At 33.7% G+C, this 60948-nt stretch overlaps 6 protein-coding genes across 14 annotated transcripts; 3 read left to right on the forward strand and 3 right to left on the reverse strand.

Annotated features, from left to right (window-relative positions):
- Positions 1–4947: 4947 nt before the first annotated feature.
- On the forward strand, positions 4948–8022 carry LOC106135537 (F-box/LRR-repeat protein 14). The gene is made up of 3 exons (XM_013335883.2): positions 4948–5112; positions 5341–7077; positions 7499–8022. Exons 1-3 carry the CDS (start codon positions 5095–5097, stop codon positions 7742–7744), a joined length of 2001 nt encoding a protein of 666 aa, XP_013191337.1. The 5' UTR covers positions 4948–5094; the 3' UTR covers positions 7745–8022.
- Positions 8023–8567: 545 nt separating this feature from the next.
- LOC106135488 (heat shock factor protein) lies at positions 8568–21263 on the reverse strand. Of its 9 annotated transcripts, XR_009657147.1 has the most exons (11): positions 20969–21263; positions 19080–19535; positions 18812–19009; positions 17716–17917; positions 17072–17621; positions 16740–16808; positions 15827–15932; positions 15093–15164; positions 13242–13314; positions 11554–12923; positions 10776–10889 (listed from the first exon to the last, which is right to left on the reverse strand). XR_009657147.1 is itself a non-coding variant. In XM_013335797.2 (10 exons), the coding sequence occupies exons 1-10, from the start codon at positions 21071–21073 to the stop codon at positions 10708–10710; spliced, it is 2004 nt and encodes a 667-aa protein (XP_013191251.2). In that variant the 5' UTR covers positions 21074–21263; the 3' UTR covers positions 8568–10707. The 9 variants fall into 9 exon arrangements, 5 of the variants coding, with proteins under 5 accessions (XP_013191251.2, XP_013191250.2, XP_013191252.2 ...); XM_013335797.2 differs by lacking the exon at positions 11554–12923 and having other exon boundaries at positions 8568–10889; positions 19089–19535; XM_013335796.2 differs by lacking the exon at positions 11554–12923 and having other exon boundaries at positions 8569–10889; positions 20969–21261.
- Positions 21264–23152: 1889 nt separating this feature from the next.
- LOC106135495 (probable very-long-chain enoyl-CoA reductase art-1) lies at positions 23153–28139 on the forward strand. The gene is made up of 5 exons (XM_013335812.2): positions 23153–23527; positions 23614–23969; positions 24546–24762; positions 25277–25469; positions 27413–28139. The coding sequence occupies exons 1-5, from the start codon at positions 23522–23524 to the stop codon at positions 27538–27540; spliced, it is 900 nt and encodes a 299-aa protein (XP_013191266.1). The 5' UTR covers positions 23153–23521; the 3' UTR covers positions 27541–28139.
- Positions 28140–28510: 371 nt separating this feature from the next.
- On the reverse strand, positions 28511–43079 carry LOC106135497 (cilia- and flagella-associated protein 57). Its single transcript, XM_060951580.1, has 24 exons — positions 42502–43079; positions 39818–41877; positions 39191–39270; positions 37691–37840; positions 37303–37582; positions 36974–37090; positions 36518–36675; positions 35918–36036; positions 35626–35731; positions 35400–35541; positions 34717–34921; positions 34303–34520; positions 33954–34102; positions 33393–33807; positions 33018–33158; positions 32439–32579; positions 31942–32085; positions 31269–31500; positions 30992–31185; positions 30586–30682; positions 30179–30348; positions 29570–29749; positions 28921–29115; positions 28511–28700 (listed from the first exon to the last, which is right to left on the reverse strand). The coding sequence occupies exons 2-24, from the start codon at positions 39935–39937 to the stop codon at positions 28575–28577; spliced, it is 3879 nt and encodes a 1292-aa protein (XP_060807563.1). The 5' UTR covers positions 39938–41877; positions 42502–43079; the 3' UTR covers positions 28511–28574.
- Positions 43080–43177: 98 nt separating this feature from the next.
- LOC106135507 (uncharacterized) lies at positions 43178–54448 on the forward strand. Its single transcript, XM_013335832.2, has 5 exons — positions 43178–43542; positions 50068–50180; positions 51240–51396; positions 51875–52049; positions 52441–54448. The coding sequence occupies exons 1-5, from the start codon at positions 43376–43378 to the stop codon at positions 53314–53316; spliced, it is 1488 nt and encodes a 495-aa protein (XP_013191286.2). The 5' UTR covers positions 43178–43375; the 3' UTR covers positions 53317–54448.
- Positions 54449–55211: 763 nt separating this feature from the next.
- Positions 55212–59950, reverse strand: LOC106135506 (HEAT repeat-containing protein 3). Its single transcript, XM_013335830.2, has 8 exons — positions 59745–59950; positions 58980–59231; positions 57865–57970; positions 56842–57360; positions 56522–56756; positions 56113–56380; positions 55670–55969; positions 55212–55403 (listed from the first exon to the last, which is right to left on the reverse strand). Exons 1-8 carry the CDS (start codon positions 59871–59873, stop codon positions 55293–55295), a joined length of 1920 nt encoding a protein of 639 aa, XP_013191284.2. The 5' UTR covers positions 59874–59950; the 3' UTR covers positions 55212–55292.
- Between the last annotated feature and the right edge of the window lie 998 nt (positions 59951–60948).

Raw genomic sequence — 60948 nt, forward strand, 5'->3', positions numbered from 1 at the left:
TAAACCCTTGATACTGATGATGAAAGGTGAAGTCCAATCAAAAGTACCTTAACGGACAAGCTTACATGAAGCGAGTTATACTTAAATATCGATTAAGTGAAGACCGTGACAAGGCGTGATTTTTATGTATGTACGATGTATAGTCCAAGAGGTGAGTGGTAACAATGAACTTTTCTGGAGAAGCGCTTTATCTAATATAGCAGGTTTAAATATCGATCTCTCGTCTAGTACTCTGGTAATGTGTCCCGCGGGAAGGAGGTTGCTGTGACTCTCCGGCTGGCTCTTGGGAGACCTAATGCAATACTACCCTCCTGTCCTTAGTAGGTACCGAGTTTGTATGTTTTAATCATTACGTTTTAACGTATTTAATAACGTTATTTCTTCTTCCAAAAAATGGTCGGCATGATTAATTCCTAAAGGTTTCCGTACATAAGTTCGCCCAATAAATGTAGGGATATATATATATTTTATAGTACCGTGTGATTTCCGGCACATTAGCATAGAACCACCCCGTATCTTTCCCATGGATGTTGTAAAAAACGACTAAGGGATATGCTTATAAAATAGGGATTCCTTTCGCAGGCGATGGTCTAGCAACCTGTCACTGTGAATCTCAATTCCATCATTAAGCCATACAGCTGAACGTGGCCTTTCAGTCTTTTCAAGACTGTTGGATCTGTCTACTTTGCAAGGGATATAGACTTGACTATACGTTTAAACCTTTTTTTTTTAAACTTTCTATCAAATAAAGCAACTTCGGTCGCAGCTTAAAGAACTGGAGCTATTCACGAACTTTGGTAAGACACTGGTTTTGACATACACATCTGATTGGGAATGTAGTCGGTCCATATAATAATCGTGTTCTTATCCGTCTCTCTTTTCGGCGTCAAAATGTTCCGATAAAGCGGCAAATGATCGAAATGTCCATATCTCCAATTAAGTCTTACTTATCTCCGTCAAAAAATGGGATCGTAAAATAAAAATCCAAAAACTTGGGGTAATCAAAATGTGAAAGTCAGTTTTAATATAATGTAAATAACTATGTACCTATCAATATTTTATTAATAGATTTGTTAAAAATTCTTATTAGTGTCAAGTTTGTGTTTATTACATAGATAATTCAAAACAAGAATATATCAAACGATTTATAATTTGTTTGTTTTTAATGCTGAATACGATAAAGCAACACATCGATCAGCTGCTTGGCTTAACTGCATCATCAACAACAACAACATCGACTAGTCAAAGGTATAAGTTTGCTTTGCTCGTGCCTATCTATACAAGCGGGTACTTATTTGAGAGTATGAACCATCCATCAGAGGGTTTTCCCCTGATTATAGGTGTGCAGTGCAGTACGGCAAGCGAGCCAAAACCACAGCGCGACGAGAGCGCGGCCACGTCGTCGGGCCGCTGATATAACGCTGATATTAGGGCGCCGCGCGCGCGACCGCAGAGCGGCGCAGCGTCCATCACCGGCCGGCAGATCCGACGTTAGGCAATTCATTTTTGTCACTTTACGCAATTATACACTGTAAGAGCATTTCGCCTGCTAATCCCTATGCGTACCTTTGTCGCTTAAGTCGCACAAACAATACTTTTAGCTTATTGAAAGTGCCGTCATGATTTTGTTTTTCTACGTATTCGAGAACCTCAATCGCTAGTCATTTTTACTTATACTTATACCTATTTTGACGATTACTTGCCTGCGGTAATGGAAATACAGGTAATGCTAGTTATTTTGTGATTTTTTTTCTAACTCACAATACAAGTTTAAGTAGTTAACCTACCTAAGTGTTGCCCATTTGTGCTGGCGGCTCTCGTACTACCAAATTACAAACTAATTTTGATTAACCACACCAGTATTTAGAATACCTATATGTCTCTGTAGCGACCGTTCAGCCTCCATGGACAAACAGACTCTTTGACTTAACTTTTTAGATGACCAAAACCGACTGACAGACTTATGAAAAAAAGGACAATCGGATACTAAGACAAGACGACGACAAGACGCACCTTGAACAGGCAAAATTCTGTTTTTATTCAGACACGACCTAATAGACACTCGGCCCGTTCAATCTCCCTTATAAGTGAAGGCATGGATTAGTCGACCCACGTCTATATAGCCCATGCCCACTGCAGTTGATTAATCACGACGGAGTAGGATAGGTACCTAGTGCTAATAGTTTACGATAGATAAACTATATGCTATAAATTAAAATATTATTTAAGAATTTAATTGATTGCTTAGCGAAACCAAAGCATCAATGTTTTGACTTACGGGAAATTTGTCTCTGAAATTTAATGTATTAAAGTAAACCTAATATAACACATGGGTGGGAAGATCTTCTACGTCTAAGTAAAACCTAAGTAACTACACGCATTATATAAAATACCTATAATCTTCAAAGCACGAACTTATGAGTTGCTTAGAATCGTCATTTAGCGCCGCACTTCGATACCTTAATAGGTAAGATAAGTACTTATCTAAGACTTCTTTCGTTTATATAATAACAAATATAGAAGCCACGGGAAGCATTTCCTTTTACTTACTTAATTATTTTATACTCGAAATACTTACGTTTGAGAGACCTTGGTTTCGCTTGTTTTCTTCTAGACATCCTTTTATCAAAGATCGCCTTTGACTCAACTCTTCGTATTCACTTTCTCATTATTTTGATAAGTCCTATCTATTTTTTATTACTAAGAAGTTGTGTATAAGAATCCTAAAAGTTTATCGGGAAAGTAAGGGTGGATGATTCGGCAAGGAGCACGGAATACAAGGCCGAACGCACGGCACACCCCGCGGTTACTGCCGCCCAACAAGTGGTAATAACAATATTGTATCGCAGACGGCGCCGCGCAAACTCATAGGTGCATGTTGATGACACTTTCTAGTTTCATGATCTTCAGAACTACCGGACGGTTCACTTAAAAACTTTACTTACGGTAACAATTTAATTAAATGCGTCTGGTAGGTAAATTCATACCTATAAGTACTTAGTATATTTTTATCGGCGACTTACTTTGTTATTAGAGTTAAATATGTATATTGTTTCAAATATATACTTCAAACTTTTGAAAATTCCCACGGTTACGTAAAGCTAAATTGACGCGCTTGTTTAAAAAAAATAGCAATAAATGGATAAAGCAGAAGAAGTTTGCAGGAATCATGGTAAATGGAAAGATGTAAGTACTTTCTGCCTACGTGAAGCAAAATCCCGTGATTTTAGGTTTGTATGTAGTGTAGGCAACCCTTATAATAATATACTAGCTGTAGCCCGCGACTTTGTACGCGTAGAAGAGACTATCATGGTTATTCTACGTTGTATCTATCTATCTAATATATTTAAACGAGCAATTCTTGTATATATATATATAATCAGGATCTCGGAAACGGCTCCAACTATTTTCATGAAAGTTACAGATTAGGGGCTTTTCGGCTCAAGGAATCGATTTATCAAGGTCCTAGGTTCGAGAAAAGCTCGGTTCCCAAGATATATAAACATTTTAAAAACCGCGTTTTAAGAAACTATATCAGCGCCATCTCTGGTAGACCGAGCAAAGCTCGGTCAACCGGGTACTTCTACATAAGGCGTTATCATAAGTGTATTTTTGTACAAACTTATTTTTAACGTGCTGTTGTTTTATTCAATTTACAAAACATCCAATCAATTCTTTTGCAGACCTTTTGTTGTTAAATACATAAACAATTTAAGTTTTCCGATGCTAAAAAGGTCATTAATTTTTTATTGATAGTTAAACAAATAGGTGGGTACCTAATAACGCTTATCATAATACACTGATGTCCATATAAATACCAATCATCCAATAGGGATGAACAGAAAAAGTAGTGCATCCTAGCAAAGAACCTTTTTGAAACTAATAAGTATATGATAGTAGCATCGCGAAAAGAATGATGAGTTGATGAGAAAATTCGTCAAGCTAAAGGTCTCGCTGTTACTAATTCGCATCGTCCATCATGAGTTGGCTGATTTACTATAAATAATTAATGTTTCTTTTATTTCTATAATATAGAGCAGCTATACTCAACCTGCGGCCCGCCAGGCTTTTTTAATTGGCCCACTTTGAAGTTCCTATGATTCGTTCTATTTTAAGAAGATTCAAAAGCCTTCAGCAAGAACTGGAAAATGAGCAAAACGCCGTAATTTTACATCGAGGTACTATGTAAAATCAATATAGTAAATACACCTCTGATTTACTTTTTATTTATCACCTAATAATTTCTTTCTAAAAACTGGAAGGTAAAAAACAAAATAGTCTTAAAACATATACGACATTCACGCTGAAATTCACGCTACATTAAGGTTTCCCCGCCTGCCGCGCACGCTGTTTGTTTTTTCTCCTGGCGTTAGTTCTGGTAACATCTTTACCATCTCTGGAGAGGAGCCCAGGGGTACACCTTTAACCATGGATCCTGGATTGGATGAGTTCGGTTTTTACACAAAGAGACTCCCATCTGACCACCACAACCTTTGCTGGGGAACCTAAACCCGTGGATGCTGGATTGGATCATTCATGGTTACAAATCCAGTTGCCTTAATGCGAAGGATCCTCACGATGTTTTCCCTCATCATAAAAGCATAAGTAGGCGCATCACACATTTTAGCCGGTTCGACCACCGACGCGCTGTTCGTCTATTGCTACCTCGTAGTTCTAAATAATAGCTTACTCATAAATGGAGCGTCCTCCATTCATTTCTTTTGTCTGCGTCGTTTTTTTATTTGTTAATATTTGATTATTCGAGAAAAATCAGTTGCATTTATAATTAAGTATATTAAAACCTAATATTGTACTAATGATAGTATAATATTCATAACATTGCCTTTATTAAAATCATGGTAAGTTTACTCACTCAGTGGCTCAGTCAGACTGTTTACGTATGGTTTACGATCTTTTTAATCTGTCAATGTCAATACCATCATGCTGTCTTTCATTTTCTCATTCATTCACACACATCACAACCCAGGAAAAAGTAAAACAACTTTTCATTTCATTGCACGCCCATTCTAAATAAATTCCAGATTACTGCTATAAATTCATTATGCTGTTGTGGACAAAATAAACATATCTAAAATGGATCTCCCTTACGAGGTAAGGCTTAATTAATATTTATTCCTCAACCTGTAGGATTTTCTTTGTTATAGTTTACGTAATTTTTTTTCACGTGATTATCGGACTCATTGATTGTTTCTCCTTTGTTGATATGTAAAATAAAGATTGCCCTTGAATACTGAGCTCTAGAGATAAACCTTTCTCTCTTGAATTATTTTGTTTTGAAAATTAAAATTTATACCTAATCTAAACATTCATCCATTTCAGATTTTAGTTTACCTTTTTAATTATCTACCAAAATCTGATAGAAAAGCTGCTAGTGAAACATGTAGATCGTGGTACCATGCTGCAAATGATTATTGCTTTTTGAAAAACAAAGTTGTAATATTTTATAAATCTATTTTGAATGAAGAAATATCTTCCCCCATTCAAATTTTTGAGAAATCTTGTATTATTTATCGAAACTATGTGTTCAGTGAAGTAGAGATATCAAATAAACTTAATGATTTCTGGGATAGCATGGGTGACAACATAGCATCACTCACTCTTAGAAATTGTGATGTCTGTGAGAAAGTTTTTGTTTACATGATGAAAAAATGTCCAAGCCTAGAAGAACTAAACATAGAGAGTTGTAGAGAATTATTTATGTCAGGGCGATTACTGGAAGGAAAATCAGAAGGCCTGTTGGACAACAACTTGGATAAATTGAAATACTTAAGTTTAGCAGGGAATCATTACCTCACGGATGCACTATTTAGCAGATTTGCAGAAGCTTCACCAGCTATAGAATCACTGAATCTTTCATCATGTTCTTTACAATTTCATTTTGGAATAGTAAAAAAGTTTTATCCACCAAATACTGATATTTTGCGAAATCCATCTGAAAGTGTTCTGACATTCTATTTTATTTTGCAATTTATAAGAAGACGTGCTGAAAACATGAAGAGGCTATTATTTTCAAAGACTTTAATTGATGGCACATCATTAAAATCTCTTTCTGAAATTCAAAACCTTAAATTAGAGTCCTTAGAAGTACATTCTTGTGATCAACTTACTAACCAAGGCATACTTGCTTTGACCACTCATCAAACATCTTTAAAAGAGCTTGATATTGGCCTATGTACTAGAGTTACAGATCTATCTTTAGTATATATTTGTAAAAACCTAGTCAACCTAGAATCACTTAGTATTCAGAGATGTCGGGCAGTAACTGACCTGGGTGTAGCAGAGTTGGCAAAACTAAAAAAATTGAAATCACTTAATATCTCCCAGTGTGAACTGATAACAAAAGATGGGTTGAAAAAAGGCCTTTGTCTAGAAGTTAATACAACTATTGAAGAATTGAATATACATTCACTGAATTTGGATGAGGCAGGGCTAATCATGATTTCAGAAAATATGCCAAATCTCCAATCCCTTGATATTAGCTACTGCTTTAATGCTGTGACTGATGTATCAATTCAAGTTATATTTAAAAACCAAGTCAACCTTCATACACTTAAAATGAGTCATTGTGACAAGGTGTCAGATGCTGGATTAACAGGAATGGGAAAAGTTGAACCAGATAGTGGTGATGAGGGTCCCATTATGTCCAATGTTGAAGATTCATCAGACAGTCACAGAATTCATCTTGGATCTAGAGCTGAAGAAGAAATTGTTCGTGATGCCAAAAGGAAACGCAATGTAATGCTAATGTGTGAAAAATTAACAATGGACTCATTTAGTGGCTTCTCTTTAGCACGTTTACAAATTCTCAGAGAGTTAGACATAAGTGGATGTAACAGAATAACTGATGTTAGCTTGACTTATGCATTTAATTTCAAAGAACTGGTTGTCCTCAATTTGAGTAGATGCCAACAGATTACCCATGAAGGAATAGGACATCTAGTCAGAACATGCCCCAGTATTGAATACTTCAATCTAAATGAATGCTACAATTTAAATGATAATGCAGTTGCTGAAATAGCAAAAGGATTAAAAAGACTCAAAGAACTTGAATTACGGGTACGTAAATTTTACAGGGAACAAAATATTATAATTCCCTTTAAGCAGTATCTCTCATGAAAAATATTTGAAAGATTTATTTTTATAATAAGTAAATTTCTGTAAACAGAAATATTTGCAATAAATTATAATAAGTTTTATTAAGTATGTGGGTACTTTAAGAAATGTCAGAATCAAATAATTTACTCGCTTATATCCTAAATGTAATACATTCCTTTTATCCTGCAAATATGTAATTTTATTCTATGCCATCTATACAGGAATTTCCACAAAAAATTGCCTTTATTACTTCTTAAGGTCTATTCTACCTTGCCAAATTTCATTAAAATCAGTCTAGCAGTTTTTTTGATTTTGATTTTAAAACAAAAACAATTCTTTTCATTATATTAGTATGGATTATTTTATCTTATCTCTTTTTCAGGGATGTAATCAACTGACAGATAAAACATTGGAAGTAGTAAGGTCCCATTCTGAAAAACTGAAGTTCATTGATGTTCAAGGCTGTCGACACATTTCACCAGAACTGGCTTGTACAATAGGAACTTTACCAAATTTGCATACAGTCCTCATATCGAAGCCTGGACCTTACATAATGGAAGGTGTAAAAAACAGATCGCCTCCCCCAACCTTCTTACCTGCTTTAATGCGAAAACTTCGACTTCATTGAACAATTATATTATGCATATGTGAAATTTTATTAACTTTTATTAAGTATATGATTTATATCGAAATTCTGCATTTGTTGATTAGAAAAAATTAACATTAGCTTTAATTTTTTTTACCTATATTAACAATGGTTTAACCATAACACAAGGTGTAAGAATTTTTATTCAGTGCACTGTTTCATTTGCTTGTTCCTTAGAAGGAAGCTGTAGTGGCCTGTGATAACATTTGTATCTAATACAATGTGATAGTACAAATTGTGCAATAAAAATATTAATAGATTTTGTTTCTTTTTTTTATGTTTATATCATTTAAGATTAAGATGAGCCGAGCGACCTTGAAATGAAAGAACCATCATAGAATCATTAACACTACATTTTGTAGGTAAGTACTTGATAAATTGATCACATCGCTTATTTTAACGGCAAAGAATAATGGAATTCAAATCAATTCCGAAGTTTCACAATAAATATCTAAATGGTTAGTTGTACCAAATGGGTAATAAGTAGGTACTAACTGTGGAACTTTTTAGTAATTTGAAAAGGAATAAACATTGTTTTTATACGTTTGAACTATAGTTATTCATAATGTGCTTGCCTAGAATTACAACGTGCCATCCCGAGGGTATATTATTTACAAACGTAAATATGGCAGGTACTTATGTACTAGGTACAACTTTACCACTCCTACTACGACAGCCCACTACTGATATAAAAAAACCAGTAAAGTTTATTTCATAGGTTCAGCTGCGTTAAATGTTGATATCTTTCACCAATCCTTAATAAATATCTCGTTTATAGACAATAAAACAAGTAAGCATCTTCTAATAGCAATCTTTTAATACAATATATTTTTAAAATAACTTATAATTAAATAAAAGTACATTCTTAAAAGTATCTTAGTCTAGCAAAGTTTGTTCATAATAGCATAATGTTATTATACAATGGCTAATTTAATAAATTTTACAACTTAACAATTTTGCATAGAACTAATAATATACATATGTTATGTAAAATTATAATTTTATGACACAAAAGACAACGTGAAATATGATAAGAATACAATGATAAAGTATGTTGTCTAGTGGAGAACAAGTAAATAAACTGGTATCAAAATATGGTTTTCACTCCTTGATGTCATGATGAAGTTACCATATGCAATTTTTGGGATATTTTCTTCATATAAGAACCTCAAGGACACACTTAGTTTAATAAAATTTTATTCAGCGATCCCACCAATACGTACATTCATTCTATTAGTAGAATGTACAGTGTAACTCAATTCAAACCGCAATTTACTCCTCACGTCTAACAAAGACATCAAATAATCCTGCACTTTGCAATTAGAATTTTGTACTTTATGATTATATGAAAATGTGCTGTTAATTCACATATCTAGTTAATTGTTTAGGAGGATGGTGTGTTTGTACAAACAAGATGATATCTTATAAAAGTAAGTACCTAATCTTAAATATCTTTAAATATACACATTATATACATGGGCTGTTGTTTTACACAACTTCAAGTTTGTTGAATGGTGATGACAGTATTGTCTTCACTATAATACAAACCAAGTCAAAAAAATCACAATCCATATGAATACAATTTACAGACCAAACGGTTACCAAAGCTTGTGTTTAACATTCAAAAATTTACTTTATACAACAAACAATAATTATACAAATATCCTAAAGTTGTTATGCTTCTGATAGAATCAATTGCCGCAGTTTAACTGCACGTCTATATTAACCACAAAAAATCGTTTCACGCATCGTGATCACCCTGTGTCGTTATCATAAAATCTAGAACGCACTCAGAAAAAATATTGGGTTCTTTCTTAGCTCAGCTATTTTGCAGCATCATTAACTACAGCTATTTTGATATATTTTTACAATTCTTGCCCCAAAAATCTTATTTCAGCGAAAGTAATTTCGGCTGTGCATTCATAATTTTTTTTGTAATGTCCGACGGGCACAGCACAAACTTATTGGTAATTTGTAAAGATGTTTGCTTTTGTTTCTATAGTGGAGAAAATAGCCAAAAAATTAAAAATTATATTGAATTTCAAATCACAAAAAATCATACAGAAATTTTGAGTTAAATATTCACTTACAACAAAATGACGATAAAATTTAATATTCAAAGAAAAAAATGCGTATCTTACTTAAAAGCAGATTAGATCAAACAATATGACTAGTTAATACCATAAGTAAGATCAAAAGACTAAGAGCTTCCCGCTTTGCGCGACACCCTTTTACTCACATATTGCACGTCTTTTATAAGAGTTTATTTTTATTCTTTTCATTAAGGCACAGCTGAAGCAAGTTTTTTTTATTATTTTATTATTCAACATATCTTCCAAATATACTGAAGAATTTGTATTTGTTGATTAGTCTTATTATTACATTCTACCCATGGAAAGACCAGTTCATCTCGGGAATCAGATCACAGGCAGACGTTATAATACTTAAGTGATACCAAAAAAATGCAAATAGGTAGGATACGTACCTATTATACAAAAATTAAACAAAATTCTTTTTAGATAAGTACAATACCTACCAAAGTATGCAGCACGTTATTGTTACAGGCACAGCCTTATAGCTTCGTTATTTTTTGAAATAAATATATAATGAATTTAGTACGTCATCTGACGATAAGACATTGCTCAGAATGAACACGATATTACTTTTTGTCTAGATGTGTCACAAAAAGTCCTCATATGGAAATCCATAAAACGAGATTTTTAGTTTTTCACTATACTACTTATCACTATACATTTAACAATATTGTACAAGAACTTACAAACTCTTTAGGTTAACTTTAGTTTATACAATATACGATCAGACAAAGTGACTGATATATCAATAAAATTGACACCAGTATGACGCTAATCTCTAACTAGACCAAAATTACAAAGTCCAAATCACTTTCACTTCTTTTTCCTGCTACATCTTTTCTTAGACTTGCCTCATGGTTTTAACTTCCATGTGGCCGGCGAGTGTACCTCCACTTGCGGGGTGTTCAAGGTGGAAGGGCAGGGCGAAGGCGCCGCGACGGCTTCTTGTGAATTATCACCCTCCAGTTCTGGCATATCTATGTCTTCAAAGTCTGGAATATTCCCTGTATACGAGATAAGCTGATTCTCTTCAGCTGAAAGTTATCCAAGAACAACAATTAACAATCAAGTAAATATGCAAATTCATTTCAACTTCATTAAAATATTTGGCAAGAATAAATTCTAAATCAATTGCTGAAAATTAAACAATATATTGTAAATGATATTTTAAAAATAGCAGAAAATTTAACAGTATATTGTAAATTATCTTTTGAAACTACCTATCTGACAAATTCTACTTTGATTTTCAATCTGTTATGTGATTCTCATTAGAGCAGGGCGAGCCCCATAAGCAGCGCGGACGGGCTAGGGATATTAAACATTACATTACGGTTATTTGTACGAATTTTAAAATTTAATTACGCAGTGCACGAATCTTTATTCGATTCCACAGACGACGGCTCTCATAATAATTATCCCGTAATAACGCGATATTCTTATGGTTTTTTTGAAAGTATTACTAATGGAAGTGAAAACAAATCTACATCACAATAATAAATTGTCACATACATATTTACGACATAACTAAATAAATCACTAGCAGTCCTGATTAAGTAGATGTGTAATAAATATCGTCTAATCTAAAACGTTTACACTGTAAAACGTAGTCAAATAAAAACGAATATTTAAAGACACTAAGAAGATATACCTAGTAAAAAACATAAAAATCACAAAAAATAAATAAACATAACCATTGACCTTTCATTTTATCAATCTATTACAATTTAATTAAAAAGTATGCTCATCTTATCATTTTATCTTTCGTCCATCTACATGCATAGGCCAAATGTCAATAAATGCCACAAACAATTTTTTTTATAATTCCAATGAATACAGCAGATAGAAACACGTCGCTTAAATAACTTCAACTGTTCAGCAAATCTCTACCTTATCTCAGGCTACAAAGTTCAATCAGATTACAGCTACGACAAAAAAAATATCTGTACAATACAAGAAAATAAAAGCATAATAAAGGCATCGTGATCTACATGTCAATAAACATAAATAGATGAATATAATGTTTCCAGAACCAGGCTGCGCAAATACTTAATTTTATATGCTTTTATATTGGAATTAAATCTCACAATCGGTTATCTAAAAATAAACTAAGTAACTAAAAAAAAAGAGTTAACAACAAAATAATTAAGTGTTTTACAAATTCAATAAAATTGCATATGATATTACAGAATAAAACATTTTCAAAGCAAGTAAGTAAATAAAATATAACAATGTCATAATATCTTATGTGTTGTGCAAAATAGTTCATTAAAAAATATAAATACGTAAAATATAATCCTGATTAATTTAAAATACTACTATTATTGGTCCCGTTATCACGGTCGCATGCAAATTACTAAAATCTAGACAAACTACATTTGAACCGTGCAGCGGAATTGTAAAAGAGAATCAGTACCATCATCATCGTCAGCACAGAGATCCTCCACACGCGTCCCTTCACTGCTAACATTCGAAATTTCACCTTTGTGCTTCTTTGCTTAAATTAACAATAAAATTACACGGTAAACATCTACTTCATGATAAACAAGATTTTAAATGTTTGTTATTATTTTAGCCTATTTATTGTAACTACTTTATGCGATTTTATTATAACCCTAACATATATGTAATTGTCTATGAAATTAATTATATATTAGAAAAATATAAAAAATGACGTTTCTTATATATTATATTTTAAACCATAGCTTAATTTAGACAACGCTATAATAATTGTAAAACTAAGTGTCCATTCAGAAACAATTTATTTGAAGATTCCTGTCGATCAGTGTTGCTTCTTCATTAAGAGTAAAATTATTTTTAATTTATTTAAAATAGAGTCCTTTATCACCAGATCACCACACGCTGTCAGTTTAATCGATGTTAACAACAAAGTTAAACTGATCCCGTTTACCAAAATAAAAAATAGAAAACCCAAATGTCTAAGTGTTACTACACTGAACATATTGACGATGTCTTGAAAGATGTGGTGGTAACAGGCTACTTGGCGGGAGTTGCCTCGCTGTTACCAATCAGCCAATCAAAATCAATCATCGGATACTGTTTGGTTGTATCTACAATTAACATAAACGTGAAATATAACTCAGAAAATACTCAAATTGTTACCGTTACTCATGAAGAAGGATGATCGTAGAAGTTTCGACGATATATAAATCTAGACTGCAGATGAAAATACAATTAATGATTAACCTATCGAAGACTAACCTATGGGTAGTAATGAAGACAATATTTGGTTAAGGAATGATGTGGTTGACTGGCTATAAAAAAAATTACTGACATTTATCAACTCTGGTTAATACTGGAGATAGGCAGGTGGAAATAAGTGCTCTTTACTAATGGGTAATAATATAAAGAATTTAATTTTAACTTACCACTGTTAGACGGCTTCGCCCGATCGTTCAAGTTATAAGAGAGTCCATAGAAGGGATCATCTGATCCAAATAACTGAAAAAAAATATAAAAACTTTCTTTGTGTATTTTGATAAATTATGTATTATTTACTTCATTAAAGTACAAAGGTAGCTCCCAAATCGCTAGACACTAGGTGACGTCAATTGCTTAAGGTATAGGTTAAACACACATTGTTCCCATAGCTCAACGCAAGCCTAAACTAAGAAAAGTAATTCGCGTTTAATTTTATTTATTCTAATCACATATAACTAAAGACTCTTAGTATAATAACGCGTTTAATTTACTATATTCACAGAAAACATTCGTTGTATACATTTCCTGGTACAGAATTTCACAAAATTTCTTGAAAATGTATAAACAATGGAACAGGTGAAATTGTATATACAATGATGATCATATAAACGAACCATGTTTTTCTATGTGATTTATTAATTATCTCAAGCACAACGATAGATTGTTTTTTTCATAGTATTAGCACTGGATATTGTGAATAAATAAATATTCATGCTACATCAATAAGTGGATATTTTTTCTTAAACATATCATGTAATATCACGTATTTCTTTATAAGTAACTTATAGAGTTATCTTATAAAATAGACACATGAATTGAGCAATTTTTTTCTTACATAATAATAGAGGTGAACCAATAATTAAGAACGTTTTATTTAAACTATTCAAGAGTTGTTTTATATGTAATTTTGAAACAGATTAGTAAGAAAGGTAATAAGGAAAAAAGTGTTTACTATTTTTAAAACTGGAATTACTAGTTCTGAAATGTCTACGGCTTTTAGTTACTGCTCTACACCGACGAGGGATGCACTCGATTAATTGTTGATATTTCTCAAGAGTGTTTAATTCTTCTAGAATCACGCCATACAGCTGTATCTAATTACTACGCTGTATATTTCGGCTTTTTTCATAGCTTCACCCCAAAGATGTTTTATTGGGGTTGATTTGGGCTGTTCGCCGACCCACCTAACACAGATACTGACTGTTAGTTTGATACTTGAAGAATGCTTCACAGACTGAACATTTAAGACAACCATTGTATTTTAGCATTGCAGATCAGGTCTGATATTTTTCTATAAGACCAATCCTTTTCGCGAAGTTTTATTATTACTTCTATTTTTTCCCATTATTTTGATATGGCACAAGACTTTTACAGCACTAAATGGCGCCATATTTATATGAATAATGACACAAAACAGCAAAAGCAAAAAGTATTCTTATTAAAAATTTGATAAAATAAAAAAACTATTCAGCATTCTTAATTACGTGACCAGCCATTAAGTTGATAATACTATATAGATTCAAGTCTACTGTGTGTGTAGTGGTCTTAATTATTCGGGTTTCGAAATTTTGTATGACCTAGGAAATGTTTACAATTCCTTAATTTCATATACCAAAATCCCCGTCTGATGTTAAAGGTATTATACTTAGTACTTGAGTGTAATTGAGTAAATTAATTACGTCTCGGTGGCAGCATGTAACGCCAAACGAGCGACAAAGAAATGAAAGGCAAAACTGTCTAGTTTCTAGCACCTGGGAGCCTGCACCTTTAATGGTTATAAATATCAATTATCATACATTTATTATTATTGTAATGAAAAAGTAGTGTTCAAATGGCAAATTTCATAACCGACAATGTGAAATGATGAATTTTCCATGGCAAAATATTGGAAACGCAGTTTAATTTCAACCTAAATACTATCAATATTATATCTCCTATGTTGGCCAAACTTTATTTAGCGTATTTTTTATAATCTCAGGTAACAACTGTTAACCGAGCATTTGATAAATAATTATTACACATGGATTTGTGGTTGGTTGGCAGGAAGGAATGGCGAAGGACATCATAGGTCCTATGCTCGCCTCAGCAGTCTACGGACAATAAAGAAATCGTATGAGTTTATATTATTACATAACTTCATATAAATACCTACTAATGACGAAATTTGCCTCTATTTACATAAGTGGATTAATTAACTGAAAAAATTAAGATCAATCAATGATGTTGTTAGCGACGATGAGTATTGAATCGGTATTATATCATACTGGCGATTGTTGTTTGTAGCTATAGCCAGTGTGACTGTGTGCGTGGGAAAGAGCTCGGGCGGCACAAGGCTCCACACGCAGCGCCTACACGTTGGCTGCAACGTGACTCGGCGTGCAGCGGTGCCAACCGTACATAAACAAACGTCAATGTTTACCTCGCCGGCTGCCTGTGTGTGGGTAATGAACTCACAGACGTAACGTGCGAATAAATAACCGCGGCAATATTTGAATTTACTCTGTCTTAGATGTATTATCACCAGTGAGTCATACATACGATAACATTGGTTTTTTTTTAAACATTTCAGCTATACAGATGCCTAATACTCAAGGCAGCCTTTACACCCTGAAACAGCTTTATGCAAACTATCAAGAATATTTTTAGATTGAAACCTTGATTTTTTATTTTTTAGTTATTTTCCTAATTTTACCTTTTTTTAGGAAAACCTTTTTTAAGAAAATAACTAAGAAGTTATAGAAAGAATACCTACCCCCATCAAAGTATTAGTGTCCAAGGAGTAAGAGTCACTTCTTAAAAGTTCCTTTAGTGATTCCAAATCTGACTGCATAGTGTCCAAATGATCATCAATGTCGTTTCTGAAAAATGAAAAATTACTTAGTACTTACGCAGTTTTAAGCAACATTATGCAATTATTTTCAAAATTATATCCAACAATTCATATTATGACTTATATAGTGTAAACAGCACAATTTTATGTTAGAATATGGGTTATTTAATTTTGCTTTGTATAAACGTGTTATAATAAATAGTTAACCACTCTTAATTATTTTTTGCCGATTCATAATGCAGACTCAAAACTGTTTGTATAAAATAAAACTTATTTGAATGAAATAAATAAAATAAAACTATGATAAATTGATGTGTCAAAATATGTATATTTATGGATGGTAAGGTTGAGGTTAGTTTGTTAGTAGTGTAGTGGTTTGTTTTAGACTTTTAACAGTACCAGGTTGAAAGTGCATTATTGTATTGGACAACTTTGGTTTATTAAATATTATACACTTAAATAAATAACTTCCATTAAACATATAAACTATTATGAAATAATCTCTAACCTAATTTTAAATTTTTTTTAAACCTGTGTATCGTAACATTTAAATGTTATTTCAAGTTTATCACATAGGATCCCTATGTATGAAAAACGATTTGAATAAATTGTAATGTGTACAGCTCAAGTTCTTTATATGTGGCTACCCATGACACAGATGAATTTAAAATAATAAAATGATGAATTAATTATTCTCGACTCCAATACACAAATCAGAATCATTTAGCCTAATATGAACTTATCAAATACATTCTTTTACCAAAGAAAGATTAATGGAAGCAGATTTTATGAAGCAAATTTTTTCATTAAACAATTATCATTTTGTTACACATACTTGTTTGTATTGGGTGCACAGAGGGAAGAAAGTTCCTCTCGACTTATCCCGTTGTTATCCCTCCTACTCCTGAATCACAATAACAATTATTAAAAAGACTTTCCTATCAAAAATATATTAATTGCAATATGCCTAATTTAAAAATACCATTATATTTTACCGGGGTAAAGAAATATAATGGACAATAAACTACCAGCTATTAAAGTTACAATGATGTGATACTGTTTTTTTTCAGTAAATTTATTAAAGACATAAGTATTGACATAAGAAAAAGTTTGGACCAATGGCAGTAAAATAAATATTGAAGCAATGAAAGTGTAAGTTCAACATACCTGGATTGAAATCTGTTTGCATTAGAATTATTGTTAACTGTCGCAATGCTCCAGTCAATGCCATCTTGGAGTTCTGTCTTAATATCTGCCAAGTTCTCATAATCTGTGTTATTTTTAGTTGTTTTCTTGGCCTTTTTGGATACTGGTTTTATGTTTGCCTTGTCTAGCTTTATTCCTCCAAGCATTTTATCTTTGGTAAATGAGGAGCTGGGGTTCGAGTCAGATACAATATCATTTAATAAGTTCTGTACCGATATATCATCTGATACTGGAACACCAGCATCACTGACCGAGTCATCACTGGCAAAAATCTCAGCAGGCAGCTTCAAATCAGCTGAAGGGTTCATAGAATTGAAATTACTTGATGACACCAAGGACTTTATATTCTGTGCAGGTTTTGAAGTTTTTGTTGTGTTTCTAGTTTTGAGTTTTGAAGTCCCAGGTGAAACCACTACATATTTGATATGTTCTGGAGATCCCGGTGTAGTCACAGTGGGTGAAGATGTTGTAGTGGACTCAACAATAGGGAAAAACACTGTTCCTGGTGTTTCTGTAAAATTAAATTTATTTTTACATGAAATTTTTATTTTTACTATAAGAATCATTTGGTTTAACATTAATTACCTAAATAATTAAGGAATTACCTGATTCTACATCATCCCCATCCTCTAAAGTGACCTGGTATTGAATATTAGCTGGATCCACCGAACTTTGTTCTGTAGCAACATTGGAATTAACCAGTGGAACACCTACAGTAACATAGTCTTCGGGATCTATTGATTCTTGAGAAGCATCATTATGTAAAATGTCATCATGAGCTAATTCATGGATAGTGGGCCCCTCTTCCTGAAAATATAATGGAGACATTTTTATCCATTATTTTAATATGGTAAGTTAATATGATGGAGACAATTATATTTTATTATTTTAATATCGTTAGTTCAACTAATTATGAACAATATTTTAGGCTTATATTCTTCTGGCTTTCAGTCCCAGTTGCTCCACTCAGGAGAGGAGCCCAAGGTATGCTTTTGAACTTGGACCCGGGATTGGGTGAGTCAGGTTTTTATGACATGACGCAACTCCAATCTGACCTCGGCAACCTTTGTAGGTAAACCTAACCTGTATTGGATCGATCATGGTTGCACATCCAGTTTTGTGAATTTCGAAATAAGTCATTGATACATCACTTAGGTGAGATTCGAACTAGTGCCTTTCTGTGCGTTTTAAGCGGGCACCTTATGGATTCTAATCCATAAGGTGCCCGCTTGTGCGTTGGTGGTCTACCACCAACGCACAAGCGTACAAGGGCACAAGGGCACCTTTATTTTTAGGCTTTGATTGAAAGCAATTAATTCAATAAAAATGATTATGAAAATGTTGTGGTTCATATTAGGTTTAAATAACTTCATTCTCACTTTAACTTGTTTTACAGTGACAATAGTCATTGAAAACTAGATTTTCAAATTAAACTTTATTGATGAAAGATTCAAGCTGAATTTAAAAATCTTTTCCTTCAAATCATCAATTTGCAATAATATAAAAAATAGATAAAGTTTGACATTCACATTCAGTTATGAATATGAATGTCAAACTTTACTATATGTGGAGTGAGGCTTAAAACTGCAGCTTATAATTACCTTGAATTACAATATTAATTGACACACATAGAAAAAGTTCAATTCAAATCTAGAAATACACTAAACAAATATAGAGAATAAAGAATAATATATTAATTACCAAGTTATCATCAATTAACTCTTCCAATGTTTCTTTTTCAAGTTTTACATTCTTGAGTTTCCCTGGGTAACCGTCTGTCCCTGAATTGTAAGCAGCATTATTTATCATAAGCTGAAAAGGCCTCTTTACCCCAACATTGCTGTTATTGGCCTGGGGGGCCCTAGCTGGCTGCACCATGGACATCAGAAATTGAATGAGCTGAAATGAATAACATGTTAGGTTTTGAGCAAATTATAATCACAAATCACAAATATTTTTAAAAACTTACGTTATTTACAATTTGCTGCTGCTTTATATGTTTCTGACGAAGTATGGCCACCTCCCTCCACAAGGCCTCATTTTCTTGCTTCATAGCACTGAACTTAGCATCCAAACTCTCCTGTTTGCCCTTCATTTGCTTAACATCTGCTAGCACTTTATTCATCAATTCTGGTTTCAGCAAAATTTTCTCTCCGCTATCACTGCTTACAATCGACTTTGAATTTGCAATCTTTCTCTTTATGTGCTCTAAGAGATAAGCATGACCTCTCATAAAACATGGATGTGAAAATTCAATTTCATCTTTTTCATATCGCAGTCCACCATTTTCCACTGATGTGATTTTGTGAAAGCCATACATATTCAACTGCCTGATAAAACTTGCCATATTATTGTGTTTATAATAGAGTGGTAAGAGTTCCCTTGCAAAATCTGCTTGATTCTTTATTACAAATGTTTTTCCACCCTAAAAATAATTATTATTGAATGCATTAAATAAACCTAATGTAAAAAATAATAATGTTTGCATATAACAATTCCACTCCTTAAATACTTCAATTAGTAACTTAAAATTAGTTAATTAATACATACATAAAATCATGCCTCTTTCCCGGAGGGGTAGGCAGAGACTACCTCTTTCCACTTGCCACGATCTCTGCATACTTCCTTCACTTCATCCACATTCATAACTCTCTTCCCTCAATCTTATCCTTCATTCCTCCTCTTACATTCATCGCCGCAAAGCAGCTTTCAGCAGACCGCATACTGCTCCCGCCAGGAACGAGACGTGATGGGGTGCGGACACCATCGCCGCCATTTAATTAATTAATTAGTGTTAAAAATATTATTCATAACAGTGCTGTGTGGTTTCCAGCACTTTCAAACTGAATTACTCCTTCATCTTTTCCATGCATGTCATAAAAAGTAATTAAGAGATAGGCTTATAAACTTGGGATTGTGATCTTGAAGGTGATGGGCCAGCCACCTATTACTACTTGTATCTCAATTCCATCAAAAGGCCATACAGCTAAATGTGGCCTTTCAGTCTTATCAAGACTGTTGGCTCTGTCTATAGGGAATATAGACATGACTATATGTATGTATGTAAAATGTTAATTTTTAGGATGAAAACTGAAACCATGATTTTTATGTGGTCCATTTAACATCTTAAGTCTAGTTCTTCTAACTGCAGACCTCATTAAATGCAAAAGCTGTTTCTTTCTACTTGTTGTATAATGTCAAGTTAGAAATTAAAACAAGGGTTGCAAGTAATGGAGACCAGCCAGCCAGAAATAAATGATAGATAATATAAAATAATTCTGTTATGTAGCTAGTGAAAACCAAAAAAAAATCTGTTATCTTTTTGTGTTTTTGCATAACTCTCAATTTATTTAATCTATAGACATACTATCTCAACATTTATGTACCAATGATTAAATGCAATATTCCAAGACTTGTCAACAGTAAAGTAATATGACCTGAAGACTATTATGGGTAATACTTAATACTCATAATGAGTGAAAGTGTAAATTTGTACAGCTCCACATCCTACAAATTTGTTTATGATTAAATCAGAATCCCAAAATCCCAGTGCCTAACTAAGCATGGTGCTTCTACAGACCTACATAATTTAAAAACATCTTACAAAAACATATAATGATCAAAGTTGCACAAACCAATTTGTTGAGAAGTGAGAGCATGGTATAAAACGTGACCATAGTTATATATTTATTTATTTTATTTATCAATTGCTTATAGGTCCTGTCAAATTGCAACATTTTAGGTTGTCTTCTTACTCAGAACATATATTTAAATTGGACACAAAACCTATTTGTGTTCTTATTTGACATCAAATAAAACTTAATAACTGTGTGACGCCTTTATAACAAAAATACTTACGGGACTCCATGAAATCAAATGGTTTGTCTCGGCATCATTCACTAATTTCCATAACTTTCCAAGGAAAGCTGGGACGCTCGCACCTATTTCCACCACAGAACGCATTTTGGATATGCAGCAATAAAAAATATATTCATACAACACGATTATTTTTAGAAGAAATAGTTATTTTCACAGAATTAATGTACACAGTACAACACTGTGCAAGAATCGCCATTTAATTACAAACACATCCAAATAGTGTCAGTCACAGTCATTATTATTTCATACACTTACACTCATATAACATATACACACACAGGAGCTAAACGACCGAAAAAGAAAATAACAAGTAGTGTTGCCGACAGTGTCGATATTATAGATAGTATCGATATTTATGCTGCTGACTATTTAAATTAACTATCGATATTATTGATCGAAATTACTATCCATAGCATCGACAGTATTGCAGTCTTTGATGCTATTGTACCATGGATATATAATATTACCTACATATATACATACATTTGGTCATGTCTATATCCCTTGCGGGATAGAGCTATTTGGCTTAATGATAGAATTGAGATTCAAATAGTGACAGGTTGCTAGCCCATCGCCTAAAAAAGAATCCTAAGTTTGTAGGGCTATCCCTTAGTCGCCTTTTACGACATCTATGGGAAAGAGATGGAGTAGTCCTATTCTTTTTTGTATTGGTGCCGGAAACCACACGGTACTACTACAATATTACCTATGTACCTATATATAAACACGGCGTGACCACGCTTGAAACAAAATAAAGAAGAAAGAAGAAAGAAAAATCTTTATTTGGCGCAAGATGTAACATAACATTTAGCTTTTTCTAATGTGTTGCCTTATATGCTGTTAAGACTCAATTAATTTAAGACAAGATTTGAAACCTAGTCAACTCCCCGATTACATAGAACGGAGCGTAACTTATTCCTAGGGCTTGACAAATCTCATCACGTTAATACTGTCAATTACTGAATCGGTTTCAATGGCTTTAAAACAGAGTTTAAAACTAAACCTAAAATGTAAAATTTTACCTATAATAATTTGTAAATAAATTAGCATAGATAACACATTCTATCCTATGAAAATGCTGCAGTGTAGTTTGTTCCCCCGCTTCTTCTACACATGCGCTTTGGAAGCGGTAGTAGTTATAATTAGATTTAAGTTGTGTGACGTCAATAAGTGATACCTTGTATCCAATTTTGAAAATAAATCTATTCTATTCTATTCTATACATTAAAAATGCTAACTCTTCAGCATTTCCCGACTATTGCTTCCTCTGGGCAATGGCAGACCGGTCAAATTAATCGCAGCAGACGTTTTGTATGAACAGTAATTAACAATATTTGCCAAATTTGGGAGTCAACAATAAAACTTGTATTTACTTTTTGGCAACATATTAACACTATATCTTTTTGTATCATAACTGAATATAAAAGTATATTCTACGAGATACTTCGCATTACTAATTCTAATTTTAATGATGAAATACGAAATATCGGTTCCGCTGGACATGTCGGTCTACTGACAGCATTTTTACCCAAATGCAGAAAGGTAAAACAGTGGTATATCTACGAGTATACTAATATTACGAAGCTGAAGAGTTTGTTTATTTGAACGCGCTAAACTCAGGAACTACTGGTTCGTATATTTTTTTTTTTTGCGTTGAATTTAGGAAGACCCTTTATCGAGGAAGGCTTTAGGCTATATAACATCACGCTGCAACTATAAGGAGCAAAGAAATAATGAAGTATATGAAAAAAAGGGCAAAATTATTCATCCTTGAGGGGTTCAATGATGCCCAAAATAACTATCCACGCGGACGAAGTCGCAGGTACAGCTAGTTTATTAATACAATGGAAGTATTATCTCCGTTGTCAGTGCATCATTAAAAAATAAACATACATATAATCGCGTCTACATCCCTTGCTGTGTAGACAGAACCAACAGTCTTGAAAATATTGATAGGACACGTTCAGCTGTTTGGCTCACTGATAGTATTGAGATTCAAAAAAGTCAAAACACCAAACGTACACCTTTATGTAATGTATCTTTCTTTCTTTCTAATGGATTTTTTATGTTTGCCAAGCAAAGCACAAAAACATATTGGCTTGTCATTGTCACTTTAATGTGACGTCCACAACGTCAACCAACGTCAGTTTAGTTTTAGTTTTGAATTGCGTCAATTTGCGTCACATCACGTCCATTTTACGACTTACTCCGTTCCTGTCTACGTTTGTCTATTTGATCCACACAATTTTACAATAATTTAAATAGATTCCGAAGAGCATCGTTTACATTTACATTTTAACATTCATTCAGTTGTGTTCCTTAAACGTTACCTACTGGTTCTTAAATTTCCATGACCTTTAAACTTTTGCATGTTTATGAGACTACTTGGCTGGCACAAACCGTTTGTTGGGGGGATAGATTTTAACTAGTATTTTTCTGATTTAATCGAATAATTACCACATTTTCTGTCATAAATATTGTCTAACATAAATTGCACTATCTGATTAAAAGCCTTAACTTCGGTACTGCGAAATGGAGGTAAGCCCTAAAAGCAATATTTTAAGCATTCCCTTGTGTCATGAAATACTTAATGTTATTTTACTTTTCCTTTTTATGTTTCTCAGATTGAAATCTTGAATGTAGCTGGTTCCAAATCAGTTTGTAAAATCCAAGTTAGTGATGATGCCACTATCAAGAGTGTTAAAGACAAGATATTTAGTGCAAAAAAATCATTACCACCTAATAGACAAGCCATAAAGTTAGAGGCCAAGGGAAAAATTTTAAAAGATGAGGATACTCTTAGATCATTGAATATTCAGAGTGGTGCCAAGTTGTATGTCAAGGATCTGGGACCTCAAATATCTTGGACTGCTGTGTTCCTAGCAGAGTATGCTGGACCACTATTTGTGTATTTATGGGTGTATCAACGACCATGGATTTTATATGGAGAACAGACTTCAGCTCCTGGATATGTTGCCAAGTAAGACTAGAAATTATTCATTAATAGGTTAATTAATAAAAGTTTTAAGAGCAATGATGATTTTGGTGTATTTTACTATTCATTACAATCCTAAATAAGAGATTCAGGGTTCACTTGTTATTATAACTTCTGTTTGATTGCCATGGCCTGTAACATAATCTTGCTTCATAGTTACAAATATAAGTGGAGGTGTAGGTTTCCTCAGATTATTTTAAAAACATCAATTAACTACTAACATGATATAGCTATATTAAATTGAGCTACTGATTGATAAACAACATTTAGCCAAAAAATACTGGGGCTAATTGCAGGTAGGCAAGTGAAATGAATATGTGTTGAGGAGACCAGAGAAAGGATATTGCAAAGTTCCCACCAAAATGAGATTTAAGTGTGATATTTGTTTTACTCACTAGAAAGTCCAAGCATCTAGTTGTAATCAAGATTACTAAAAATAAATAATTGTTTTTTTTTTCGATTTACATGGTCCAACTCCAAGGGTTGAAGACATAATGTAGCAACTTTTAAAAGTTAAATTTAATACCATGTTCATTTATAAGTAATATAATTCTTTTTCAGTGTGGCAGCTATTTGTTGGTCTGTGCACTACATCAAACGTATATTGGAAACATTATTTGTTCATCGCTTCTCTCACAGCACAATGCCTCTCCGTAATCTCGCCAAGAACTGCAGTTATTATTGGCTCTTTGCTTTGTATGTGGCCTTCCATATAAATCATCCTCTGTACACAGCTCCAAGTAGTCTTTACTTCTATGTTGGACTTTCTGGTTTCATAGTAAGTAGAATATATACTTATTTATCCCTTACAATAGCAGACAGAAGGATTGAGTACATAAAAAAATTGTGTTGATACAGCTGAATGTGGCTTTTCAGTCTTTTCAAGACTGTTGGCTCTTGTCCCTGCAAGGGATGGAAGACATGACTATATGTATGTTTTGATAATTAATTCATTACTATAGGTACATAAAGGCATAGCCCTTTCATAGAACAATGCACAGCATCAGATTAATTTTATTTGTACACATGTTTCTGTACAAATAATGTTAAAAGTGACTGACACACAGCTGAAAATACTAATTGATTTTGCTCAAATATGAAAAAAAGATAGTTATGGTATAAATTTAACTCAGGAAGATTTTGGAAATTTATAATTTTAGGAAAATGGGAGTGAAAACAGCCATTTCAAAACAAAAAATGGTTTATGTACCTTTTTTTGTTTTGAAATGGTGATCATTTGTGATCAAAAACTAATAATTCCATTTATTTATACCTATATTAATATCTTTCAGGTGTGTGAATTAGGCAATCTCAGCATTCATCTTCTACTGAAGAACCTGCGGCCACCAGGCACCAAGATTCGCCGCATCCCGGTGCCGGATGGCAACCCACTATCTCAGCTGTTCAACTTCGTCTCATGTCCTAACTACACTTATGAAGTGGGCTCATGGATATTTTTCACAATTATGACAAAGTGTTTGCCAGGTGAGTTCCATAAAACTTTCCAATTAATATTATAAATCTTAAACAGAAATAATTAAATCACATTTTTCACCTTCTTTTGATAAATTGTATGTTTTTAAGTTATTAAAGGAAATAGTTAATTTTCAGTCTGATAATTATTTTGAATATTTGGTAATCATGAAAAATGAAGAATACCAAATTAAATAAAAATCCATTTTACAAACGGTAAACAGTCATGATATTTAATTAGCTTTACCCATGCTCTACCATAACAGAATGTAAAGAACAATTTTAAACTAAAAACTTTTGAATCAACTGACAAAATACACATTAATATGTATAGTTTTAAGAGGCAAGTCAGGTTAAAATATGCAAACTAATTTTTAAATATTTTAACATAGATAATTAACATATACCTACATACTTCCTATGAATAATCAGTTTCATGGACATTATTACTCTATTTTTAAATCAACTTATTTTCAAACCCACAAAATAACATCTTCAACTTTTTTTTTATAAAAACAGTAAAATCAGTTGTATAATAAGAATATTTAAGCATGAACAAGATGTGTGTATGCAAGAATATATTTTATATACATAATTTGATATACTAATATAAAGCTGTAGATTTTGTTTGTTTGTTTGAATGCGCTGATCTCAGGAACTACTATTTGAATTGAAAAGTTATTTTTGCGTTGAATAGACCATTTATCGAGGAAGACTTTAGGCTTTGTAACATCACGCTGCAACTATAAGGAGTAAAGAAATAATATAAAATGTGGCCAAAATAACTATTCCACGCGGACGAAGTTGCGGGCACAGCTAGTATAATATAAGAATGGGTCAAGGTACAAGATCAAACGTCGATCGTATAACGGTTCTTTGTTTACATGAAATATACATGTAACTTCTTTGTTGTCGAAGAGGAAATATGAATTTACTTGAGGTCGCCCGCGACTTTGTTCCCATGGAATAGTTATTTTGGGCATCATTGAATTGCCATCTTCTGATATCTACATAACAAGTTTCATCTTAATCGGTTCAGTAGTATTTGCGTGAAAGAATAACAAACATCAAAGAGTACATACATACTTACAAACTTTCGAATTTATAATATTAGTAGGATTGACTGTATCTACATACATACATATATTATCGAGATTTAATATTTAGGGACCCTAAATTTGCAAATTAGTTTCCTAGGTTTGTGTGTGTCCATTTTTTTAAGTAATGGAATAAAGGTAAACAATCTTGACATTTGTTAAAATTAAAAAAAATATTTCTAAAACATATTACTTATAGTAATAGCAAAAGTACATAATTCATTATGACATTTGCTTTTCTTTTTCTCATGGTTATAAATTTATTTATAAAGGAATTCTTTTAATAAAAGCCTACCTAGTAAGATTGTTTACCTTTATTTCAATACTTGAAAAAAAAAATGGACCAGGTATTAATTATGAATATAAGATATTTTTAAATGTTGTTTATCTTTGCGTAGCCGGGCAGTTCTTATATTATTTAATCAGTTGATTGGGCGTTGTTACGTAATTATTATAACATTCGTACTTTGAAAGTCATTCGATAATATAGCACAATGACAAATAGAGGTCTTCCTTTATACATATAGTGCAATATCCCAGGAAATGAACAATATTTTTTTACGAATATTGAAATAATAAAGAGCAACTTTAGAAAATGATATTAATTTCACAAAGCCAATGAAAAAAAAATTTTTGGCGCTGATGATAACTTAAATCTCCTTGTGATTTTTTTTAACTAGAAGCAAGGACTGGAATTAAAAATCAACACACCCAATTTATATCTGCAATGCAAACCATCTCTACGAAAGAGCTTCTTCCATGTATGTCAAAATGCTATCATCGAAACGCAAGAACACTACCTACCTACATTTTCTCGTAACATTTCGTCATCTTTTGAATCTTTTTTTTCCCTTTCAGCTGGACTATTCGCATTTGCTGGGTTCTATCAAATGGCTGTTTGGGCGCTAGGTAAACATCGCAACTATAAAAAGGAATTCCCCGAGTACCCCAAGGGCCGCAAAGCTATCATACCATTTGTTCTATAAATTTAGAATCTAAATTTGCGCTTCGTTATATGATAAGAATTTGCCTTTCGCATTTTTTAGATGTCAAGCAGTTGATATGTTCTGAATAGAATAATTTTCGGAATTGGATACAAGGTATCACTTATTGACGTCACATAACTTAAATCTAATTATAACTACTACCGCTTCCAAAGCGCATGTGTAGAAGAAGCGGCGGAACAAACTACACTGCAGCTGTTCTGCTTTACAATACCAAAATAATAAGTCTTGGAAGATATGCAGTGCAAAGTCAGTTTTGGACCAATCTTGTAAGGTCGCATACTCTCTATGAAGAATGTTCTGTTCTTATGGTAATTAGATTATTTTTGGGTCAGACTTGTATATTAGAGTAGGTAGGGAAGGTATTGGATAGTCTTCAAAAAGGTGTCGGTTTGTATTTATTTGTATGTGGTATGAGTGGAAGTTAAGAATTTATTTGTTATTGCAATATAGACTTGTTATAATTTATTTTTAGCACAGCAATATGTATAAAATACAGTGAAATATAATTTTATATTATGCTACAAAAATAAATATTATTTGTTGTTAGCCTTGCATTTAATAAATACTTTTGCAAAATATTATTTCTATTATTATTGCATTGATTTTGGTAGCTACTATATACTAGCTCAATCTGAAGTAAAGGCAGTTCTATACATAATTTTACCCCAAGCAATGTCTGTATGTAAATATTTGAATTGACTGAGACATGCATAGTAGTCGAGTGAATTTGATACGATTGTTTAAATCGTTTGCTATAATCATTCCAATTAGAAAATTAAAAAATATACCTATCCTAAATGCAAACCGGTCAATTGTCCTAAGTTTTTGTAAAGGGTTTTTAATTTATTTAGCATTGCACTCATTGATCATCGCCCCTTGACGTAACTTGACTAAGGATTAACGCAATTGATATTTGTAGTAATATAATAAAATAAAAAAGGAGCTCAAATCGTGATGAAAACTATAATTATTAACTTTTATTATTATGTTTAAAGAACTTCAATCATCATTCGTCAGTCTGGCATGTCTCCAGTGCCGTCACTTTCTTGTGCCAACTTCTCGGGGTCTTCCATACAACGGACTTTTCCCAACAAACGGTCATTTTCTTCTTTCAAAGCGGCTATAATCTCTTGTTTTTCCTGTAAAATGTTCATAAATCAATTAAGATATACAAAAACATTTAAAGACATACAGATGCATGTAGCAGATGCATGCATTTCACCTCAATCTGCCTGATGGTAGATTTATTATAATTATGCTTCAAATTCCAATCTACTCGTACCGGCCTCTATTTTTTTAATTGTAATATTTAGGTGTAAAAACTATTTGTTACAATTTTTCCTTCTTATGGAAACTTACGTCGATCTTCTGCTTAAACTTCTCGTCCAGTCTTTCCCTGTCCTCCGTGACATGTTTGAGCTTGGCCCGCGCGGTGGCCGGCGGCACGTAGCGCGCAGAGAGTCCCAGGATCGATTCCATTTGGAAGCAACGGGTTCGCGTCGATTTCAGTTCGGTACGCAAGTTGTTGATCTCAGTCAGAAGAGTGCAGTTCTCCTATGGTTTAAACAAAGACGCAAAATATTAAGATAGAGACGATGAAACAAGTGTACAATTCCATTGTGCGTGCACATCGTAGCCCAGTATCTAATTTGTAAGTTGTTTAAAAGATTGAAGTGGTAGAAATAGTTATCTAATAAGCTATCAATGTTTCAAAACATGAATAACATAGGTACATACCATATCCAATCTTTTTTCCATGATTTGAGTGTTTTTTCTTGCAAATGTGCAATAAAACGTTTAACTATTATCGTTATACGTAACATAAAGTCTATTCTTTCAATACGTGTTTTGTTTTTAGAATGCAGTACCTATACCTACTATAAGACCTACCAAGGCTTTCGCCAAAGTTTCCCACTTTGACACGAAACGGCATAAACCCTCACTAAGTTGTCAGTTCGGGAAGTTAGTAGTTTATTATTAACTTATGTTTTAAAAAAGGAATACAAACATCCATAATCTTCCCAATATCTGACTTGGATCCTCCGAGCGACTTGGCGAGCTGTTGCTTGAGCGCGGCGACCTGTTTCTCCAGGTGGTCGCGTTGCCGGTTGAATTCCCGGATCGCCTCATCGTCGGCAATACGACTGCGGACGAAGTCTATGTCTTCTACGTACTTGTGGAATAGAGCCTAAAAGACAATTTTAAATTTTCAATTCCTGGTTTTCAACGAAGGTCTACCGTCAGATTCGAATCTAATCCACCATCGAAGTGTATCTTATCTAAGTATTTATAATATCTTTTTACAATATTTATATTTTTACCCACTAACATATAATATTAATTATTTTTCGGAGGATTTCTTATGAAAAAGGTTCTTTCCGGGCTGGCGAAGGAGTTAAATTTTAAATTACCTTCGGTAAAATATGATCGGCTTTGATTTTTTATTTTGCGCAGAGGTTCTCATCTTTCAAAAGGCAGTAAACTTATCTAATACTAACGGCCAACGCCACTGCTTCGCTCGTGGTACGTACATACCCTAAAACACTTTCATGACAATTTCAAGATTTTCGAAGATAAGACCTTACAAACAAACAATATAATTTTTTTAGAGACTCACTTTAACGTTTAGCTTCAGCTTGGCTGGGTCTTGGAAATTGGCTGTCATATTGTGAAGATCGATTTTAATCTTTTTGAGAGTACTTTTCATAGTCATGTTTCTGTTAGCCTCACTCAGAAAATCCTTTTTGGCAGACAGTAACTTTTCATTCAGCTGATTGATTTTGAGGTCTGGAAGATATTTGAAAATGTTAGATGTTAAATTAGGTGCTAAATGTTTCTTAAGTTGCTACTGTAATGATGATGCAATATTATGATTCTAAAACTATTGTTTGTGTAACTTGTGAAGCAACTACAAAAAATCGGAGGTGTGAAAATTAGTATCTAACTACGACATAAAAGATGACATTAATGCATGCGAGGAGAAAAAAATTACAACTGACTACTGGCTGCAAACATTCCAATTACCGCGGAAGTCTTTTTGTTTTAAAAGCGTTTCGAGCGACACCTCCAGCTCGAGTATACGCTTTTTTTTCTCTTTTATTTCACGTTCCAAGGGTTCTATCTGTTATACAAAATGTAAAATTTACGTTCATTTTGGTAAAATGTTACAGCTGTAAGTTTTTTCGTAGTGGACGTCTATTTTTCTAGGGATTGTACCTAACTACAAAAAATTTATTTCGTACCGAGATCGTGTTTAACATTTAATAATTTTAGTTCCTCATTTTCCATATCGTCGATTTGCACTTTTAATTCATTAATGATTCGTTGTTTAGGCTCAATCTATATATTTCCACATAAAAGCAGTTAAATATTTTGGAATTAGACAGAAAGATCAAAATAAATATTAATATAAATCAAAATATTTACTCACCTGATTTTTCAGTTCAGTTATCTTAAAATTCAATACAAATTTATATTTTTCAAGCTCTTGCTTTTTTCTTTTCAATTCGTATATTCTTTTTTCTTTGTCTTGTATAGTACTATCTCTTTCCGATATTTCTTTCTTGAGATCTGCCACGTCACGTTCTAATGTCGAGATAACTTTTTGGAACTGTTTGTGTTCAGCTGAAATAATATTTGTTAAGGTTTTTAGACCACTTTAATATTTATTTAGAAACAAACTATGTGTAGAAATAAAACAAAAAAACCTTTCAGTTGCGACACTTGATGTTTGAATTCATCAATTTCTTTGTTGGCGCTTATCAACTTCTTCTTCATAAGCCCCGTCTCCCCTTTGAGCCTAACGTTGGCATCTTTTTCCTCCTTCAGTTGAACTTCATACGCTGTCCGGATTTCAATGATCTCACGGTCGGCGTCTTCTTCGATCGACGCTTTTATCGTTTCATGTTCTTTTTTCTCCATATCGGCTTGTTCTTGTAGCTGAAATAAGATTTTTTTTATAAATGGTCGAGTGAAGTTTGTGTTAAATCACGAAATGATATAACTCAGTTAGGGCCTTGTGGCGACATATCTACGCCACTCGCCACAACATCAAATCACACAACAACTGTCAATCATCGCGAAGAAATTGACGCGCTCAACCAATAGCAGCGAAGAATCTAAGACGCGATTTCAAAGATTACATGGATTGGAGCATAAATACAACCTCCGACACAACATCGTCGGAGCCGCGGTTCCCCAGGCATAACACCTAGCCTGGCGGAAGATCTTCCCTTTGGTGGCGGTCGAGCCGAATCATCGCTCCCGCTACAGCCTCTTCACTAAAAAAGGCGTTTGACAAACGTCGTCGTCGGAGGCGTCGCAAATGAAATGTAGGTTTTTTGAATTGACAAGTTTACTGAACAAGGATTTCTAGTTTACCTCTTGCAAAATCAAGTCCTTTTCCTCCAACTTCGCTTCAAACATATCATTCATTTCTCTCAGCGCCTGTCGTTTACTTTCTGCCAAATTATCTAAGCGTTCTTCATAATCTTTTCTCATCCGAGCAGTTTTATCTTCCAAATTCTGGAAAACGACAAGTACTACAAGTATATTATTCATGAAATCATGTAGGCTTTTCTATATCGATATCCGATGTTGTTTCCTTAAGATTAAATTTTAAGAAAATCAACAAAGTAAGACTTTAAAATATTTCCATCATATCAATAGCGATTGATATGCGAACTTTACACTAGGTGACACCCAGACTTTCTTGTAAAGTTTTGTGTACGACAAATATCTACACAGCGGTAGAGTTCGACAGACCTGTGGCAACATCTCTCGGGAAACGTTGATGTCCATAACTTATTCTTACCAAATTTCGGACCGTTGTGTTGTACCCTAGTTAGATGAAAGTATTATTGATGCCAGAAACATACCTGGTACCTGTCATACTCGCTGATAAGCCTGATATTGAAGTCGGCTTCCAAAGCCTGCAGCGTTCTTTCGTGCCCCGACCGCAGCTTGGCGATGTCTTGTTGGATCATGCCGATCTCGTGGGTATGTTCGTTTTCCATTTGCTGTTTACAGTTATTCAGTATAATAATTTAAAAAAATCAGATTGCAAATCATAAAGGATTTCAACAATAATAATCATCGTCCTGGTATTAGTCCCACTATCGACAAGGATCCTGGAGTGGGCAGATCAGGTTTTTATGCGAAGAGACTCGCTTCTAGCTTAATTAAAGGGGAACCTACGTTCAATTCATGGTTCAATATGACATCACATATCTAATCACAAAAAATTTCAAAAACATTTGCATATACGTTGTACACGTATTTATTAATTTCTATAACGTAGAAAATAAGGACTTTTTAAGGCTGTTGACTCTGCCTACCACGCAAGCAATATAGACGTGATAATATAATGACTTGAGGGAAATGAACCTAGCTGACGTGTGTTCGTTCTGTCATTAGTGCTGACAGAACGAAATTGCTAGACAATAAACGTCTCGCACCTCATTCTTCTCTTTGAGCTCCTCGATGGCCGCGCAGTAACCTTCATGAACTTCCTTCAGCTTCTCCGCCTGAGTGGCTTCAGCTTGCCGGAGTTGATACGTGTGCTCCGTTTCCAATTCACTCATTCTTGTGCTAAGCAACTGAAAAGAAAGTTCGGTGATTATAAGCAGATAGGTATAGATAATTATTATAGAATTAAGAAGTCTCGTCTGTTTGAAGTCCGTCAAAAATCAAAAACAATCTGAAAAGCGAAGGAAGCTAGCCGCAGTTGGGTGGAAAACCGCAAAGTTCATTTTAAAACGTATGCGGACGAAAGAGAGAATGGACTCTTGCATGTATATTTTCGTAGGGACATTTATTTTTTCGGTACTTACATTTATATTATTGAGCTTCTCCTGCAAGTCTTTCTTACTGATCAATATCTCTTTGGAGTAGGAGAAATCTTTATCGAGGGCTATGGCTCGCCCTTCGGCATTTGTAAGTCGCCACAAGCATATTGACGCATCCTCTGCGACCGATATCAGAGTCTGATCGTCGTAAGCTAACGCTATACACGTAACCTTCTTATTGTGCATATGAAACTCGTTATATATAGCTTTGTCTAACAAAGGAAGCTGGACCGAGGTGACGCCCCCTTCACCACCAGTAATAAAGAGCATCATGTCTGAACGAGACAGCAGTATTGTGTCCAAAGGGCATCCGATCAGCCCCAGATTCCTTCTGATTGTATTGGAACCAATCTCTTTGATTTCGCCATCAGAACCAACGGCGAAAGTAGTTTTGCCAAAGCTGAAACAATAAAAGTAACATAACGGAAGTCAACAAATTATAATGTTTAGATGTTCATATTGTATGTAAAATAAAAAAATGGATGCAAAGGAAGTGAGCGGCAATTAAAGAATTTTAAAAGAATGCTACTTTGATTTATTATAAACCTGTTGACGGCGCAAGCGTTGAATTGGTTGGTTTTGAGTATGACTTCGCCGACTCTTTGACCGGACGACATGCCCCATTCATAGACTGCGCCTTCTGTGCCACAGGACACTAGTGTTAGGTCGTTCTGAGACCATGCCAAGCACGTTATCTAAAAAGGAATACAACTATAATGTAATAATGAATCAGTAAACATACATAGTACAAATAAAATCAAAAGGACCGCAATTCTAATTTGGCTTTTATTGTGTTTTATTGCTAAAAATTATTAAAAAAACGCGATTTCAGCGGTAAATGTGAACCTTGTTAAATCAGAAGTTTCCGATACTGCTACGAAAAAGAAGCCTTTACCTTGCCGTTGTGTCCTTTCAGATTATACACATTTTGAAAACTGACTGATGAGAATACTTGTATCACTTGACCGTTAACAGCCGCGAAAAGATGTCCATTGGAGCTAAACTTGGCTTTATCACAGTTTCTGATGGGGAACTCTCGCATCACCTCAAAATCGTCTATCAGCACTACCATGAACCTAAGTTTGTCGGAAAATCCTACGATTGCGAATAATCCTAGAACACAAACCAATTATAGCATGTTACAAACTAAATGAGGAAATACTACCTATAGGTACTGCAAAAACGTTGGCTACAAAATGTGCATGAGCCGCATAATAAAGGCAGCACTTTATTATGCACGGCACATGCTTATTTTATGTGTAAAGATAATGAAAAATATACATTTAGTGACAGAAGTGAGTTTACATACCAGTAGGATGCAAAGACACACAGTGTATTTCCTCTTGGTACAATTTGATCATCTCGACGTCATCCGTCATATAATTCCAGATGCGAATGCTCTTGTCTTGCTCGCCAGAAGTCATAAAAATAGGTTTCCAAGCGCACATCGACAGGGAATTGATGCGGCCATAATGCATCGCGGGACCAAGTTCCATGAACGCTATTTCTGGGTTCTATAAGTTACACCAATCAAAGGTTATAAGTAAAAATAACACATCAGTATGTAGGTATCTATAACACATCAGTATGTAGGTATCATATCTAGGGGCAATTACCGTTAAAGAACATTGTTGTGCGTGTTTATGTTTATACAACAATCTGAAATCATAATTTGGTCTGGATTTTTGATATCATACACCAACTATGGGGAGTATGATTTTTTTTTCTGTTATCGAAGGGAAATTACTTACTTTTAACGGACGACTAATGTCAACTAATATGCCAGCCTGCCCTCTAAACCCCCCCCCCCCCCCCTGTGCAATTTTAAGGGCATAATTCCACCACAAGAGTATGGACTTTACCGTGTATTCTCTATTTAAAATACGGCGTAAAAGACAGAAAGTAAACAAATTAAAACAATAAAACTTACAATATGTTATTAAAAATCCGGTGCATCAAGGCATCATCACATAACAAGGCAGATTTACCTACCTGCAGCATATGTTGTGCAAATATCTTAACATAGTACAACTGTTTCCTCAACGTGGTAATCAGTAGGGTTTCTTGATTAGGATCGATCGCAATATGCTGGATGGCATCTAAAGGCGACCAAGTAGGGTATTCACGTGTATGTCTACAAGTAGGGTGAGAAGATTACTAAGACCATATTCATCAACTCTTAATATAATCAATTAATGAAACAAGTAAAAATATTTACTTGTAAGATTTCTTGGATATTCTAAAAACGTTCCTTTTCCTCCAGTGATGCGGTGTCTCTTTCTCGAACACGTGCACGTAACCAGGCCCACACGCAAATGCAAAACCTTAAAAATTCATATAAATTAACTAGTTTGTTAAATTCATATAGACATTCATGGAAAAAACTGAAGGAATGAAATCTGAAGACTCTTTTACTTCTTTTTTAATGTATCACCATAAGTATCATAGTTAAATGAGGAAAGTATGAAGAATGAATGTAAAAAAATACTTAGGTAGACTTTTCTCCTTACCTTTAGCAAAATTGGCAAACGATGTGACTGGGTGACTTTCTGTGAAGACAGTTGATTCAGCCGGCGTTTCCTGTTTACTTGAAGTAGTGCTGGCCTTCTCACCTTCATCAGCTGCTCCCCTATTGTAGGTGCAAGCATCATCAAGTTTTTTTTAATAACTGCATTAATTATTCTCTAGCTATGTACTTTTTGTAAAATAGCTTTTGACTATATTATAATTTTGAACTCCTTCGGCTATTAAAAATGTTGAACATTAATTGAATCATGTGTTTGGTTCGAGTTCGACTTGTAAATAATTATAATTTCAAAATATGTATTTCTTACCTACGTATATCAATGGATAATGCTAATGTTCATAATGAATCGAATGTGGTTTCGATGTAGGTATTTATATATTAGCGGTGTTATTCACTAAAGTCCACAAAGCAAATGTCTTATCTTTCCTCTCCCTTACTAACTTTGAGGTTAACTGAATAGACACATAGAGAAAATAAGACATGCCAACGTTTGTGAATTACTCCCAAGGTGTGTTTGACTTTTTAGCGTAAAGTTCTATTTAATATTAGGGCAGCCAGTGTTACAAGTCAAATTAATACGTACTCGGTTTCTACTTTCTTCAAGGCCATCTCCATGACTTCAACTGCTTGGAACACGCAGTTTTGGCGCAGTTCTCCATTTTCCACCATCATAATAACTCCGTTATCCGTCCCAAACATGATGCGGTCAGGCGTGAGCCACATGCAACCAGTTATGTTGATCTAGGCACGAACGGAACAATTTTGCATAAGTGTTCAATGGCAATAAAAAAGAGAGAAAATTGCTAGAACTATTTGCTAGGTCCGCAAACATTTTGCTTCGAATTCTTTGGCTCATTCGGAGTATTTGATGAAGTTCAAATATTTTGTTTCGTCATCAAAAACCTCACCAAAGCTTTCCCCCTTTTTTGGAATAATACTAGACCTTTCATTTTCATATAAGTAACGAGGGTGTTTATGATTTAATCAATGAACTTCTAGCCACCCAAGAACGTGAAGGTGAACGTTCAAACCAACTTACGTTTTCAGCTTTACACCAACCCCATTGGCGCCATACAGTTTCTGATACGTTCATGATGCGAAATGTGTAGGGGCCTGTTATCACAACCAAAGTAGCATCGGATGGATTGCACTGAACCTGAAACAATACGCCACTAATAATGAAACAACATTTTTAGCCACAATATAAATATAAAATGATGATCTGTGTGATTTGCCCCGTATATATTTATATGTATATATTTATTTATTTAATGTAAGCGATAAAAAAATTACATGAAAAGATGAAAACATAGGTAAGAATATGAAATAAGGCTCTAGACTTGAGATATATTTATATTTAATACTTACACTCTCAACTATTCCTTGACCATTTGGATTCTGAGCTTTTGCATGACTTTCGACTTTTCCTTTGTCCCAATTATAATAATACAGCCACCAATCTGGTTCACCAGTAATAGCCACTAAGTACTTGGAGTCGAATGTAAATTGCACGCATGCAAACTCTTTCGCAGTTGAATTTTCAAATGGCACGGTAAGTATTTTACGTCTTTTGTATGTTGTTAGATCGTAAATAGTTATGATGGGTTTCTGGCCTTCTTCAGCAATTTCGTTCAAAGCCAACCACCGCCTAAAATAAAATCTTCTGAATAAACAAGGATGGCCAACGAAATCATAATTTCTGTGTTCATTTCGTTACCTATTCTTTGTCTTGAATATTTGGTAAGGTAATACAAACCTGTTTGGGGCCAATACCAGGGACTTGATTGGTTTATGTTTATCCTGAAGCCTGATGAACTTCTGCTTCTTTTGTAAGTGGTTGTGGATGACTATGACACCTCCGGCCGGGTAAATGATTTCAGATTCCGTAAGATAATGCGCGTTGTATCTGTAAGACCATGTTTATAACTAAGAACAATTTATTCCATTTATGCAATAATAAAACCGAATTAGTTAAGAAAAGTTTGGTGAAGTCTTACTGACTTTTAGTAATAAACACTGTTGTTGTGGAGGTCGGTATGAATTTCCTCTATGGATGGATTGCATGCATGAATGGAATATGCTAAATGGGTACGTAGTTCGAAAAAAATACCTATAAAAACAGCTCATTTGAGCGATGCCTAATTTTGAAAGCGAACAGGAGAAAATTTTCTAATATTTACGAAAATAAGAGTCCAGGAAACATTTACTTTATATATCCTATATCCTAATTATTATTCATCCTGAGTTCAATAGAAGTCTTTGCTATTGCTTCTTTTTATTACAAGAACTCAGAAAGCAATAAATATCTAATATTAAAAAACAATAAAAAGAAACTTTAAAAAAACACTAAAAAGTTATAAATAATCGAAAATTAAATTAACAATACGTCGTACCTAGACGATTAGTGGGTTACTAACTTACTACCTACCCTACACCGGCTCCAGAAATTGATGTAGGTTAGGTAGATACCAACCCGCTAATCGCCTAGGTACTGTCGTATTGTTAATTTAATTTTCAAACATTATTAGCACTTTCCTGTTTTTAAATTATTTATTTGATCCTTTTTAGTGTGAGTAAATTTACGTGATAGTGCCAAACATCTGCTCATTTCTTCTTTTTTAAGCTCTGCTCTCTGCTTCTCTTTTTAAGCTAGCTTAAAACGCTGCTGAAAACTGGTTTTTATAATTCACTTTTACAATCTATATAAATATGTATGATGAATGAATGCTGAACTGTCAATACTGTTGATTTTTAATGTGTTCCTTATCTATATACCTACATAGGTAACATATAATATCTTCCACATTTATGACCAAACCTAAACTAAATATCTATGGGACCAACCGGACACTCTATTCTTTTAAATACATACATATAATCACGTATATATGCCTTGCGGGGTAGATAGGCCATGTTCACTAGCGACTCGTTGTTGTGAGACGTAAAGGAGGACATTTGTATAATGTTTTTTTCCGAGTAGATCATACTCTTATGGTACAGAGGTTAAATATGGAACCATGATCGAATCATATCAATTTTCCCTAGTCACGACAGTCGGTTTAATGTAATTACCTACCTACCGGACTTTCCATAACAGAATCATGGTCAAAGGCAAACCCAGAGTGTGCTTAGGGAAGGCTCTACTCAAGATAAATGCCAGGTCGATTATAATTATAAAATTTGAAATTTACACAACTTTTAGGAATTAGGTCAGTTGGTCGAGTGATGATGGTGCATTGCTGTTATTAAAACTTACTGGATATCAGTTCGAAGTCCATAAAAGATGCGCGCCGAAAGATTTGGAGACGTTGTAACGGCAGCCATGATTAATAAAAACTAAACTAAAACAATTATAATAAACAATAATAAACCTAAACAATATATAATATTATTATCACTGGTTATTCGAATAAAAAAGTCTTCGTCGTTTCCATGGTTACCCTGTAAATAATAGACTAGGTTTATTTTCATGAACATTGCAATAGATGAGGCAAAAGCATACGAAATGAAACATTCACGCGATGGATAAGGACAAAAAAAGGATTTTAAGGATCTCCAAATCACATATAGTAGGTACCTATAAAACAAAGTCGCTATTTTAGTCTGTTTGTCTGTATGCTTAAATCTTTAAAATTACGCAACGGATTTTGATGCGGTTTTTTGTAACAGGTAGAGTGATTCAAAAGGATGGTTTTTATGTATAATTTTTTCCGAATTTTGCACCCGTGCGAAGCCGGGGCGAATCGCTAGTAGAAAATAAAATATACCTACTCTTATTTAAAAAAAGCAACATAGTACGACGTAACAGTTAAAATTCTTTAGATATTTACATAAAATATCTACTATTCCTACATCTATTGTAACAAACTGCGCATTCACGTACCTTTATGAGCGTTGACCATTTAACGGGCTGATTGGTGCTCAATGTCGTCTGCGGTGGCATCCGCCTTGCAATTCCCGAGATAAGCTGCAGCTTCCTTCGATGTTTCTTGCTGTACTTCATTCAAGATATGCTGAGCTCTTCATTTGCAGAAGATTTTTGAGGAAAGATGTTTCCACAAACGACTACATTAGGTACGTATAAAATCACGACTCTTTCACAGAGGGGAAGGCAGAGGCTAATCTTTCCACTTACAACGATCCCTGCATTTTTCGAAAGAAGATCAAAAGTAAATGACTACTTTTCATCTTCTTTCTTTCATCCACATGCATAATCACATCTCTTCTCATCAAGCAGGTAGTTAACTAAGCAGATTTTTCCTCCTGCCGTTACATCCTCACGTTCTCTGGAGAGGAGCCAGGGGTCGAAAGCAGGTTAACTAAGCAAATATACAAGAATTGTGAATAAGATCTTCGGAAAGGGAAGGCCAAGACCAATTCCTTGATTAAATCGGGTTAGCGAAAGGTGTACCGTTAATCACAAAGAGCAATTAGAGAATAAATTTTTATTCTGCAATTGTGCAGGTACCCCCAGGTACCCAGGTTTTCAAATTCCTTTACCCATTTATTTTCAGTTTCCTAAAGATGACTCAGTGGTTGGTAGTTTATGTAGATAACCCGATTTTTTGTTAAAAAAAAGTTGGTGTACTAATCTAAACTGCGTGACATACTTCTACGTGCAGTCTGCAATGCTAATTCAACGGTCTGGTTTTCGCCTTACTTTATTTGTACAGTTTGCTAGTAGTTACACTTACACACTTTCTCTTTATGTTTGTATTTACATCTCAGTATCTGTCCTATACTTATAACAAGGCACATTAGTATTTAATAAAAATAATTCAAATTCAAAACTTTTCGTTCCATTCCTTCTTGTCTTTCTCTTGTCCTTAAATTCGCTAACTGCTTTCCACTAGCCAGATGGGACACAGAACACCAGTATGGGTGGAAACAAGATGAAACTTAATTTTCATAAAAAATGCCGCATTCTTTATTTTCTTTACTACTATACATCACAAAGCTACAATTAGATAATGATACGCAATGCGAAGAATTATGTCAACACCTTTTTTCACGAAAGCTTATCTACAATATTACGATTTCCAGCGAGTGAAACAAATAATGATTTAATTGGTAATTCATTTTGTAAATAAATAACAATAAATAGAGTTTATGAATCAATAAAGCAATTGAGCAAGATATCTATGAAGAGACTCTTTAAACGATTTGGTTAAATTAGAACAATTGATGATGTAGTACAACAAAATTGTTGTGTCTTACTAATCCATGTCATCTGTCTATACTGTAAGCCTTTAGACATCTATGTAAACTACGTCGAGGCTTTTGACCTCACATTAATGTCATTATTTCGGTAAAATATTTTATCTGACAATACAAAAGTTGGCATCGTATTGACGTATGAAAAAATATACTTTTAACCTCTTATTGAATGAAGAGGTAAAATCAAAAAATATAAGTTGCAGCGATTTGATACAAAATAATTCTGAACGCATTCACTAGCGTTTATTACAACCAAGAGAATTGTAGCTGTCGTTTAATTGACTCTTCACAATATCTGATTTGCGGGACCTGCCTTATTGCAGTTAGTCGCTACTTGATTAATGGTGCATGGCACACTTATGCCATTATCTTTCATTAGTAGGACTGAATCCATCCACCACAGTATAAGCCGAAGAAGAAAAGCATATATTATAGTAGTCAGAATAGATTCCAAAAGCATTAATCATTACCAGTATGCTCAATTAATTAAAAAAATAATAATAAATTAATCTAGATCAAATACTTTCACCATACAGTTCCGCATCATATGCTAACGTCGTACCTATGAGAATAATAAAAGAGATTCTGTCTTAGGCAGTAAAAATAGTTTGGTACCAGCCAAACATGCTTGGAAGGTTGATTGAATGTTTTAACAATCTTATGTATCTTCTTTTTTCTCTGACTTCTCTATCTTTCTTATAATAAATATGACTTATGTAATAATAGCTGAAACCAAATAACGCATGTCGTCAGTAAGGTAGCCCCATGAAATTTAAGTGGGCTATTGGATCGATAACACGATCGCGTGTTAGGAATGGTGTTATTTTGGTGGCTAACTAAAATGCCTACAGAAGAACCAAAGTCAGCTAGCTATACATACATAGAAAATATAGCCTTTTGAATATGAATCGTTTTAGCTAGTCATGCAATGGATCTTTAAAAAATTTTCGTTATAGGCAACTCTGCTGCTAGATAGCTAGGTACTTATTTCTGCTTAAATTTATCATCGGCTTTTCTTTTTAATTATATTGTTAAGTTTATACGACAGGCATCCTACCTATCTATCTAGCACTTCAGTTGATAGTTCATCCTCTGAAGTTCGAATAAAACCCTTTGGCAAATTTTCTTTCTTTCTTCGAAATTGTTTTCGGTAAAATAATAATATTATTTTTATCGAAATTCTATTTCGATAAGAAATAATAAGTCTATGAAGACCTATAAATATACGTCTATCTACCTGGAGTAAAACTATGAACCGTTAAATACCTACTGCTTACTTTACAAGTAGTTATAAATTAGTTATACCCATTTGTATGTAGTAGTATGTAGTTAGCGACATTTGAATCTTACCTGAAAACAATACTGTTGTGCAATATTGTGGTTGACATTATGTACGACTAAATGTACTTCGATGTGTATAATGAATATTTCCAAAGTTTACACGACCTTCGCCTTTTCTGCGTGTGACGCGGTTTATTGTACCAACAATGGCGTCATCACAGATTTTATAATAAGTAGCCTTATTGGTATTCCATTTGGAATAGTTATCCTTAAGGCATAAACATTTTAGAATCACATTGAATATAATTTACACCGATGAGAAATTAACGAGATTCTATTAATACATGCACTTAATTTGATTTTTCTAATTAATTTTATGAGCATTGCGGAATGCTCTACTCTACGACTTCGCTTTTGTTATTAGTTGTTAATGTGTGATAGCTTAAACCTTTTTTCATTAAAAATTTTATATTGGGACGTATCTTATTCACAGTTCATAGTGATGGAGGACATTTAGAAGGCAACTTCAATATCGTATGCTGATACGATTGATTCCACACTTTTATGGTGTAAATCATATCTCTATGATATGACGTGCTGTGCACATAAGGGCATGATCCGCATGATGCAGTGATTCGGTAGGATGCGTCAGCGAATCAGTTGTTCAGTGCGGCTGCGGTGGCGCTGCTGGGCCGGCGCGAGCGAAGGCCGAGACTACGACTAGTGTGCCTCTACTCGCGACGCCGACCGCCGCGACGCCGACCAATCTCCTTCATTACCCGCCGCAAAAACAAACACTATAATTATCTAAGTGCGATAAAACGATACAACGCGTTATCATCGAGCGATAACTAACCACACAGATAACAGATAAACTCCGAAGTGGTCGACGCCAGTGCTTGTGCTGTGTATTATGTAAAGATCCAAAAGTAGATTTCCAATAATGACTACCATGGCTGGACCTCGCAAGACCATTTCTATTCACGACTATCCTGAACACCTGAATCCGTTCAGGGAAGAGGACAACCACAACAAAATAAGGTTCTGGACCATCGGAAGGAAGCTCAGCCGGTCCAATAGTATCACCTTCAAGGACCTTAAAAATTCATGGTGAGTTTTCAATTTAATCAAATTAATTCTATCTTCGAAACAAACTTTAATTCTTTCGTTTATTTAAGTATTATACCTACTACTATACCTTACTAAATAAACTTAACCTTCGACACGGGTTTTCACTTTAATGATTGTAGCTTGTGTACCTACAAATTGTTCTTGGAAAAAATAATTAAGGTTCAAACGTGTTCCTCTTTACGAGAAATAATTCAAACCACAGTTATTTACCTATATAGTTTACTCTAGGTAGTAGGTATAAGGTACCTAAATAAGTATAATCACGTAAATACAATACACAGTTAAATGAGTCAAAATAAATGCATGGTTGTAAAAAAGTGATCGTGGCAAGTGGAAAGAGGTAGTCTCTGCCTACCCCTCCGGGAAAGAGGCGTGATTTTATGTATGTATGTATGTATGTTGTAAAAAAACCGGCTTAGTGAGAGTCGGATTCGCGCACTAAGGGTTCCGTACCATCATCACGTTTGTTATTTAATATTTATATTTTAAAATCGACCAAAAATGTTGCGCCTGTAGGTACCAAAAACGTAATTTTTAAACTTACGTTTTTTAAATTAAATAGGGTCCCGTTCTTAAATTGCAGGTACGGAACCCTAAAAAATTACGTGACACTATCAGTTGATTGATTAGTTTTGTTACTGATTCAACAAAATCTCTTCCAATTTAATTAGGCAAATAACTTCGTGTTTGATGCTATGGAACCTCATGGCGTAGAGGAGCCGTAAGAAATTTTTAAGATACACTAAGATAAGAAACGAACTAGATTCTCCTATCTTATTTGCTGCAGTCACGCAATGGTTAAGGTATGTTATATTTACCAATGGAATGAATTTTTTTTTGGAATTCGAATGAGAAGTTAATTTTGTATTGCCCTGCACTTGGTTTGTAGGTATGTATTACTCTGTTAAGTGACAATAAATGAAAAGTTAGATCATATCAATGATTCAGTATCCAACCGCAACCCGTTTATGCCAACTTCGCCCAATAATGATGTGATATAATTTTTACCGAATTCATAATATGTCTACATAATAATGACTAGCTGTGCCCGCGACTTCGTCCGCGTGGAATAGTTATTTTGGGCATAATTAAAGACCTCAATAATGAATAATTTTCTCCGCTTTTTTCACATATTCCATTATTTCTTTGCTCCTTATAGTTGCAGCGTGATGTTATATAGCCTAAAGCCTTCCTCGATAAATGGTCTATTCAACGCAAAATTAATACTATACAACGCGAATTTTTCAATTCGAACCAGTAGTTCCTGAGATTAGCGCGTTTAAACAAACGAACTCTTCAGCTTTATAATATTAGTAGATATAGATGATAATTTTATTGTATTATGAATTTACATTCATCTGTATTATTGTATTTAATTTAATTTCACATTATTTCAAGTAATTTTTAAGCATTCAAGATGTAACAAAATCTCAAAGTGAATAATGCAAGCAAGTGCCGTCTGAAGTATTTATAGAGTTGTAGTCACAAGTGAGTTACATGTTATATTCATGTCCACATTGGGTGTGATTGACATTAAATTCATATGTTTACGTGTTCAAAACGCGAAAATATTCGGCAGATTTACGTAGTAACAATACAATAATTCCTTCCACCGCAAAACCGACCAAATAATCAAATTAATAATGTAATCAAATTAGACAGTAGTTCTAACTACGAGTTCAAAAGTATTTTCTGCGGCAATAAAATCATTGAACATGTCGTAAAAGGTGACGTGTACGACGAAGGTGATACTACACTGGATTAGTGTTGTTGATACAGCAGGCACGCAGATGTAGGCTATAAAGAAGGCTATGGTTTGAGTAGAGTACCGGTAGCCTAGACATATTAAAATTACGCGTAGAAGTCATAATCACTATCTACTTACGTTATTATAATAATAAATCCCCAGTGTGTCTAGGTAGACAATACGATAATAGATAATGGGATTACTGCAACCCAAATAATATAAAAAAAAATTCAAGGAGAATTGGATAGCTCAGACTGACAGTCGATCATCAAAATTGAAAATCTTTTCGCAGCATGGAAGTTTACATAACGGTTCCCTAGTTTTGAAGTCAATTGTAGGAATGCTGAATGGAATCGAGAATATACTTAGAGAGATTCTAGATGACCTACAAGAAGCTCCTTAAACAGTAAATAGGAAACTCGCAATAACTCAGAATGTTTGTTGAACGGGAACAAGCAATTTTGAACTCGGTAGTCATTAACCGAAATAGGTTGAACCAGAACTTACGATCAATTGACAATTAATTTGTAAAACATTGTAAACTAGTATTAATTCACAAAGGCATACGTATTAAGAAGTGAATGTAATTATGATAATTCACACATAATTCTTGTACGAATTTATAATATTAATATTAATAAATAAATAACGAAGTAGTCACGTAGGTTAGAATTGAAATGGCACAGTTTCATCGATTGACAATCTTAAAATGCAAGGAAAATGAAAAACATAAATATGTTGAAAACACTTGTCGTTCTCTTCGAGAACATTTTTTTAGGTGTTTCTATTTGAAACAGACATCACACAAACGTCCTAAGCACAAAGTGGTTGGTCATCATCATTATGGTGGCCTTTTGAGGATTCAACTCGAATATACTTAGGCCTCTTCCCTTTTCTTCCGCTCTTAGCGATTTTGTGTTGATTTAGTATCGGCTCCCGTGCCGTCGGATGTCGACCACCCAGCGCCGCGGTGGTCTGCCGCAGTTGGTAATATTACACAGATGTCTAAATATAAATAGGGAATATGAAACACAATTACTTAGTAATGAAATAACAGCACAATTAATAATACTGCTAAATAGAATTAGAAACATAGGTATTGATTGTGCGTCATGAATAAGGAGGAAACTATCGAATTGTATTGTGCAGTTGAGTCGAGATCAAGGAGTTTGGCTTATATTAAAAAAATGGATTCAATTTGCTATTCTTAAAGAAAACTATGTTTGTACTTAACTTCGACTGGATACGCGAATTTTGTGTGGTATATTTATTTTTCACACTAATTTCAGCTCCAGTAAAAAGTAGCTTATGTCCCTCCTGAATATCCGTGGCACATACAAAACACACAAATTACTCTTTATTAATAGAGTGGATATGGATATTTCGTCGTTGTCGAAATTTCGAAATGATAACCTTTATTTCACAAAGCATCTTATTGGTTCTCCTTTAAACTTCTGCATGCTAGAACAGTTATACAAGCCGAATTTATCAAATGTATGTTTAATGAAATATAATTACTTATATATTTTCTGCTTTTTAACTTACTTCAAGAAAGGAGGAGGTTCTCCTTTCAAACGTTTTTACGGGTTAATTAAAGTTCTCTTTCTTACGCTTATCAAAAATCTTTATAAATTGGCTAGCCTTACAAACATTTTTAAGTAAAAATTGGTACATGTGTGGGAGTCTAATTAGGTATTATATTTTATTGCTTTCTATTAATAACACAATTGTTTTGCGCGCTAACCTTCGCTTGGTCCGGACAATTAACATATTCCCCAACACGACACATCAAGTAACATTATATGACAGGGTCGCCGGTGTGGATGATCAACCTCGTTGTGCAGGATCACAAGTCAAGAACTCCATGCGAGTTTCACAACAGACCAATGCAATACCTATGAATATAAACGGATGTTAGTACATAAAATATGCACATACACTAAAGCTTTATTTGCAAAACAATAGTTCGGATGATTAATATATACGTATTGAACATGAATGAAACAAAGCATCATATTTTATGAAAACAACAGTTTCTTCGGATACTAAGTGTACATCGGATTTCGGATACGAAATAAAAGACTATACAAAAAACATTAATGACGAGTTCATGCGTAAAATGTTAGCTATAAAGCCGACAAGTACCACCAGAAGCTCGACCGTATAAAAAAATAATCCAGTCTATAAAGGATTGCAATTTATGGTTTGAGTTGGAAAACTCAAAAACAGGTAGCATTAATAGAGAATTATTAGGCCGAGCAAATAGGAACATACCTAAAAAGTAAGACTATTAGGAATAAAAGCTTTAAAACCATTTTTGTTCTGTGTAAACTACACAGAGGAAAAAAAATCCTACCGACAAGTTAAATACCCATCAATAAATCAATATAGAACAGAGGTAACTTACTTTTATTGATTAACGATATATAACTTGTACTAACATATGATAACGTACAGCCAAAAAAAGGGCATAGGAAGCTAAGAGGCATGTGTTACTTGCGAAATGTACCTACTCTGAAACTCTGAGAGACTGAGAGAACCTGCGGGCACTAACTAGTAGAGAATATAATAATGAAAGTATGTCGACAGTTACAGTACCTAAGTATAGATCAAGATATCATAAACAAAGAACACTGACGATCACATTGCACAAAGAAGTATTATATTTTATACAATTAGCCTTTAGCTCCCAACACTTATTGTGTTAATTTTATACTAATTACTGCACCCGTACAAAGTGCATAATGCGCAAAAGAAGAGCGAGTATGGAAGACAATAAATAATGAGTCATACGTTTAGCGAAATTCTTGTACATATAATATTCTTTGTGAGTAAATAAGTAGGTCATGTTGGTGTTAGATTAGTTAGAGCCCCTGTTGCTGCCAGTTTGTTAGCACGACCTATGAAGGTCGAAGGCTCAAGGTGTATGGTTCAATAATGCTGAAAGTTATATAAAAAGTAAACAGGTCGATTTTGAACAACAATGAATGAAAAATGCCTACAATATAAAAAGTAGGAATATTAGGACTTTCTATTCATTTGACTTACAGGTCTGCCAATCAACCTTGGCATTGCATTGGGTAAAAGTAAACTTTGGTCTAGCAAATTATTATTAGATGTTTTAAAATAAATTAATTATAGTGTTCGAGAATATACAATGAAAGAATCTGGCAATTTCGTAATAAAATCAAAAAGTACTTGATTAAAATTGGCAACAGAATCATCACTCGTTTTTTCGATCATTATATTGATAATTAAAAAGATATACGCTTATCTTATGTTTTGAAAAGGAAAACTTGTGTTTCACGACCTTATCATTATAGTGCACATAAACTATGTGATGGCCAGTTAAATGCAAGCGTAAAGATAACAACATTGAATCTCGCGGATCCTGTTCCAATATCTTCTTCTGTTAGGGTCAAGATCAGGTCATTTTTATCAGATTTATGTCCTATGTTTACGTATCCTCAACTTCAAGTACAGAAGTCTCCGTCTAATAAACATAGCTTTATTTACGTACGTATTATTTTAAGTAAGTGTATAAAATATTTAAATGTATATACATATTTTTACTGACATTATGTCATTACCACATTATTTCTCTTTCACCTTTACTACACTAGGTTCAAAAATGACTTCAATACTTTTTTACATTCGCATTAGTAAAATTAGTATAGATTTTTAGTCCTGTTTAAGTATTTCCAGTCGAATCCTTCTAATATTATCATTTTAAAGTTAAGGAAGTACACAAGTTAGACAGTAAGCATTTTGCAAATTGAGTTCAGTGATCTCTGAAACAATTGAGGACAGTGAAATTAACCAACAAATGCGAAATAAAAGTGCGAATCGCTGCTTTAACTCCAAATGATAATTTTATGAGCAATAAAAGTGATAATTAGACTATTCTATTTTTATCATTTTAGGGTAGCCTAGATCTTCTATGTATCATCAATTAGTATTTGATTATACATTATTGAGTTTTTGTCATAACAAAGTTTATAAGTAGTAGTGTTATTATCGAATCAATTAAAAAATATGTGATCGAAAATAATACATTTCTCGTATCTTAGTAAGTAGGTAAGAACCTATAAGTATAGATAATATTAAATTTCATTAAAATAATTTGAATTAATAAAAGTTAAGGATAACGTGGGATAAGCCATTACGAGTTGTAAGAGAGCAATCATTCAATCTTCTTTACGTAGGTACAATACGATAACGTTTTGAAAATCTCGAGTTTGTAATAGCAGGCCACAGCAGACGGTGGGCGTTCGTTGCCCGCCGTCGTCCGACACGCAACAATTGCGATCGTTCAAGTGGAATCAAGTGCACTAAACTTCCATTACTTTTGTCAGTATTGCGCCTACAAGCAGACATCCGACAGCTAGGCCGTGAGAGCAGATTTCATACGAAAAAAAAGAAGAAGAAATTTCGTGTAGGAAAGCGGTCGCCTGGAACCTAAAATATGATAATAATGTTAAAGAAAATATAGCGATAGCAATAGAAAAGGTAATGCTTAGATGGTTTGGTCATGTGTAGAGAAATCAACGCAGATCGACTAGTAAAATGTAAAGGAGAGTGTGAGCGTTTGAAGGGGAAAACCTAGACGAACGTACTTTTCCCTGGGAAAAGGTCAAGTCAAGAGTGCCCCAAACCGGCGAGCATGAATATAGGAAATAATGAATGTTACAAAAAAACTGCATGGATCGTGGCAAAATGTAATCTCTCTCTCAATAAAAATATTTCCTTTTTTTCAGGAGTTTTCGGTCGTTCATGAAGAAAGGTAAAAGAGAACCACCAAAGGAAATAGAAAAGACGAATCATCAAGCCAATGGAGATCATTTGGTTGAATACCGAAATGCATTGCAATGTGAGTTTAAAGTAACTTTGGATATTATTATCCCAATTCCAACTAATATTGTAAATTATGCAAAAGTAAGTTAATTTTTTGACGCGTTATCTACTGAATTCAAAATTCAAATTCAAAAATTGTTTTTATTCATTATTATAGGATACTTTAATAATTGTCAAAACTTTTAGTTTCACAACATTGGTTGACGTCAAATAAATTACTTAAAAACTAAGTTTACTGCCTTCTTCCAAGGCGTCAGTGCAGAAGAAGCGGTAACAAACTCCACTGCAGCATTTTCTTTAACAACGTCAACTTCACAAATATCCAAACTTAGAATAGAATGTGGACGAGAGAATACATTGGAATCAATCTTTTATAATTATTATCGCAATAAAAACTGAAGTCCCCGTGAGGATTCGCTCAAAATCTGTATTAATTTATAAGTCAAAGCTAATTTGATTATAAATAGAACTTTTTAGAATACGTGGGATGTTAAAAGAAAATCGGAGAGCAATTGAATTTACGTAGCAAGTAAATACTTGCTATCATCATAAAATCTATTCTTGCAGATTAACAAGGCTTTATTTTGACAAAAACTGCACATCATAACCACATTTATTATTATATTACTTATTGATTCTTAAAAATAAAAAGTAAAAGGAAGAGGGTTATAAACTTAGGATTCTTCTTTTACGCGATGGGCTTACAACCTGTCACTATTTGAATTTAAATTCTATTATAAGTCAAACAGCTGAACGTGCCTATCAGTCTTTTCAAGACTGTTGTCTTTGTCTACCCCGCAAGGGATATAGACGTGAGTATATTTATGTATTACCACAAATGGTAAGGTGGTCTGCAGGAAACCCTAAACCTTATATCATGTAGGTATATAACACATTTCCAAAGAATTCTAAGGGAGCGGCCCATCTTCTATCATATCAATTGCTTCAAATGTACTACTAAAAGCGCAAAGAGATTCGACTTCTATACCAAGTCAGAAGCCGCTTCCAAAACACCCCTCATACATAAGTAAGACCAATGCGTTGTGTACCTAATACTAAACAATCATGGTTTCAGACTCGTCAACATCTGTACCGGCCCAGTCTCGCAACACAGTGGGCTCGCCCGAGCGCGCCGACCGGTACGTGTACGGCGGCTCCGTAACGCCGCTGCCTCGGTCACGCTTTCAGGAGCGACTGCGAAGCCCTAGCAACTACGACGTCAATTCGCTGAGGTACCCTTTAATTCAAAGCATTTTCCTATAAGTACGAATACTTACGCCTTTTTCTTACTGGTGCAAATTGGTTGTACCGGTAAATTAATAAGCTACCTGCCTTATACCCATGCAAATAATCTATATACCTACCAGCAATTCCGCACATAGTCCGATTACGATAAGTTATCAAAATCTTCCATTGCAAGTGTTAATTCTAAACCTAGGCGATAAGAATCACAAAAAGTTAAACTTGAGCTTGAGGATACAGGAATTAACATAGGTCAATTCAATAATAATTTTTATGCTTATTACCTATTTAGATGTATAGTGAAGCCACGAAGACGTATGTCCAGCACTAAGATCCGCAGGCAAATAAAGAGCTAAAAGGTCCCGCATTTGTATACTTCATAACATGTACCTAACTGTTTTGCAAGTAATATTTATATTTTTCTTGGTGCATTCATTGCACGTGTATTATCAATCTATACTTTTTCAGCGCTACTCCCCGAATGGCTCGCAGCGAAATATCAGGATCGCGGCACAGCGTAGGAAGCACCAATCCTTTCGACGATAATGAACCGGTAGCACCAGTACGCGCTCCTCGGCGTAAAAAGAAAAGGGCGGCTCCACTACCGCCGGTACCCAGCACCTCCGTCACCGCCGACGACTCAGTAAGAATTTTTACGCATTTTATTGTCATTTTGTGTCATGTCAGAGGAAAATATTTTTATCACAGATCTTTCACATTAACCTAAGATTTTTCCCTTGGTTAGATATAAATTTACTAAACTGTACCTAAAGTCATTTTCAGCGTTTCGTACCTAAAAGGAATAAACCCAATTACTCTAATGACTGGTATATATGCTGGTGATAGCTGGGAATTTTCACAAATTATTTAGTTCCGCTGCCTCTCTAACAACACTAAAAATATGAAAATATTAGGGGTAGAGTGAGGGATATACAATTATTTTTTTGTATTTTTTTGCTCAACACTAATAATGGTAACTACATGTTACCGTTATGGCTTGGCCAGTTTTTTAACACATCTCGTCCGTTTTTCAGGTCAATGCAACAACCCAACAGTCTGACTTGGAAACCAGCAGTCACAGTGTATCAGAAAAAATTGAAATCAATGAAACCGGAACCACAGATTTAAATGATATACATTCAAGTAGTCCTAAAGAAATAAAAGAAAGTAACAATGTGATAATACCCAATATCGAAGAAGAAATTGAAGATTTAAACTGTAATATTGAACTTAAAATAGTTGAAGACGAGGAAGATCAACCACGACAAGATGATAACAATTCTAAGAATGACAATGACATCATTACAGCCACCAGTTTGTCATCATTACAAGAAAAAGATAACGAAAAAGATATCACTTCAAATACAGTAATAAAAACTGGTTCAGAAGATGATATCTTAGACAAGGTGTCATTTTCTAAGGTAGATATAATAAAATACAGAAGAAACTCTAGCGTTAATGACGACGATATACGTCTGCGGCGAGGTAACTTAGAAGATTTCCATGCACTTTCAAATAAACGAAGTAAAAGTTTAACAAATACTTTAGATGATTCTTATGTGGGTTATGACATTAATTTAAACGAAGATAAGACGAAGGACGCAAACGATAACGACGAACCACTGAAAGTTGCCAGAAAACCTAGTATTGAAACAATGTCGAGTACAGAACACGAATTCATCGAAATAGATAGAGCCACACGTGAACTTGAAAGAGAAATAAGTAAACTTAACTCTGCTCTCACAGAAGATGATCTATCATTTGATGTTTCGCGTCGGTCAGTTTCCGACATGAAACAATTTTTTGATAAGAACAATGCATCATCACCTAACCCAATACCAAAGCCAAGGAGAAGTCACTACGGAGACAAAAATACCTTATCGATAAATGGTAATAATATAAATACATAGATTTTTCCATGGCACTGAGAGGGTAAAGAATAAAATTAAAGATAAATTGGAAATATGATAATACGATCTCAAGTTTCTAGGAATCATCCATAGAAGTGCCTTCGTTTTGCCACAAGGTTATGAAAAAAAATCAAGTAATATTTATATTATAATATTATATTTGTGAGAGTGCCTTTGTGTCATCATAAGGTAATAACATATTTCCTATTTAAAGTAATTCATGTTAGCTGACAGTCTTGAATCTAGGAGACTGACGGTTTGCCATAAAAAACATGTTGTAGTCTTTATTTGTGATAATTGCATATAGTGCAATAATATTTCCTATGTAATATTAATGATATAATGCATCACTAAAAATGTAAGAACACTTTTTTTCATAATGTATGTATATTGCAAAGTTTTCACAAACATTTGAATTTGCTGTAATTTATTATGGTGCAATAGAGTTATTGTTTTGTGTTTATGTATTATATAGATAGTGTAAAAAATATTTTAGAGAAAAGGATATTTCCTCAAAATATGTATTTTTAAAGTGAAACACATTTACTGTTTGTAATAAATCTTAATGTACATTCTTATATGAGATAATTAATAATTAAAAAATATTTTTCCTGCCTTTTTTCTCGGGAAAGTTATTTAATTATATTCTCATGATAATTGATGTCAATAAATTGAATGTCATTTTGTGGAGGATAATACATAATTAAACATGCTTTTATTAACAACGCCACTGGTTCTATTACAATGTTACTATGTTATCAAATATTTTACTTGTTTTATCACATACATCGGAATTGTTTAAGAATATTTTGTTTCTATAAAGCAAAAACATGGAATTTGTATTTTTTAAGTTTAATTTATTGAATTTGTTCTTTACGGTCAAGGGGACTATACTCAATATATTCCGAACTTAAATATTCTTTTCAAAAGGCTTTTCAAAACTATCCGGTTCCTTGCATTTAGGTATAAAAACAAATAAATAAAAGCAATAAGTGAGTAAACCTTTAGTTATATTATATGTTTTCAATGTTATTTGTATTTATTTATTTTTTATTAGAAACGTTGGGTTTAGAGTTTATAGTGTGTCAGTTGCACTGTCGTTGTTGTTTAATAAATATTTATCAAGTCCTAACTCATCATTTATTTACTCGCCCTATTATTGAAGATGTCATTCTGATTTTTTTGCATTGCTTCATCCTTATTATTGTTATTCTTCCTATCCTACAAAAAGCAAATTTTCACCAGACATATAAAATATTTTCAGATAGTTATGTATCCGAAAATCTTTCCGAAAAACTGTACAAACAAAAGTAGTGTGATTATAGACTTTTTCGCTACTACTTTCACGACATAACTATACGGGCAAAATTTCGTTTTCGGCCGTATTGCGATTATATATCAGATACCTAATCGTAAGGAATAAAGACTTCATGCGTATACTAAAAGCTCCTACCCATATCTGGTGCTACTACTTCGTAAACCATAACATACTTACAGGCCTAACCTTTATTTATTCCATTGTACAATTTTGTACGGTTATTTTAAACTGCTATTTAGTTGAAAAATAACGTTAAATCACAAATTTGATTGAATGAAGCGAATTACAGTCCGTACGGATTGAGGTTACACTTTTCGTATGTTAATGAAATAAATATACTTATTTAGTAGTAAGTTTCAAAAAATTGTAGAATCGGTCTTCGTTTTTGTTCAATTAGTGTAATAAGAGGTTTATAATAAGTATTATTTATTTATTGTTTTAGCGTTATCAACTGATTTTAGAATAATATATTACATAGGGGAACAATAGAAATAGTTTTACGTCTCTAAATATGGCAAGGTTCAGTATATGGTATTGGCACCAACATACCATCAAAGTTTAAAATTAACTATACAAATAATTATAAACATATTTTATTTCCATATTATGTATGATAGACTACATAAAAAATGTAAAAACATATTCACTGCATATACACTTACAAATAACTAACTCGCTGCTTTTTATACTTTATAAATCTAGGCAGATTTGACACAACCGTATTTACAAGGACTTTGTACTCCTTAGGAAGCCTTTTCTGCTGCCTTGCCTGCAAACATCAAGATATTTATGTTTAAAAGGTGGGCTTTTATCTAATGGCTATTGAATGTATTTTTCTCTTTTTGAAATTAAGATCTTTTTATATCCAATTCATTTTAATTAAGCATTATAATGACTGGTTTTCCCTCACCCTGTGAGCATATTGAGCATCACATAAGATTCAGTGGAACATGGTGGAGATGGGGTTCCAATCTATGCACCTTGGATTGGGTAACTCGGGTAAATAGCACATGTCCAAAAGAGAATGAAACTTACCTTGTTTCTCAAACTGGGTGCCAATAAATTCAGTTTATCTACGAGTTTGACTTTAGCAGCCAATTGATCACTTTCGTCTTCAGAATATAAATCTATTAAAGTATCAATGGCTTCTGCCAACACCCAAACCTCGTTCTCTTTTTGTGCTTGATCTAATATGAATTCGGTAATCGTACAGATGACATTGGAAGATACTTCAGTCATATTGTTCATCAATAGCAGAGCCAATATGCCAATCATTCTTATAAGATTAGACCTAATTTCAGGTATTTGACATTCTGTTATACCCATCAACATTTTCTGTAATAAAAGATATATATGTGAGATTTTTAAATAAAATTATTTATCAAATTCAAAGAAGTGTACTTCAGTCATGTTGTTCAAAAAATATTTCATGTGGCATTCTACTTTGTGGTTAGCTAGTTTCAAGACATTATTCTCACCTCTATATCAGAAAGAGCCATATCACTGAACAAGTTGCAATCATTTATATTTCCACCCTCCGTTATCTTGATTTTATCAAGAGCTGCTCTCATGACAGCTGTGGCAGACTCCAACAAATTATGATTGTCAGATGTTTGCTGGAATACCAGCTTTCCAGCATCTACCCAGATTTTATAAATTCCATTTACACCACCCAGATTTTCTAAGGGCAATGTCGATAGCATATTATTCACACATAGTAGTGCCCGAGTTTGTAATGTATGTAATCTGAAATCATAAAAAAATTAAATATCATTATTATATTGATGTTAGTATACTTATAATTATTTTTGTAAACCATAAACTGTGAATATTTTCTTCCTTTTGGTATTGCATGTTATTCAAAGGAAAATGGTATGAACTACTTACTTTTTGAAAATCAACTGTGATCCTTCATACTCTTTGAGTATCAACATGACATTTTGCGCTGGGAGCTGAGTTCTAGCCCAGACTTTTTCAAAAATATTTAAAGAAACCAGCGCTTCTAATAACTCTGGTGGCAGTTTATCTTCAACTAAAACTGTTTCATCGCCATTTTGACAATCATCACCCTCCATTTCTTCACTACTGGAGGAATCGACACCATTAAAGGATTCATCACTATCTATAACAAAAAAGTAATATTTCAAAAATAATACAAAAAAAAACCAGTTATGTTATATGCACCCTGAAACTTGAAATACCTTTACCTTCACATAAACAAATATTAGCAATAATCTCAACAGCACTTTGTTGGGCATCCAACACTTGGCAGACTGATTTCAATTGGCTTTCTAGAAGTTGGGCTTCTCTTCCTTTAGGTTGGATAACCTTGCCTTCTGCATTGCTCAATGGTATGTTACTTGAGACCTGATTACAGGCTAATCTATGGTCCACAGACAAAGTGTTAGCTAATATTGAAATAACCTCATTCATGACATTTAGAGGCAATGACGAAATAATCCCACCAGAAATGTTGATAATAACACCTGCAGATAATGTTTTGATAAGTATATCAGAAGGATCTGTTCCTTCTAAAAATAAGATCATCTGTAGTTGCTTTTCAGAGTTGCTCTGTATTTTTTGCATTGCATCTGGATTATCTTCTACAGCTACAAATAAGCATTGTAAAACAGCTGTAACTATGTCATGACCAAAAGTGGTTACGTCTAAATATCTTGAAAATATATCCAATATTCTTGATTGTCCAAGGTATTTTACGGCTAAATCTGAAAATCAAATTAAAATTACATGAAAACCACATAGAATTGGGACAATATCATAAATGAAAGCCACTTTATTATAATCAACACTATAGAGAATTTTGGAAAAACTGAAATTCATACTTAAGTGTAATTGAATTAAAATATAGGTCAACAATATCTTTTCTAGTCTATCAGTAATGGAAGTTTTATATACAGGTGTTGGGTAAATCGTATTGGAAGTCAATCAGTATTTACTTTTCGTTCCAAATGATAAGAAAAAATAGGGATTTTAAATATGACCTTATTATTGAACAATAACAAGAAGTTTGCCAATCCGCACGGGCTAAGCAGTGAGAGACGAATTTAAACAAGTAGACAGCGGTGGAGTCATCTCTTATATAATTGATTGTCATTTTTACCTGACTTTAGAAGGACGCAAAAGTGAAGGTTTTTATTTCTTTTAAATTAAGTTAACTTTTTTACAAACAAATTGAAAAAAAAAATATTTTAAAAATCATGAGTGCATACCTGAACTTTCACATAAATTAAGCATTAAGTTAGTGCATTGTACAAATGTGTCAATATCTTCATTCTTTGTTTTTGTACTAGAATCAGGAGTCCATGTTTCAGCATACTGAAAAATTTATTTTAAATAAGAATGAAAATTATCATACAATACTATTTTACCCATTACCTCTTATCACACATCCCTCAGTAATATAACACACTAGCTTCTGACCAAACTCTGTCAATGTAAAAAGTACCCTGATTCCTTGTTTATACAGTAAAAGCTCCCTATTCGCGCTTCCGTCATTCGCGTTTTCACTATTCGCGGTTTAAAAAAATGCAACCCAATTTCTTTATTCGCGGCTAAAAATTTCTTTATTCGCGGATCTAAAATTTCATACAATATTCCAATAGGTGCTTAAGGCAATATCTTTTGCAAGTGCCGTCTAATGGTACCTCCGAGCACTTTGACCTAAGCCGCCTTTGTCACATTTGCCGCAAACACCGCAGTTGGCGTTTTTGAAAATGTAAACAAACAGAAGAAAGCAACCTTATTTCTGAGAAAATAAAGTATATTTTTAAATGTTGCTGTTCCGTTCTTTGGTAAAAGCCGCTTTGCCTATTTTATTGTTTTATCTTTCACATTCGTTACTTAAAATTGTGATCGAGTAACACATCTCTACTGCTCTCTTCGTTCTTCGTAATTAATAATGTCAACTAACAAAATTGAAAAACGCGTTTTCTACACAAAAAAAAATGTGTTACTGCTTAAAGTGAAAATAGAAATGCTGGATCGTTTACGCCTTGGAGAGTATCTAGGAACGTATCCCCTATAAACCCATATAAATTACCATTCTGTATTCACGGTTTCTGTATTCGCGGCATATTTATGGAACCTATACCCCGCGAATAAAGAGATTTTACTGTACTTACAATTATCTTATATAGTTTCATTTAGGTTTGTAAAATAGATAAAGCATTAAGAGAAGACAAACATTACTTTATATGTATAACTGCAGCAGTTACCATATTTACCTTGGACTATGTAGAATGTCATGTGCTTAGTATGATATGGTTGCAAAATTTGCCCAAAACAGTCTTAAAAAACACAAAATGTTTGTTTACAAATTCCCTACCTCATGAAAATAGCAAGTCAGTGAAGTCATAACATCTTGCTCCATCATGGCATCACAGACTTCCATCTTAAGAGCAGACATGTTCCGCAGAGCTCCAGCAGCACCATTTCTTACTGAACTGACCGGATCTAGCAGCAATGGAGCAGCTATCTTGACCACTTCTCGACTAATAATTTGATCTAAGTTTTCTGCCGATTCAATCAATAATGCAAATGTCTGCAAGCCACAGTACTTTTCTTCAACATTTGCTGCCTGTAAAAAAAATATTTGGAAAAAGACAGAAACATTCTCATTCTGCAGGTTCTTGCCTAGAGGGCCACTGACAGGTGCCTAAATGATTTTGTAAGGTATGGTGAGGCACTATTGCAAAATTTAAATTGAAAATTAACCCAAGCGGTAACATGTAGTGCATCACAAATCTTCAGAGGAGCTTTCAAATTGCCTCATGAAAGAGTTATTGTAACAAAGAGACAAAGTTTTAGGGTTTCCCATTAAAACAATAAAGGGTAGAGATAAAGCAATTATATAAGACATATCCTTTTTTGCTCCCTAGAAAGAGTCAAAACAGGTTACATACCGGAATAATATTATCAAATAATGTAAATTATCACTTTGCAATAATACAGAAGAGGGTGTAGAGTTCAGTACAGGGTATTCCTTGTTACTTTTAAGCACTGCCTTCCTACTGTATTTGTTTCTTGTAGAGACAGGGCAGATAGAAGCAGGGTTTAAGAAATTTTACTTTTAATAAATCATATTTCTAACCTGCAACTGATCCAATACAGTCTGGATAGCATTCTCTTTAGAATCTACTGCTACTTCTTCATCATCATGATTATTTGATGCGACATTTCTTTTCGTCCTGCTAGGTTTTGTTTTCCTGACTTTTCCCATATTGTAGTGAAGTAAGATTTTACGTAAAACAACACACCACACAAAATTAAGCCCTCACTCACGTTTTTGTTTGTCTGACTTGGTATTGGTACAATGTAGCGCATTACATTTGTGTGACTTTGACGTTGATTGACACGTATAACTTACTGAGCATGTCACATTCCTACCACCTGCCACAACGTCTTTGCCTGCAAACGACAAGGCGTAGCTAAATCCTACTTAGTTTTACTCAAATTAATATAAATTTTGCACAAATCCTGCCAGGCGACTTTTGTTTTTTTCTTTTCCTTAATATATTCAGCGGATGTTTTCCGCAAAATGGTGTGTTTTAATACAGATTTGTTTATGTATTTGTCATCAAAGTCAGTTTAATTAAAATAAATCGGTCGTAGAATACGATTAGTAGGTATAATAGTCATTGTCGCCCGCACTCTGTACGACCCCTTTGGGATATCCGTTTTAGGTCATCCATAAGTACCTAAGGATAGTGTTCTTTTTTAAAAAAGTTGTTTAATTTCAACTGTTGAGCAATAATGTGTGTCAGAATGGCGGGTGTACCTCACGGATTTTAATATCTGTTTTGGATTAAAAACGTACCTGATGTGTACCTCAGTGTACCTCTCCTAAAAATCTGTGTACCTCCTTCTATGTAAAGATTTTAAATAAAATAGGTACACCCGCCATCCTGACGTCAGGACCGCGGGTGTACTTCTAGTTAGCATATGTAGGTAAGTAAACTATATATGTAGATTTGGTACCTCTTGTGTACCTGCCGAAGCAAATATTAATTAAATAAAAAATATTAAGGGTGCTGAGAAAATGAAAAAAAAATTTTTTTCTATGACGTCATTTTTAGGGTTACGTACCCAAAGGGTAAAACGGGACCCTATTACTAAGCCTCCACTGTCTGTCTAGAGTCCGACTCACACTTGGCCGGTTTTTATTACATAAAAATAACTACAGTATTAATAACTTAAAATAAATTAAATTAATGACACCTGGTACAATTAATTTATTTTTAGTTACTTATACTGTAGTTATTTTTATAAAATAAAAACTACGTCAAAGACAAAAA

Source organism: Amyelois transitella, chromosome 3 (assembly GCF_032362555.1).
Source record: "Amyelois transitella isolate CPQ chromosome 3, ilAmyTran1.1, whole genome shotgun sequence".
Lineage (NCBI taxonomy): Eukaryota > Metazoa > Arthropoda > Insecta > Lepidoptera > Pyralidae > Amyelois > Amyelois transitella.

Coding starts and splice junctions, on each gene's coding strand:
- LOC106135506 (XM_013335830.2), bottom strand. CDS start 59,873: ATGGGAAAAGTCAGGAAAACAAAACCTAGCAGGACGAAAAGAAATGTC. Junction 56,757..56,841: donor TAATATTTGTTTATGTGAAG/GTAAAGGTATTT, acceptor TTTTTGTTATAG/ATAGTGATGAATCCTTTAAT. Junction 55,404..55,669: donor CACCCAGTTTGAGAAACAAG/GTAAGTTTCATT, acceptor TGATGTTTGCAG/GCAAGGCAGCAGAAAAGGCT.
- LOC106135497 (XM_060951580.1), bottom strand. CDS start 39,937: ATGAAGTACAGCAAGAAACATCGAAGGAAGCTGCAGCTTATCTCGGGA. Junction 37,841..39,190: donor GGACTTCGAACTGATATCCA/GTAAGTTTTAAT, acceptor ATGGTCTTACAG/ATACAACGCGCATTATCTTA. Junction 31,501..31,941: donor AGGACTTGATTTTGCAAGAG/GTAAACTAGAAA, acceptor ATCTTATTTCAG/CTACAAGAACAAGCCGATAT.
- LOC106135488 (XM_013335796.2), bottom strand. CDS start 21,073: ATGCGTTCTGTGGTGGAAATAGGTGCGAGCGTCCCAGCTTTCCTTGGA. Junction 19,010..19,079: donor AGCAGCAAATTGTAAATAAC/GTAAGTTTTTAA, acceptor TATTCATTTCAG/CTCATTCAATTTCTGATGTC. Junction 13,315..15,092: donor AACCAACCACAAATCCATGT/GTAATAATTATT, acceptor ATTTTTTTTCAG/TTATTTGGATCAGATGATCC.
- LOC106135537 (XM_013335883.2), top strand. Junction 7,078..7,498: donor TCAAAGAACTTGAATTACGG/GTACGTAAATTT, acceptor TCTCTTTTTCAG/GGATGTAATCAACTGACAGA.
- LOC106135507 (XM_013335832.2), top strand. CDS start 43,376: ATGACTACCATGGCTGGACCTCGCAAGACCATTTCTATTCACGACTAT. Junction 43,543..50,067: donor AAGGACCTTAAAAATTCATG/GTGAGTTTTCAA, acceptor CCTTTTTTTCAG/GAGTTTTCGGTCGTTCATGA. Junction 51,397..51,874: donor TACGACGTCAATTCGCTGAG/GTACCCTTTAAT, acceptor ATACTTTTTCAG/CGCTACTCCCCGAATGGCTC.
- LOC106135495 (XM_013335812.2), top strand. Junction 23,970..24,545: donor GCTCCTGGATATGTTGCCAA/GTAAGACTAGAA, acceptor ATTCTTTTTCAG/TGTGGCAGCTATTTGTTGGT. Junction 25,470..27,412: donor TATGACAAAGTGTTTGCCAG/GTGAGTTCCATA, acceptor TTTCCCTTTCAG/CTGGACTATTCGCATTTGCT.